The sequence below is a fragment of the Mauremys mutica genome, chromosome 1 (assembly GCF_020497125.1).
Source record: "Mauremys mutica isolate MM-2020 ecotype Southern chromosome 1, ASM2049712v1, whole genome shotgun sequence".
NCBI lineage: Eukaryota > Metazoa > Chordata > Testudines > Geoemydidae > Mauremys > Mauremys mutica.
Window position 1 is genome coordinate 145,728,277 of NC_059072.1, and position 72,089 is coordinate 145,800,365.

At 45.0% G+C, this 72,089-nt stretch overlaps 1 protein-coding gene and 1 pseudogene across 1 annotated transcript; both read right to left on the reverse strand.

The window, feature by feature from the left end:
* Positions 1-9,186, reverse strand: part of LOC123375560 — a 13,339-nt pseudogene extending 4,153 nt beyond the window's left edge.
* A 38,800-nt stretch (positions 9,187-47,986) lies between these two features.
* LOC123349027 (oxidized low-density lipoprotein receptor 1-like) lies at positions 47,987-57,448 on the reverse strand. Its single transcript, XM_044986780.1, has 5 exons — positions 57,355-57,448; positions 56,077-56,169; positions 54,729-54,908; positions 50,314-50,465; positions 47,987-48,097 (listed from the first exon to the last, which is right to left on the reverse strand). Exons 1-5 carry the CDS (start codon positions 57,446-57,448, stop codon positions 47,987-47,989), a joined length of 630 nt encoding a protein of 209 aa, XP_044842715.1.
* Between the last annotated feature and the right edge of the window lie 14,641 nt (positions 57,449-72,089).

Below are 72,089 nucleotides of genomic sequence, written 5' to 3' on the forward strand. Positions count from 1 at the left end.
CACATTTAGGCCTTTTCAGCACCCAGGAGTTCAGATATTTCTGAGGTCTCAGCATTCTAAAGTCTCTAAGAGGAAGTCTGTGTTTGTTCACAATGCATTCACCGGGTTTTATCTTACACTTGATTTTCTTTTTATCAAGAAGTGATAAATAATCAATTTAAGACTTGTGTCCTCCACTGGCATAAGTTATGAGGTGGCTTTCCCTCTTTTGAAAGTGTGTGTCTGCAATCACTACATCCCATCCCAGTACTTGTTTCCCCTTCAGAGTTTCTGATTCCAATGCCGTGCCCCCCATGGACTGCTTCATATACAGCCTTTTCAGTTCCAACATGTGCATTTAGACCTGCTCTGATAATTATCTCCTCATTAGGTGGTATGTTTCCAATAAGGCATCTTGAAAAACTCTTCTTTTACCTTTTGATCATCTCCCAACTGTGGTGCATACCCACTTACTATATAGATAGTTACCTCTTCCCAATAATTTAACACTCATCAGTTAGTCTGACCTTCCGGTAACCTTTATCACATGCCTCTGCATAGTTTAAACCAGAATTGTTTCAAATCATGCTGGGAGTTTTCCCCCATAAACATTTGTGTACTATACCCAAGTAAATTATAAATAGTATCCTGACAAAACTGCCATGTGTAATTTGGGATATATAAGAGGTTATATAAAAAGTAAAATAGACTCTACCAGCTCCTCCTTGCTGTCTATCTTCAGCAGTCTGGAGCCCAGGGAAGAGCAATACTCTTTACATTCAAACCAAGTTTTTATTTTAGTAGAGAAGTAGTAACAGTCCTCGCCATTTTGCATCCATTCATCCTTTGAACAGATTCTGCATTTGTTTCCTTCAAAAGAAAACAAAGAGATTGGTCAGATTTCTGTGTTCCTGTATGTAATGAAGTTGAAGATTGGCATCTTCTGACTAACAAATCATTCCAAAACCTACAGGGAACGTTACTGGCTTCTGACACTCCACTGTCTGATTGCACAGTGTGCAGAGTCATTTTGCTGCTGACAAGCTCATTCCCCTTTCAACAATAAAAACTTTTTTTTAACTTGTTTTGTGGTACTGTAAATGTGAAGGAGGAAAGAGGATGACAGTCCCTGATGCATGGCTCAGATCTTTGTCAATTCCTAGTTTAAGTCTAGACTAGAATCCATGCAAATCTGTCCGGCACAGAAAGTACAAGGTACCTGAATCAATAGAAAATATCTAGTGGCATAAAATGTCATGCAGGTAACAGAGAGCCCTGAGCGGTTGTGTGCTGCCCTCTAAGAAGATTCTGTTTACATCCAAGCACATGGTACAGGGCAGGGGAATTCTATTCAGTTTATTTTGCCAAATCTCATTGAAAACCCCATGTCATAGCACCTGAAAATGAAGCACTGTGGGAAGATGATATTGTAGGCTATTACCAATTATTGTGACTGACATTCATACAGCAATTTCCATACAAAGGTCCAAAAGTGCACCACAATATGCATATTAGGCAATTGCTTAAAGAAACACTGAAATGCACAAATTGGTAAACTGTGTAGTCCCACTGCCTTCAATGAGCACTGGATTGGGCACCAGTTCCCTAATAACACTCATCCTATCATGGCTATAACAGTGAACATAAAACTATTTGCACCAAACTCATTTTCCTTATGACTAAAAAACCAATATTTAAATTGTGGTCTCTGGACAGGAACAGCTGGGGTATTAATTCCAATTATGTCCCTCAGTTTCCTTGTTCATTTGGCAACAGATCACACAGAACTAGGGCCTGGTTTATGGAAGTGCTGAGCACACACACTCCCATTCATTTCAGTGTTCATTTGGGTGCTCAGCCCATCTGAATATAAGCCTCAATTACCATGCCGATTGCTTCTATATTGCATTGAATACTCCTATTCAGAGGTGGATTAATAGTCATCGCATAATGTATTTAACACATTTTGAAATATTTAAAAAAAAATCACCCCATCCCCTGTCTTCACTGGTAATGTATTTTAAGTGTATTGTGAGTTGTTAGGCTGTATCTTTACAGAACAGGGCAAAAGGAGCACTTGGATAGACAGTTGCCAATAAGGACAAGGATAAAGGGGTTCTACTGTAACTAAACTAATTAAATGAGGTGTAAAAAACATCAAGACTGCAGGATCAGCCACTCATCACTAACAAGGGTGGGTTTGGACCTGCTGCCTTGGCCTACCCCTGGGCTACAGGTACCCCCATTGCCTATTGGCTTTGTACTAGGCTGCAGTCTGGGGCTTTCCAGGCTGGAGCACCCCACCTCCTCTGCCTTTCTCCTAGCCCTGCTCCACTCAGGTACCCTCTGTCTAGCTCCCTGTAGTCAGGCCCATCTCCCTCTACAGCCAGAGAGAGACTGACTGGGCTCCTGGCTCACAGCCTCTTATAGGGGCCAGCTGGGCCTGATTGGGGCATGGCCACAGCTGAGCCTACTTTCCCCAATCAGCCCAGGCTTCTTGCCCCAGCCACAGCCCTCTCCTGGGCAGGAGCAGGGGACCACCCTCCTACACCAAAACAGACTGTGAGGAGTTACAAAGAGATCTCACAAAAATGTGTGACTGACCAACAAAATAACAGATGAAATTCAGCATTGATACATGCAAAGTAATGCATATTGGAAAACATAATCTCAATTATACATAGAAAATGATAGGCTCTAATTTAGCTGTAACCACTCAAAAAAGAGATCTTGGAGTCATTGTGGATAGTTCTCTGAAAACATCTGCTCTATGTACAGTTGCAGTCACAAAAGGTAACAGAATGTTAGGAACCATTAGGAAAGGGATATCTAATAAGATAGTAAATATCTAGGTAGGTCCATCAATTGCTATTAACCAAGATTGTCAGGGATGCAACTCCATGCTCTGGGTGTCCCTACCCTCTGATTGCCAGAAACTGGGAGTAGACAACAGGGGATGGATCACTCAGTAATTACCCTCTTGTGTTCATTCCCTCAGAAGCACCTAACATTGGCAACTGTCAGAAGACAGATTACTGGGCTAGATGGACCATTGATCTGATCCATTATGGCCATTTTTATGTTCTTACAACTCAGGGTCTGGCTCCAGGTGTATAATCAGTGTAGGGGATTCTGCTCACAGTTTATTTCAGTCTGAAGTCACATACAAGGAACACACAGTAGTTGCCATTAGAAGGCCATAGACTGGTACCTTTTGACTGTAAGAACTGCAAAGACTTTGAAATCTCTGCATTCTTGGCCTGGAGAACTTCCTTTTCCTGAGAGGTTTTCTCCTGAATTTCTTGTAGCTTCTGGGTGAGGTTTCCCAGAATTTCCTGATGGTGAGTGAGATTTTCCAGAATTTCCTGCTGCTGGGTGAACTTTGACTGCCATCTGTTTGCTTGATGGGAAATGAAAAAAGTTAAATTCACAATAGTACTACACCAAAAAGTGCCCTTCAAAACTAAATTATGGTTTACAATATAGAGACACAATTTAAAAAATGCCTTTAACTGTTACATAGAGCCATGGCTGGTACAAAGCAGCTGTAAAGCTATATGTGTGGCCCAGGGACCACTTGGTGCCAACCAGCAGAGGGCACAGGATTGAATACACTTTTACAGAGATTTCCTGGGTTAGACATCTGCATAACTATTAATCAAAAGGTGACATGTGAGGTCTTTACGAAGAGCCAGTAGCCCACTGGTCATCATGATCATTGCAAAATATATGTATAGATGATATTTAAGACATTATGTAGCTACACTGATAATTATGTTGTTAATGTCTTGGAGTCACGGCAGCTCACCAGGAGGCAACATACCTTAGAAATGTTCCTTTCAGGGAGGAAGTAATAGACACCTATCTCCCTGTCTGGTCATTTGTGTATTGCAAACCTCACAGTGGATGCCTATTTACATATTGAGAGACTGTGAAATCTACAAGAGAAAATCTATAGGAAGGCAAACAGCAGTGGGGTGTCTTGTTCATGAATAAAACCAAAAGATTGTTTTGATAAATCTTGGTGCGCAATGGGATGCACTGAATCCTTCACCTAGGAGGCAGTCTGGCAGTGTGCTTGTCTCATGAAAGGAGGGTCACTGCCAGCCTGGCTGAAAAGTGCTGCAAGGATTTTGGGTGAGCAATATTCTACAAGTCTTGAGACTAGCATGCTAATAAAGTCTAGGCATTTGAAAGTGTGTTATGATTGTTATTTTATATGTAACCATTTGTTTCCAGTATTTCTACTTGCTACAACTCGAATCATTGTGCTTTGTTAAATACACTTTTATTTGATTTCACTATATGTATATCTAAGTTCTGTGTGCTAAGCAGAGCAGTGATCTGAGGAGAAATTGGTGAGCTGGGGTGCACTGCTTCTTTGGAAACAACAAATCAGTGAACACTGTGAGTGTCCAGTGGAGCAGGGGCTGGACACTCCAGAGAGACACTTTGAGGCAGAGCCGTAACTAGGTATTTTTGCACCCGAGGCAAGAATATAAAATTGCGCCCTTCCCCAGGGCCAACTCTTCGGCGGCAATTCGGCGACGGGTCCCTCAGTCCCTCTCGGAGGGAAGGGCCTGCTGCCAAATTGCCACTGAAGAATGAATGAAGGGACGGTGGTAGAACCTGTGATTTTTGGGGGTCTAAATCATTATTTTTGAGTGCTTGGGCTGGTAATATTGCTTCCAAGATGGTCTTTGGTTCCAGTCCAGTTCCAATCCAGAGAGGGACTCACAGATTAAGAGAGGAGGGAGGTGCTGGATATCAGCAGTGGCCACTAGGGATCATCATGTGTCCTGAGAATGCTTGGAGTTCAGGTTTGCAGGGCAGGATAAGGGTGGCAGGTTTGTAGAAATTTTGGTGGTGCCCAGAACCCACCCCTGCCCAAACTCCACACACACCCCCACCCGCCCAAGGCTCTGGGATGGAGTTTGGGTGAGGGAGGAGGTCTGGGGTGCAGACCCTAGGCTGGGGCAGGGGGTTGGGGTGCAGCTTCTGGGAGGTGGTTTGGGGATGGGAAGGGTGCAGAGGGATGGGGTGCAGGGGTGAGGGCTGTGGGATGTGGCTGAAGATGAGGGGTTTGGAGTGTGGGAGGGGCTCAGGGCAAGAGTAGGGGTGAGGGCTCTGTCTGGGGCTGGGAATGAGAGGTTTGGGGTGTGGGACGGGCTCAGGGCTGGGGCAGAGGGGTGGGGGTGGGGGTGAGGGCTCTAGCTGGGACTGGGGATGAGATGTTTGGGGTGCTGGAGGGGCTCAGGGCTCGGGCAGAGGGTTGAGGATGGGGTGAGGGTGTGAAAGTCTGACTGGGGGTGTGGGCTCTGGGGTGGGACAGGGCTGGGGATAAATTGGGGGTGCAGGCAGGCTGCTCCGGGACAGGGGCCAGAGAGGAGGACTCCCCCCAGCCCTTTGCCTGCCAGTAGCAGCGAGCTCTGGGGGAGAAGCCAGGAAACCCCCAGGAAACATCAAAATGTGGTTGGACCCCAGTCTCCCCCTCCCAATCAGCAGGAAGGATGATTCAGTTGAGGGGTAGGGGAGTGTTTCCAGAACTACTGTGTGTTTTTGAAGAAGTAGTTAGGAGAATAGTGGATCGAGGTTTCCTGTCAAACAGAAGCAGAGGGAAAGCTGCAATATGGCCCTTGATAAAGACAGAGCCATCCTGATCCTCTGGGAGCCCAATTTATCTTCACAAGATTCTCACTCAGCTTCTTGCAAGTCACACAATGCAACAGTGAAGCATGAGCAATCAAACAGTATTTCCCTGTCGCTGGTGAGACAGGACTCTGTGTCCATAGTTTTGGCTGAACTCTCCCTGCATACATGTATTGTGGTGAAAACTGCCAAACTAACAAATCTGGAAACCAAAATTCATTTGATATCAATAGACCAGTGAGTTACTTGCAGTGACACCATCATAAATGAGCCTTGGCTTTGTCTTAGGGGGTTGGACTAGATGACCTCCTGAGGTCCTTTCCAACCCTGAGATTCTATGATTCTATGATTAGAAGGGCCACCTGTGGGGTGACTGTAGAACTCAGTTTCTGTGACTGATGGAAGAGATATGTTGAAGATTGGGGATGCGAATGGAGGAGGCAAGTTAAAGAGCAAGTTGAAGGGCTGTGGAGGAGCATGGGACAATATGCTGTGACATAGGAGTGGTGTCTGGGAGTGAGGATCTAGGGGAGCAAAGATTGGATGGTGGGCAGAGGAAAATATGTGAGGGAAATGGAATTGTAAGAACTATGGAAAGGAGTGTCAGAGGAGCATGGTGGAGACATTGGCCTGGAGCTGGGAGACGGTCTTGAGCAGGAAAGGAAAAGGGAGAAGCTCTCCACTCTGGGAAGTTTCTCATCTGTAGTTTGTCAGAGGATCTCTGTTCTGAGAAGAGTTCTTCAGAGTGTGACTTAATGGTCCAAAGACCATTTGCTGTTCATCACAGCAGAGATGCCCCTTTCACAAACCACAGGGGTTCACCAGAAAAGAGAACTGGTCCATCCCACTAGTGCCTTCCAGGCCCTACCCAGCTCAACTATCATTTGTGGCCAAGACTCCACACATGTGATTCTGACACCCCCTGCCTACTCATGTGTCCATTCACCCACATGCCCTCTCTCCTCAGCCTCTCACCCCACTTATTTCCCTGTGCAGCTGCTCTGCTGTTTACCAGAGGAACAATGGGTGACTGGGGATGCTGGAGAGGGCAGGGGTGTGAGTGGGAAGGTGGGGAGTTATGGGCTTCTGGGGACGTGTGCTGGGATCTGGGTGGGTGAGATCAGAGATGTGTGTTGGGGGATGGAAGCAATAAGAATGACCTCCATTTTATGTGAATCATACACAGACAGCCCCATTTAAACCATATTTCTGTTCTATGTCTAACCCCATCTGTGTGAAACACCATTTACACAAAACACATTTTATACTCAAGAAACAGATTATATTAATGTTGCTACAAACATTTTTACATTTTACAGTTTAACTATCTTGCCTATATCTGAGCTATAGTGAAGCTAAGTAAATGACAAAGTAGTGACAGGAAAACATGGGACAATTTAAAAGGAATTATCTTGATTTTTAAAGAATTTCATAGAAATTTAATTAAAACCACAAAGAACATTAAATAGACTCTTAAAGAGATATTGACCCATATTTGGAGACTTAAATTAATCATTTAACTGTGAAGCTAAGGGAATTTAATCCCACTTTAAGTGGAAATGCAATCAAAACCTTAACTGTGCTAAACTAGTGCTCAGGCTTCCACTTTGTATGATTCCCATATAGTGTTGCAATGGTTCAGATAACTTCTGAAGCCCTGATCCTGCACAGGGCTCTGTGTAGGGGGATCCTGGAGATTCTTTGAGCTCATTACAGCATTGTAGCCTTAGTGCCTTCATTGGATGGACTCACCCTCAGCACCCAGGATCCCCAGCATTACCAGCAACACCAGGCAGAAAATCCCAAGAGTCAGTGCAATGAGCTGCCACCAAGGAGATGGAGTGTCTGAAAGAAAGGAGACAGGGCCAAGCCAGGCAGTGAAAGCAGTATCTTGTCTCTGAGAGTGGACATTACTAGACTGATCCAGAAGAAAGTTTAATGTCCCTGTGAGAATCAGGATCCAGACACTGCAATGGGAGAGAGAACAGGGGGTCTCAACCACAAATAATAAGCAATCCAATCAACTGGTTGGATACAATGTTAATGTGTATAAAAATATGTCAAGTAACATCTTTTATTGAAAGCGTGTAATGTTCTGAACTTGATGGTCATTATGAGACGTGTATGCAGCCTGTGAATTTATGTATTTGTGTAGGATATAAAACTGTGCTCCTAATCTGTGCTGCAACATTCAGCTCTGCCTCACAACAGGGACGTGGTCACCGGGCAGGGAGGGGCTGCCTCCACAACCAGAAGAGACTAGCTCCATGCACCTGGTTTTGTACAACCTGGAAAAAGAAACATGATGGGCCATTAGAATAATGGAAAAACATTAAGGCAACCTGGCTAGAATTTCCCCACCCTAAATCCATATGCCAGGAGAAAATAAAAAGAAAAAAGTCTTTAAAAGGGGGCTTGAAACCGAAACTTTTATCTAGAAAATGAGGGCCAGCATTTAGGTGTGGTACTGTCCAGGAAAGACTCAATCCCCTCTCTGATAGGGGGCATGCTGGGAAACTGCACAAAGGCACTAGGGTGACTTGCATTACAAAGCTGTGTCTTTTTGTTTATTTTCTGTGTAACTTGTATGTTTTTGCCTCCCTCTCTATTTTTGTCTTTGAGTCTGATTTTTCTGTTAAATAAACCTTTTGTTCATTTTTCCCCAGGCAGATTTCTGTTGTGAAAACTGTGTAGAGTGTAGGTGCCAAAGTGAACTGACAACTGGAGGCAGGTTTCACTCCTTCAGGGGTGATGAACAAGGAAGAAAAAGTCCAAGTGCCAAGTTAAGAACCCAGAGTAGATGTATTTGGAGAGATTTGGTTCCAGAAGGGCTGGTGAGGTCACCCTACAAGGAGTAACTAGGCTGCTGGAAGCCAGGGGGAGACCTTCATGTTTGTAGGCTGGCTACTGGTGTCAGAACTCTGAGCAGTAGCAGCATACCATTAAGGCACCCAAATATATAAGGAAGGATGAGAGTAACCCCTTTCTGGTCTGGGTGATTCCCAAAATGTTATGGCCCACCTCCTATAACGGACAATTATAGAATAACGTGCCCATACGGGAAGCTTCATCCTAACCCCAGACAGTTGGCGGTTGACTTCTGCCTTGTTACACAAGGGGATTTATAGAGAAAAAAAGAAAAAAAGTTAATCCAGACCAGTAATAGCTGATTGGATGATTGCTCAGCCCAGCAGCCAATGAGAGTGACTGGAGAAGACAGACACTCCTTTTAGCTTCCAGGTCTGTGACCTTCCCCCACCATGCACGATTACTTCTTCCATTTGGCATTCAAGGCTGTGATCAGGTCTCAGTAACATGCGATTGGCAAAAACACAAGAGTAAAATAAATTAAAATTTCTGAATTCTAACATATAATATCAAGGAAAGTTACTGGAGGAAGAGGTATGACTCTGGGTTGTAAAATAGCAACATGTGCAGAGTTAGCAGCTTGTTATATATAATAACTTTGCTCTTGGTTTTCTCAGCTGTTTGTCCCCTTTGCTGTTAAGCAGAAGTGTGAAATTTAAATTCTGTGTAGGTCACTTCCTGCTCACTCATTTCTAGTGGAATATAGGATATAATGTTTAAACTAATTTAATGGATGGAGGTGACTGATGAGATTATTAGGGCTGTTGATTAATCCAGATAACTCACATGAATAACTCAAAAAAATTAATCGGGATTTTAAAAATTAATTGTGATTAATCACAGTTTAATTGCACTATTGAATAATAGAATACCAATTGAAGATTATTAAATATTTTTGCATGTTTTTCTACATTTTCAAATATATTGATTTCAATTACAACACAGAATACAAAGTGTACACTGCTCACTTTATATTATTATTTTGATTACAAATATTTGCACTGTAAAAATGGTAAACAAAAGAAATAGTATTTTTCAATTCACCTCATACAAGTACTATAGTGCAATCTCTTTATTGTGAAAGTGCAATTTACAAATGTAGATTTTTTTTTGTTACATAACTACACTAAAAAACAAAACAATGTAAAACTTTAGATCCTACAAGTCCACTCAGACATACTTCTTCAGCCAAAACAAACAAGCTTGTTTACATTTACAGGAGATAATCATAGAATCATAGAATTCAAGATCAGAAGGGACCATTATGATCATCTAGTCCAGGGGTCTCAAACATGCGGCCCGCGGGCCGCATGCGGCCCGCGGAGCTCTTCCCTGCGGCCCGCGGAGCTCCCCAGGGGAGCTCCGCAGGGCCCCCCAAGAGAAAAGCGGAGGCTCCCGCCTCCGCCCCTCTCCTGGAGCCTCGGCGCATAGAGCGCCGAGTCTCCGTCCGAGCGCCTGAGCCCCGCCCGCTCCGAGCCGCGTGGGGAGGGGGCGGGGCTGGGAGCTCTGGGCTGAGCGCTGCGCTCGGCGTGGAGCTCCCAGCCCCGCCCCCTCACCACGCGGCTCTGAGCGGGACCGCCGGAGACGCGCTCGGGTAAGGGGGGGGGGGGAAAGCGGGACCCGCCGGGGCCCGGGCCGGGGGAAGGGAAGCGGGACCCGCCGGGGCCGGGCTGGGGGGGGGAAGGGAAGCGCTCAGGGCTGGGGCAGAGGATTAGGGTGCGGGGGGATGAGGGCTCTGGCTGGGGCTGAGGATTAGGGTGCAGGGGGATGAGGGGTTCATGATGTGGGGGTGCTCAGGGCTGGGGCTGAGGATTAGGGTGCGGGGGGAATGAGGGCTCTGGCTGGGGCTGAGGATTAGGGTGCGGGGGATGAGGGGTTCATGATGTGGGGGCGCTCAGGGCTGGGGCAGAGGATTAGGGTGCGGGGGGATGAGGGGTTCATGATGTGGGGGCGCTCAGGGCTGGGGCAGAGGATTAGGGTGTGGGGGGATGAGGGCTCTGGCTGGGGCTGAGGATTCGGGGGGGGGGGGATGAGGGCTCTGGCTGGGTCTGAGGATTAGGGTGCAGGGTCCTAGTGCCTGCCCTCCACCAGTACTGGCAAGGCAGGCTTCCCTTACCCTGAGCCTCTCCAACCCCAAACCCTCAGCCCCAGCCAGAGCCCTCATTCCCCCCGCACCCTAATCCTCAGCCCCAGCCCTGAGCACCCCCACATCATGAACCCCTCATCCCCCTGCACCCTAATCCTCAGCCCCAGCCAGAGCCCTCATCCCCCCACACCCTAATCCTCTGCCCCAGCCCTGAGCGCCCCCACATCATGAACCCCTCATCCCCCCGCACCCTAATCCTCTGCCCCAGCCCTGAGCGCCCCCAAATCATGAACCCCTCATCCACAGCCCTCACCCCACACTCCAAACCTCTTCCCTAGCCCTGAGCCCCCTCGCATCATGAACCCCTCATCCACAGCCCTCACCCCACAGCCCAACCCTCTTCCCTAGCCCTGAGCCCCCTCCTGCATCATGTACCCCTCGCCCTCAGCCCCACAGCCCTCACCCCTGCACTCCCTCCTATCCCCAAACTCCGTCCCAAAGCCTGCACCCCCACCCCCTGCCGCAGCCTGGAGCCTGCATCGAGCACAGAGCCTGCATCCAGACCCCCTCCCCCACCCAAACTCCCTCCCAGAGCCTTAGGCAGTAAATCTAAGTGCATGTTTTGTCCTTTGAGTGAGGTGCATTACTGAGTGTATATATTTATTAAAACTGCGCGCGCTTAGGGGAGGAGGTGGAGAAGAGACAGGGCAGGGGCGGGGCCTCATGGAAGGGGTGGATTGGGGGTGGGGCCAGGGGCAGCAAGGGGGCGTGTCAGTGATGCGGCCCTCGGGCCAATGCACTAGTCCTCATGCGGCCCTCGGGGTCATTTGAGTTTGAGACCCCTGATCTAGTCTGACCTCCTGCAAGATGCAGGCCACATAAGCCGATCCACCCACTCCTGAACTAATTCACTCCCTTGACTCTGCTGTTGAATGCTCCAAATCATGATTTAAAGACCTCAAGTAGCAGATAATCCACCAGCAAGCGACCCCTGCCCCATGCTTCGGAGGAAGGCGAAAAACCTCCAGGGCCACTGCCAATCTACCCTGGAGGAAAATTCCTTCCCGACCCCAAATATGGCGATCAGCTGAACCCCGATCATGTGGGCAAGACTCTCCAGCCAGACCCTCTGGAAAAGGCTAACAATATCCCAACATTGACCCTTTGTACTAATTACCAGTGTGGCACGTTATTGACCTATTGACTAAACCCGTTATCCTATCATACCATCCCCTCCATAAACTTATCCAGCTTAATCTTAAAGTCATGGAGGTCCTTCGCCCCCACTGTTTCCCTCGGTAGGCTGTTCCAGATTTGCACTCCTCTGATGGTTAGAAACCTTCGTCTAATTTCAAGCCTAAATTTCCTGACTGACAATTTATATCCGTTTGTCCTCGTGTCCATATTAGCACTGAGCTGAAATAATTCCTCTCCTTCCCTGGTATTTATCCCTCTGATATATTTAAAGAGTGCAATCATATCTCCTCTTATCCTTCTTTTGGTTAAGGAAAACAAACCGAGCTCCTCAAGTCTCCTTTCATACGACAGGCTTTCCATTCCTCAGATCATTCTAGTGGCCCTTCTTTGTACCCGTTCCAGTTTGAATTCATCCTTCTTAAACATGGGAGACCAAAACTGCACACAATACTCCAAATGAGGTCTCACCAACGCCTTATATAACGGGACTAGCACCTCCTTATCTCTACTAGAAATACCTCGCCTAATGCATCCCAAGACCGCATTAGCTTTTTTAACGGCCACATCACATTGCCTACTCATAGTCATCCTACGATCAACCAGGACTCCTAGGTCCTTCTCCTCCTCCATTACTTCCAACTGGTGCGTCCCCAGCTTATAACTAAAATTCTTGTTAGTCATCCCTAAATGCATAACCTTACACTTCTCATTATTGAATTTCATCCTGTTACTAATACTCCAGTTTACAAGGTCATCCAAATCTCCCTGGAGGATATCCCGATCCTTTTCCGAATTGGCAATACCTCCCAACTTGGTGTCGTCCGCAAACTTTATCAGCCCACTCCTACTTTTGGTTCCGAGGTCAGCGATAAATAGATTAAATAAAATTGGACCCAAAACCGAACCTTGAGGAACTCCACTGGTAACCCCCCTCCAACCCAACAGATCACCCTTCAATACGACCCTCTGCAGTCTCCCCTTTAACCAGCTCCTTATCCACCTCTGGATTTTCATTTCGATCCCCATCTTTTCCAATTTAACCAGTAATTCCTCATGCGGTACCGTATCAAATGCCTTACTGAAATCAAGATATATTAGATCCACCGCATTTCCCTTGTCTAAAAAATCTGTTACTTTCTCAAAGAAGGAGATCAGGTTGGTTTGGCACGATCTACCTTTCGTAAAACCATGCTGTAATTTGTCCCAGTTGCCATCGGCCTCAAGGTCCGTAACCACTCTCTCCTTTAAAATTTTTTCCATGACTTTGCATACTACAGATGTTAAACTAACAGGCCTGTAGTTACCTGGGTCACTTTTTTTCCCCTTCTTGAATATAGGAACTATATTAGCTAATCTCCAGTCAAACGGTACAACCCCCGAGTTTAGAGATTTATTAAAAATCATCGCTAACGGGCTTGCAATTTCACTCGCCAATTCCCTTAATATTCTAGAATGAAGATTATCCGGGCCCCCTGATTTACTTCCGTTAAGCTGTTCAAGTTTGGCTTCTACCTCAGATACCGTAATGTCTACCCCCATATCTTCATTCCCGTCAGTCCCTCTACCACTATTCCTTAGCCCTTCATTAGCCTCATTAAAGACAGAGGGAAAATATTCGTTTAGATATTGTGCCATGCCAAGATTATCCCTAATCTCCACTCCGTTTAAAATTTTAAGCGGTCCCACTTCTTCCTTCTTGGTTTTCTTCCTATTTATATGGCTAAAAAACCTTTTGCTATTGGTTTTAATCCCCTTCGCTAGGTCCATCTCCACCCGGCTCTTTGCCTTTCTCACTGCTTCCCTACACCCTCTGAACTCAATAAGGTAGGTTTCTTTGCTGATCCCTCCCATTTTCCAGTCCTTGTACACTTTCTGTTTTTTCTTAATCACCCCTCTGAGATGCTTGCTCATCCAGCTCGGTCTAAAACTGCTACCTACGAACCGTTTTCCCTTTCTCGGGATACAGGCCTCTGACAGCTCCTGCAACTTCAACCTGAAGTAACCCCAGGCGTCTTCCGCCTTTAGATCCCTAAATATGTTAGTCCAATCCACTTCCCTAACTAGTCGCCTTAATTTAGTAAAGTTAGCCCTTTTGAAATCGTAAACCTTAGTCTCAGATGCAATTTTGTTTATCCTTCCATTTATTTTGAAACGAATTAGCTCATGATCACTCAAGCCAAGGTTGTCCCCTACAACTATTTCCTCAACAAGGTCCTCGTTACTCACCAAAATCAGATCTAAAATGGCATCCCCCCTCGTCGGTTCAGCAGCTACTTGATGAAGGAATTCATCAGCTATCATGTCTAGGAAAAGCTGAGCCCTATTATTATTACTAGCATTTGTTTCCCAATCTATATCTGGGAAGTTAAAGTCTCCCATGATCATACAGTTCCTATTAGTATTTACCTCCTTAAAAACATTAAAGAGCTCTCTATCCATATCCAGGCTAGATCCCGGCGGTCTATAGCACACCCCAATCACTATCCCAGGGGACGCTCTAGTAGTTTTCTTCCCCAATGTCACCATTGCCCAAACAGACTCCGTATTATCCATTGCATTGCTAGTTATTTCGTTACATTTCACCTCATTATTGACATACAATGCTACTCCCCCACCTTTACCTTTGTTTCGGTCTTTCCTAAACAGCACATACCCTTCCATACCTGTACTCCAGTCATGGCTACCGTTCCACCATGTTTCGGTTATTCCTACGATATCCGGTTTCAGTTCTCGGACCAGGAGCTCCAGTTCCTCCATTTTGTTACCTAAGCTTCTCGCATTGGTGAACAAACATCCTAATTTTTGCTGTTTGGCTCCTCTCACCCTTTTCACCCAACTTGGTAGGGACACAGTACTACCAGTATGACCTGTCGGTCTAGTATCCGTCCCCCCCCCCCTCTTCCTTATACCTAACCCTCCCCCTCTGGCTATATCTGTTGTTATCCTGTTGTTCTCACTCTCAATGTATAAATTTGGTGTGGAGAGTACCTGGACCTCTCCCAACCGTCTCCCCGCAATGTCTAGTTTAAAGCTCTTTTAATCAGATGAGTCACCCTCCCTCCTAGAATTCTACTTCCTTCCCTACTTAGGTGGAGCCCATCCCGTGAGAACAGTTCTCTGTCCCCGAAAGCCTCCCAGTGCCCATACATCCCAAAGCCCTCCTTGTAACACCACTCCCTCAGCCAACTATTAATCGTCACGATTCTCTCACCCCTTTGGCGCCCTTCCCTAGGGACAGGTAGAATCCCACTGAAGATCACCTGAGCCTCAAGTTCCTTGAGCGTCTTACCCAACCTGGCATAGTCTCCCTTGATCCTCTCTAGCGAGAATCTAGCCATGTCATTCGTTCCTACATGAAGGATGATCAACGGGTTCTTACCTGCTCCTCTTAGGATCCTTTTCAACCTCAGGTCCACATCCCGTATTTTAGCACCCGGTAGACAGCACACCCTTCTGTTCTCTGGATCGGCCCTGGTCACAGGCCTGTCCAACCTTCTCAGTATGGAATCCCCAATCAGATAGACCTGCCTTTGCCTGGGGACAGTGCGGTCCTCTAACCTATCCTCCGTCCCCCCTGGTTGCAAGCTCCTTCCATTCGTATCATCCCTTGTGGTTCCCCTTAAGCCATCCTGTATCCTCCCTGGGCCCAAACTTGGTGCTGCCTCCATCGACTCCTCCCCTCTTTCTATCGGACTAGCCGCTCTTCTCTTTTTCCTTGCCCTCTCACCGTCAGCTACCACCTGCTGTACCCCTTCCTCATTCTCCAAACCTTCAAACCTGTTCCTTAGCTCTATTTCTCCCTCACTGGCTCTCCTTTTCCCCTTCCTGCTTCTCACGGTCCCATGCTTCCACTGCCCATATTCCTCATCTGGCAGTCCCCCCTCACTGGCCTTAGCCCCTGCTTCCCCCTGTAGTCCTGGGCATTCCCCTTCAGTCACTGCTTGCCATTGCTCCATCAGCTGCTCAAACCCCCTTCTATGCTCTACCAGGGTTTCTACCTGCAGCTCTAGACCCTGGATCTTTTCCTCCAGCAGCTCTATTAGGCGGCACTTCATGCATACATAGTACTGTTCTGGGTCCCCCGCTAGGACCATGTACATACCGCAGCTGCTGCATGCTATCATCCTCAGTGTATCCTCTGCTGCTTGGCTCATGGCTGCTGCTGTCTCGGCCTCGCTCGGCGTTCCTACCTGGGGAACACAGGAAACACGGTGCCGCCCCCTTCCGCCTCCCCCTGTAAACTCCCACTCAAACTCCCCTGTTAGCAGCCCTGTTCGCTGGCTCCCGTGCCGCTGCTTGCAGCTGTGCCGCTGCCTGGCTCGGCGGCCGCTTTTATAGGCCCCTCCTCAGCCTAGCTCCGCCCCCTACTCAGGGCTCGGCTGCCCGCTCAGCAGTCTGCCCCGACGGGCCTCTACAGATAGATACAAGCACTACAAAGACAGATGCAAATACACAAAGACAGATGCCCGCTTTTTATTTACATTGTCACCTGAAAGTGAGAACAGGCGTTTGTATGGCACTTTTGTAGCCAGCACTGCAAGGTATTTATGTGCCAGATATGTTAAACATTCATATGCCTTCTTCATGCTTCGGCCACCATTCCAGAGGACACGATTCTATGCTGATGACACTCGTTGCAAAATAATGCATTAATTAAATTTGTGACTGAACTCCTTGGAGGAGAAGTGTATATCTCCTGCTCTGTTTTACCTGCATTCTGCCATATATTTCATGTTATAGCAGTCTCGGATGGTGACCCAGCACATGTTCTTTGTTTTAAGAACACTTTCACTGCAGATTTCACAAAAGGCAAAGAATGTACCAATGTGAAATTTCTAAAGATAGCTACAGCACTCAACTCAAGGTTTAAGAATCTGAAGTGCCTTCCAAAATCTGAGAGGTACAAGATGTGGAGCATGCTTCCAGAAGTCTTCAAAGAGCAACACTCTGATGAGGAAACTACAGGACACGAACCACCAAAAAAGAAAATCAACCTTCCGCTGGTGGCATCTGACTATGATGATGAAAATGAAGATGCATCAGTCTGCCCTGCTTTGGATCATTATTGAGCAGAACCCATCATCAACATGGAAGCCTATCCTCTGGAATGATGGTTGAACCATGAAGGGGCATGTTTACTTGCCAGATGTGCTAAAGATTCATATCTTGTGACACCAACTATAACAGTGCCATGTGAACACTTGTTCTCACTTTCAGGTGACATTGTAAACAAGAAGGGGGCAGCATTATTTCCTGAAAATAATTTGTTTGTCTGAGTTACTGGTTGAAAAATAAGTAAGACTAATTAGACTTGCAGGGTTTTTTTCTACATAATTCTACATTTGTAAGTTCAACTTCCATGATAAGCAGATTGCACTACAGTACTTTTATTAGGTGAATTGAAAAATATTATTTCTTGTACTTTTTACAAAGCAAATATTTGTAATAGAAAATAAATATAAAGTGAGCACCGTACACTTTGTATTATGTGTTGTAATTTAAATCAATATATTTGAAAATATGGAAAACATCCAAAAATATTTAAATAAATTGTATTCTACTTTGTTTAACAGTGTGATTAATGGCACAATTAATTTTTGTATCATTTGATAGCCCTAGAGATTACAGATCAATGGGCCTGAGTTATACCAGGTTCATTCTAGTGTAACTCCAGTGACATTTATGGAATTGCACCAGCATCAAACTGGTGCAGTGAAATGAGGAAGTGGACTCTATATATTCACTGGCAGAACAAACAAATATCGAGACCTATTTAATGTTACAATAGACTGGATGATTTAAACCAAGAAAAATGAAGAAATGAAATGAAGAAAAAATCACATACATCTTTTTAAATATCTGACCTCTATTTATAAGTTTTGGGACAAAAAACAAGCTGATTGTCAATGTATATCAGTAACTGAAGCAAAATAACTAAACAAAGATGGCAAACTATAAATTAGAAGTTGGAAGTTTTACAAAAAGAAACATTAGAACATTAAGAGATTGTAAATTAAGGCTACACTTAGTTTTTAAAATTCTGTAGAGTATGTAATACAAAATTGAGGTACCATACTCTGAACAACCTTAAGTGTAGTTTTGTTCTGAAAGATTATTGTGGAAAAAGGACATTGTCTCCCTCAAGAAAGTTTCCTGTGCACAGTCTGAGTCATATCTACCGACATTAGTAACTAAAACAATTATTTCTGTATTTTACACCTGAAACTCAAGTGGGTTTTAGTCCTGCAGTTCACAGGCTTAAGTGCTGTTCTGAATAGGAGGTACCATTTTTGAAGTACTTTCATGACATAGGAACCTATGGTCTATTGGAGAAAAGAAAATTAATGGGACCAAGTCACATAGGCACTTTCGAATTTTTTTGCCTAAGGGCCCTAATTAATTCAAACTATCATAATGCTGTGATACGGAGGAAAGCTGAAAACATATCATCTCAACACCATTCCTGGATAACAATCCCATTAAAAAAACACAAGAATGAAAATAAATAAATAAATAAATAAGCAAGCCTTGCATCATGCCTCAAAGGCCAGAAAATCTGAAGGAATAGCAGAAAAACTAGGAGAAAAAATTAGAATTCAAGACATTCCACTGAAAGTACGGCCAACTGAGTGTCAATGCACCCATATCTAGGCTTATTAACATAAGCATCTCAGGTGATCTCAGTTGTGAGTGTGTTGCATAGAGACCAGTTTATTTGACTCAATTTCACTTTTTTGGGTCCTGCCCATATTTCTCATCCCCCTAAATCCTTAGGTATCATTTCTCAGACTTCTCTATGGTTCCAAATGCCTTCCAATACAATTCATCTAGAAATTTTATTAACATTTTTCTTATGCTCTCTTCCAAAACATTTCATCAGATGTTATATAAATGAGGGCCTGTTATTCATTGCCAGTTAGCACCTGACTGGACACTTAGCTCTGGATTCACTATACAGTTGTTTACGGTTAGCCTTATTTTTATGGTTTATATTAATTTCTAAGTTGCTACCTTGTTTCTTCAGACAGGACCAGATGCTTTGTTAATACTGAGATCTCTGCCATAAACTTGGTACCCTCCTTTTTGGCGATCTTGTAGATTTGGTGAATATGGTAAAAAGAGCATTCAGTTACAAATGCAGAACCACAAGATATAGGGATTGACCAACATCATACATCCCAAACACACGTTTTGCTGCTTAGACTAAACTTTACAAGATAGGGAAAGAACAATACACAAGTTATAGACGTCTAAAATCCTTTTAAATAAAGATAAGGGATAGGATTTTTAAAAGTGCCCAGCTGACTCAGGAGTGTAAGTGCCTGCAATGGGGCACCACCCTCGAGCAAGTCCTCTTGTGGCTCTGCTTGGATCTCCAGGAATGCTGCTGTCTGATCTCTCTTAGTGCCTGCAATCATTTTCTGAGACTTAAATACTTCAAACAGGTACCCCTTTGTGGGGTCTCTTTATTAACCTTTCCCACACTGTACAAAACCTCTTTTTTAGCCCCTTGAACTCAGCCCTTCATCTAGAACTGGGTACTCATTCAGACAAGTTCTGATATGGGCTAGCGGCAGTCTTCAGTCAGCTTCTCACCAGCTGGCCCCTTTTTACTTCGTCCTTTCCCCTTTTGGCTTGGAGAGGTCAACAAGCAGCAGTCCTCCTCCTGCTAGAGTCTCCCTTTTTATGAGGAATGAAGAGGAGGCATATATGTGGCCCTCCTTCCCAGGACTCATCCTGGTTGGCTGGGAGAGAGGGGAGCTTTGCCTCACCCTACACTACAACGCTCCTGCTCCTGGGCCCTTAAAGGACCAGTAGCATGGATTCCTCCAAACACTAACTATTCTCCCGAGACTGCTTCCCCTCTCCCAGTATCTGCCTCTGTCTCTTCCTATGCCCAGTCCCATTGATTTTCAATCTGAATTATGCTCCTAAATCCTTAAGGCCAGATTTTTAGGCACATTTAGTCTTCAAAATCCCATTGATTTCAATCTGGTTCTTAGTTACTTTTGAAAATGTCACCCATTAACACTCACTTTCTAATTTAGACAGAAGAGGAAAATCTTACAGCAGTTACAATCCCTAACAATGAAAGATCCCACAAATACTTAGAGATGATACCTGTGGAGGTGTCCTCTGGTCAGTGAGCAGGAGTCTGGGAATAGAACTTGAGGAGGTGTATCTGTCTAGTCCTGTCTCAAAATCCTCCAAGGAGTCAGAGAGAGGCAGAAACTGTCTGTCCTGCTATAAGAGGGTCCGCATGAATGAGAGACGAAAATTATTTGCTCTGTGATGTTCCGACTGAAACCGCACAGGAAGTTCTCGCTCTGCTACTCCGACGGATGTTGCACCTACACAATGCGCTCAGAGAAAAGAGTCTTTCATCTTTATGGATGACTCGGACTCAGGCATTAACTATAGAGCTTGGTTTGGACATTTACATACATGAATTACTGCACGAAGCAACTGTGACTAAGAAACAAATGCTCAGCCTGTGTCCAAGCACTTTTAAAAGCCTGTTCTTACCTTTCCTGTATTACCTCCAGGGTGAACTCTTTGCCAACCAATTTTCCAAGGGGGAGCCTCCTGTCCTATGGCCTAGACCAGAGAGATACTGGGGGATCTCTCTACTTCTTTGCACTTGGAAATTTCCTTTATTTTACTCATTTTACATCACAATCAGTGCAACCAGTTGTGATGGGATCCCTGGGGTGCAGCCTGGGACTGTGGGAGAGCTGTGCCCCCTTAAATCTCTCCAACCTGGGCTGTCTCTCACAATGCCTTGCTAGTGACCAGCAGCAAACCCCTCCAGATGCTGTTATCACTCAGCACAACCACATGTGGAGCCCCACACCCAGCTAGGTTGCATGAATGCTCCCAGAGCAACTCATGAATCACACAGAGAAAGGCACCAGAGCCAAATCCCCCCCAGTTCCCAGTACTATACCTCAAGAATAGACTGTCTTGCACTGCTCAAGATGAGAAATGCAGATTTATTAATTGGTTTACCACTTCATCAATGGAAAGTGGAGATACACCAGCCTTTGGAAAACCTGAGCAGATTTGTCACACACTTCATACAAACTCACTGGTAAAGATAAACAATTAAACAAATGTATTGACCATATAAGGTAGATTTTAAGTGATATTAAGTGATGGGCAAAAAGTCAGAGTTAGTTACCAAAAGAAAAGAAAAGATAAGCATGCAGTCTAAACTCTCAATCCTATTAGACTGGGCAGCAACTAGGCTAAACAGTTTTTTCTCACCCCACTGGATATTGCAGTTCTTAATATACAGATTTGTCCCTTAAATCTGTGCCAGTCTCCTCTGTTGGAGTCTTCAGTCTTCTTCTCAGTGTCTTTGTTGCTTGCAGCATAGGTGGGGGCAGGAGAAAGGCCAAGCATATGGCCACTGTGTCTGTTTTATACTCTCCGTCCATGTGCTTGGAAAACACAAGTCCAGGCATGTCTGGGTACATTGCTGAGTCTCCAGGCAAGGTTGAGAAATTCCTCTGGTGGGGCCTCATGCAGGTGAGTCATTGCATCGTAGCTCCCTTGCTGGACAACGTTTGGTGATGGGTTGATTGACACTCCATCTGGATGCTGGCTACTTTCCTTACTGTTGTGTCTGGGAAGCTAATGTCTGGCTGATTCCCCAACGTACAGCATGTTTGAGTGACAATCATACAACACAATTCTCATAACGTCATATGCATTCATGACATACACATATAGTTAGAGAAATGATTTTCAGCAGATCATAACCTTTCCCCTGATACCTTACAAGGCATGCTTTATATATAAGATCACTATTATATAAAATGAGGAATTTGGAGGTTACAAGACACTCCCTCAAGGTATAGTATGTCACACCAGTATCATCACTAGAAAGAGGAGAGGATACAAAACAATTGGAGACAAATAGTGTTAGAAAAATAAGCAAATATAGACAAGCCTGTGAGCAAGACTAGGCCTCTGTGCATAAGTATAGTCAAGGCCTCAAAGCAAGCAGAGAGAAAAGCCTGTGTCAGCTATTATCAGTTCACGCTTGGCCTGTGCTAGTTTATGCTTATCGGTCGGCCTACGCTTGGCTTAACATACATGCAGCTGCCTTCCCATGCTTGAGGCCAAAAGTAGTTAGTATAATAGGTTAGAGGGGATATCTTATGTCTTCCTTACAATGATAAATGTATCCGCAACAGCTGTACCCTTCATGACAAATGTATCCATGACAGCTATGCATATCTTGTTCTTTTCTTGATTGATATATGTAGTCTATGTACCCCAATATTCCCTATAGGTACATTTACAGGGTCCATAAGGTCAGCCAAATAACGTAAATAAGACGTCAACAAAGTTGTTTGTTTCTGGGTATAAAGGTGGGCCCGTTTGGCCATGGGGGTGTGTCTCTCTCTGGCACTAGCCGAGACGAGAACACCCACTCAGCTGATCGATCAATAAAGACAATGGTACTCGTCTTCCTGGTCCTCCGTGCCTCCTTGGTGTAATTAGGTAAGCTCCGGGGGGAAACGAGCCCTTTTGGCTATCAATGGCGACTCCGCCGGGACTTCTCTCCCTGTAGGGGGCGCAACAGGCGGCCGAGGACGGCTCAGGAGAGTGGCCACCTTGAGCTATTGGTTTGCTCAAGCTCCGGGTCGCCGCAATCGGCCGGGACGGCTACGCCCCCTCCATAGAGAACTCCAGCCGACACGGAGGCAAGACAGTACCAGAAGAGGGGAGTCCACCTGCCGGACGCGGCCACTCCGGGTGCGGTAAGTGCGTTTACCTCCTGGGGTTGAGGATTAACGCCCCCGAAGTGAGGTTTGGGACCTTGGGCCCCTAACAGTAAAAGTTTTCTGGTTAATGTACCTAAGTTCAGGCACGGCAAATGAATAACTCCACCAACTCCACTGGCTTGTGGACCGTGCTGAATGAATATTGGAATGTAAATACTACCCTCTTGTGTTTATTCTTGATAGCAATACTAGTGTTTTACATTGTACTGACAACTTGGAAGCCGCGGTTGCGATAGCCTGGTCTAGGACTTAAGCCAACTCTAGCCGCCCCAAGACTTTCGCGAGGGGAATTTCCCCCGGGACCGGAATATCTTGAAAGCAAGGGGAGTTGGCCGAACCCGTGACCAGGCTACTTAGACACCTAGGTGTAATGGGGTCCGGGCAAAGCATGTCTACCCGGACACCCTTAGGATGTATGTTAGAAAACTGGCCGGCGTTTAGACGCCAGGCCGATTATGGAATTGTACTGTGTAAAGATAACCTGGAAAAATTCTGTACTTTAGAATGGCCAACATTTGGGGTGGAGTGGCCCGCAGGGGGAACACTCAAATTGGAAACCGTGCAGGCTGTACATAACGTTGTTACTCGGGATGGGCATTGGGATCAATACCCCTATATAGATATCTGGCAGGATCTCATGGCCAACCCCCCCCCCATGGCTGCGGGAATGCAGGGCACAAGCTATCAGAGCCTTATTGGCCCGCGCTCCTGTTAAAAAGCCCTGTCCCCCTTATGATACCCCCCGTCCGCCCGCTGTGATTCCTTCCGCCCCTGACCCGATGCCCCCTCCTCCCCTATACCCTGGTCTCCCGGTTTTGGCAGCCCCAGCTCCTGCTCCCCCTCCCCCGAAGGAGGAAGCCCCGGCCGCAGTGGTAGAACCCTCGCCTGCCACGCGGGAGGCCGCAGAGATAGACCCAGCCGCAGAGATAGGGGGTGAGCCGTCTGTCCCGGGGTCCTCTGATGACAATGGCTCAGTGGCAGACTGAGTTAAACGAAAGGCTAAGGCAAGCCTCAAGGCACAGGGGACAGGGAGCTCCACGTTTGTTGCCCCTTTCGGAAACACCCCAGGCAAGGCTACCCCAGTATTTGAGTGCCCCTTACGGGAGACTGTGATTCCTGGTGGTAATGAGGGTGCTGGTGTCCTGACTATGGTATATGTCCCCTTTACCACCAGTGATCTGTATAACTGGAAACACCAGAACCCCTCGTTTTCGGAGAACCCTGCCCCACTGACAGCCGTATTTGAGACCCTGGTCACAGCCCATAAGCCCACCTGGGGTGATATGAGGGTCGCCCTAAATACCCTCCTTACGGCGGAGGAGAGACGCTTAGTTCTCTCCCAAGCCCGTAAGCACCTATCAGAGGCGGGGGTGGAAGAAGGTGCCCCTATGGCTGAACGGCTCCCTGATAAGCCACCCAATTGGGGACATACAAAGACTGAGGATCAGAAACTGCATCATGACTATGCCATGGCAGTGGTGCAGGGAATGAAACGCTGTATTCGGAAAACCCCAAATTGGGCCAAATTGTATAATGTTAGACAAGAAAAGAACGAAAATCCAGCCGCTTTTTATGAGCGCTTGTGCGACATCTGTAGGAGGTATACCGACCTCAGTCCAGAGGATGACAATGGAAAGCTGGTGTTAACCCCCCTTTTCATTGGACAGTCCTATGAGGATATCAGGAGGAAGTTGCAGAAGCTAGATGGGGCATCAGGCAAAAACATAGAGGAACTTCTGGGGATTGTGATGAAAGTTTACGATCGCAGGGACGACAAGGAGCAAAAGAAAGGGGCTCGCATGCTGGCGATGGCCCTGAGGGAAGGGAGAGAGGAAAAGGGGGGCAAGGTAAAAGGACGGCCAGGATCAATGGGTAGGGGAAAGGGCTCCCGGTTGGGTCGGAATCAGTGTGCCTACTGTAAAGAAGAGGGACACTGGAGAAATGAATGTCCCCACCGACAGGTTAGGGGAGAGGGACACAAGGATAGAACTTCACCCGTGCCCATTTTCTATGGTAACACGGGGGAAGGGACCACCCTATAGGGAGGCCGGGGGACCCAACGGCCCCTCCTGGCAGCACAACCCGCCAGTCTGGATCCCACGGTAAAAATTAAGGTAGAGGGCCGTCCAATTAAAGCCCTTATTGACACAGGGGCTACTCTTAGTTTACTACCCCTCGATATGGCACCACAAGCCAGAGCCCAAGGGTGTGTCACGGTCCAAGGGATAGAGGGGCAGCACATAATACTAAAGAAAACCCTCCCCCTCTTAGTGAAAGTAGGGGACCGCCAAATATCCCATCAATTTGTTTGTAGCCCTTCCTGTCCCATTGCGCTGCTAGGGCGGGATCTGCTCACCAAATTACAAGCGGAGATCTCGTTTAATAATGGGACTATGGAAGTTAGGCTCCCAAAACAACAAGTTTCCAACTATCAGATGGCCCTACTTAACGCTGCTGTAAAACCTACCCTAGCACACCAAGGGGTTAACGAGGCTCACCTGCCGGGAATCAATGCCAGAGTTTGGGCTGAAGAGGGAGGCCATGCCCGAGCCAGAAACGCCTCACCGGTACACATCACCCTTAAGGCAGGGAGCTGCCCAGTCCGAATTCGACAGTATCCCCTTAAGTTGGCCACTCGAATCGGGTTAAAACCTCTGATTCAAAAGTTCGTACAATGTGGGTGGCTAAGGGAGGGCACTTCCCCGTATAACACCCCGATAATGGGAGTGCCTAAACCCAATGGACAATACCGGCTAGTGCAGGATTTAAGGCAGGTTAATAAGGTGATAGAGGCGCCTTATCCTGTTGTCCCAAACCCCCATACGATTCTAGGACAGATACCAAAAAGCCATGGATGGTTCTCAGTAATAGATTTAAAAGACGCTTTCTTTTCTATCCCCCTTGATCAGGAATCTCAAAGGCTGTTCGCCTTTGAGTGGGAGGATCCCGACACCCATTACAAAGCCCAATACCTCTGGACTGTTGTTCCGCAGGGTCTTACCTGTGCACCTGAAATTTTTGGTAGCCAGCTACGGAGGGACCTTGCTCCCTTCCTAGCTCGACACCCTGCGTGCAACATAGTCCAGTACTGCGATGATTTACTTTTGAGTACTGAAACAGAGCAGACTTGTAAGGAACAGACTGTGGAACTTCTTAACTTCCTAGGGGCACAGGGATACAAAGCCTCTAAAGAGAAAGCACAATTAGTTAAACAGCAGGTCACTTTCCTAGGGTACCACCTTAGTCAGGGAAGTCGTAGTTTGAGTAACGATAGAATCCAAGCTATACTCGACAGCCCTCAGCCCCAGAATCCCAGAGAATTGAGAGCTTTCCTGGGACTGACCGGCTTTTGCCGACTCTGGATCCCTGACTATGGGGGAAAAGCCAGACCCCTATACGAGGCCCTTACTAAAGAAGGTCTGTTGCATTGGAAGTGGACTAAGGAGAAAGAAAAAGCATTTCAAGAGCTTAAAAGAGCTTTAATTCAGCCTCCTGCTCTGGTTCTCCCAGATCCACGGAAACCATTTACCCTGTATGTCCACGAAAGAGCCGGGGTAGCGTCTGGGGTCCTCTGTCAAAAGTCAGGACCGACCTGGAGACCCATCGGCTATTATTCCAGAGTCTTAGATCCAGTTGCCAGGGGATGGCCAGCCTGCTTGTGAGCTGTTGCAGCAACTGCTCTCCTCGTACAGGAAGCCGAAAAATTAACCCTGGGTGGAGACACTGAGGTGGTGGTACTTCACGGAGCACCCCAGATACTAGGGACAGGGGCGGGGGACAGACACCTGAACCCCAGTCGGCACACTAAATATGAGGTAGGACTCTTACTAGCCCCCAACCTAACCTTTAAAACAGTTAGTTCTCTCAACCCAGCTACTTTACTGCCTGATCCTCAGGCTCCCAGTGTTGCTGGTCCGACCCATGACTGTGTCGAAGTCCTGCAGCAAGAGACTAAACCCCGTCCCGATCTTTCGGATTTGCCCTGGCCCAATCCTGATCTCGAGGCATATGTCGATGGTTCTAGTTATGTACTAGACGGGAAGCGATATACGGGGGCTGCTGTGATAATTAAAAGCACAGAGATGGTGTATCCCTTTAAACTCAGCCCCTCTCTATCCGCTCAAGCTGCAGAACTAGTAGCTCTCATCGAGGCTCTCCGATTGGGAGCTGGGAGGACCATCAATTTATATACTGACAGTTGTTATGCGTACATGGTAGTACATGCTCATGGGACCTTATGGAAGGAAAGGGGTTTCATTACAGCGTCGGGCCAAAGAATTGCTCATGGGACCCTTATCAAATTGTTACTCGAAGCCCTGATGCTTCCCCTGCGGGTCGCCGTAATTCATGTCCGTGCACATGGAAAGGCCCCTGAAGTGGAGCAGCGCAAGTATAATCGATTGGCTGATTTGGCTGCGAAAGAGGCAGCACGCAGGGGAACTGCATGGCTTCTTTTAGTTCAGGATACTGAGGCTAAAACCCCTATCCCCCACTACACGACAGAGGAGGTATCCCACGCCCAAGCTGCAGGGGCCCAGCAGACCTCCTCTGGGTGGTGGAAGTTACCCGGGGGAGAAATATTCATACCTCGTCCTGTGCTCCAGGAGATTCTTCAATCCCTACATAAAGAAGGACATTTAGGATCAGGAGCAATGGTTGACTTGGCTGCCCGATCCCTTAGAGCAGTGGGTATGCATACGGAAGCCCAGAGAATTGTCAATAGCTGCTCTGTTTGTCAGCGCACAAACCAAAAAGGGTCTGGGCCCCCGGTTCCCATGGGAGGCCGACCCTGGGCTGCCTACCCCTTCCAAAGGTGGCAAGTGGATTTCGCTGAAGTACCTCCTTGCCGAGGCTACAAATACTTGCTTGTTTTCGTAGACCAACTCACTGGGTGGGTAGAGTGTTTCCCCACCCGGCACTGTCAGGCTCGGGCGGTCACTAAGGCCCTGCTACATGAAATACTTCCCAGGTTCCACCTCCCCGAGGTAATTGAGTCAGACCGGGGAAGTCATTTCATCTCCCAAGTGGTTCAACAGGTAGCGCAGGCCCTCGGTATCCAGTGGAAATTGCATACGCCCTGGAGGCCGCAAAGCTCGGGCCAGGTAGAACAGATGAATAGGACTCTCAAAGATACTCTTACAAAGCTGTGCATGGAGTCTGGTTTAAAGTGGCCTGATGCCTTGCCGCTTGCTCTTACCCGCATTCGAAGGGCCCCCCGTAAGGGTCTGAGGCTTTCGCCCTTTGAATTGGTTTTTGGGTTCCCTCCCCGAGTACTTATCCCCGGATTTCGGGAGAATGTAAACTGGGAGGTGGGGAATGACTCCTTGTGGAAGCAGGTCTCTGCGCTGCAATCTGTCTTGTTTCAGCTACACCGATACGCAGCACCCTTCCAGGCTCTTCCCTTGGATCGACCTGTGCATTCGTTCCAGATCGGTGACCAGGTCCTTATTAAGAAGTGGAAGCGTGATCCTCTCACATCACGGTGGGAAGGCCCATATACTGTTTCGCTCATCAGCCAAGCTGCCGTTAAGGTTCTTGGAAGCGACAAGTGGACTCACTACACGCGAGTTAAACGATTCGTAAGTTCGGATCCAGAGGACAAATCAACCGAGGAGGACAACAGCCCTCTGCTCGCCCCGGCTCCGGACGCCCGGGGTGACACAGGTGAAGACTCCAACTGGGAGTATCAAGGACTGGAGGGCTTAAAGGGACTTTTCAAAAGGAGGAAACAATGAAGTTGTTCCTTCTGTCTCTGTTTTGTCTATTCGCTTGCTCTTATGGTTGGGAAAACAGGTTTTTACAGTTAGGGGAGATAATTGCACGTTCCTTTAACCTCACTAACTGCTGGGTATGTGGTGGTCCAGGGGAACTAAATGAATGGCCCTGGGTAGCCCAACCGGTACAGCCTAAATATTTGCTGAGTAACCTCAGCGTCGTACATAACGGTACGGAACAATGGTCCGAAGATAGTGGCCCCTGGCGGCTCTATTCAACTGGCATGGGTATCTTTTGCCTTAATCGGACACGACGCGAAGGCCGGTACCTGGGGGAAAGTAAATGTAGTTGGACCCTGTCCCGGGGATATGATTGCTATCACCATCCTGGCTGCCATACATATGACTGTTCCAAGTATCGAGGACGATGGAACCATACCCATGTAAAATTAACTAATAACAGCTGGGTACGATGCTCCTACCAACATCATACCGGTGATGGCTGTAGGGCAGTGGGACTGGATGGGTTCTTTGATTCCCTCTTCTTGGCCTGTCAACGGGACAATACCACTAGTAAAAAGCATATAATACGGTGGTATCAATGGGCATGGCAGCACCATAATGGGACCCGAGTAACCCATTTTAGACATTTTTGGTCTAATACTGACAAACCCAGGTCTGGTTGTAAGTGTGTTTGGAAAGCAGGGGCGGGTGCATGGAAATGTGAATACTGTGCTCCTGATGGGATACCGTCCTCTGTGATGGGTGGGCCCTTCGGAGGACCCTTAGGAACAGGTAACCACATATACTATGAACGGCCCTTAGACCCTGATACCTGGGATGGCCCCTTTGCTAATGGGACCTGGGCCTTAAAAGGCCATTATTGGATCTGTGGATCCTATGCCTACCGTAGATTGCCACCCAATTGGTCAAGGATATGTTATGTGGGATACATCAGACCCTTGTTCTTTCTCCTGCCCCAGAACCAGGGAAACACGCTAGGAATTAGAGTGTATGATGATCTCATTAGGGAAAAGCGGTTTGTGGACTCCACTCTAACTGCCGGGAGTTCCCAGGCCTGGGGAGCTCAGGAGTGGCCCCCAGAGCGGATCATCAAACACTACGGGCCTGCTACCTGGAATCCTACTGAACTCGTAACAGGAGCGAGAGAGCCAATTTATAATCTGAACCGCATTATCAGGCTGCAAGCTATCTTGGAAATATTAACCAACCAAACAGCTGCAGCACTAGACCTGCTGGCAGATCAGTCAACCCAGATGCGAAATGCTATCCTCCAACACCATATAGCCCTTGATTATTTACTGGCAGAGGAAGGAGGCCTCTGTGCAAAGCTTAATGAATCTAACTGCTGCCTGCAAATAGATGATAATGGGCAAACAGTGAAACAATTAACAAAAGAAATGAGAAAACTCGCCCACGTTCCAGTCCAAACCTGGGGTGGGTGGGATACAGACTGGTTTACATCCTGGTTGCCGCAAATGGGATGGCTCCGTAAGGGCTTTTTGCTTTTTATGTTTTTTATGCTTACCCTTATAACCTTTGCTTGCTTTACCCCCTGTCTGGTCGCAGTAGTCAGACGACTGGCTACTCATGTTACATATCAGTAGATCATGACCTTATACCAGCCCGAAGATCGGCCAAAGGAGGCTGAGGAGCGGGGGAGTTTAAGCTCTTAAAATGCTTTAAGGGGGGAAAGCTGTTAGAAAAATAAGCAAATATAGACAAGCCTGTGAGCAAGACTAGGCCTCTGTGCATAAGTATAGTCAAGGCCTCAAAGCAAGCAGAGAGAAAAGCCTGTGTCAGCTATTATCAGTTCACGCTTGGCCTGTGCTAGTTTATGCTTATCGGTCGGCCTACGCTTGGCGTAACATACATGCAGCTGCCTTCCCATGCTTGAGGCCAAAAGTAGTTAGTATAATAGGTTAGAGGGGATATCTTATGTCTTCCTTACAATGATAAATGTATCCGCAACAGCTGTACCCTTATCATGACAAATGTATCCATGACAGCTATGCATATCTTGTTCTTTTCTTGATTGATATATGTAGTCTATGTACCCCAATATTCCCTATAGGTACATTTACAGGGTCCATAAGGTCAGCCAAATAACGTAAATAAGACGTCAACAAAGTTGTTTGTTTCTGGGTATAAAGGTGGGCCCGTTTGGCCATGGGGGTGTGTCTCTCTCTGGCACTAGCCGAGACGAGAACACCCACTCAGCTGATCGATCAATAAAGACAATGGTACTCGTCTTCCTGGTCCTCCGTGCCTCCTTGGTGTAATTAGGTAAGCTCCGGGGGGAAACGAGCCCTTTTGGCTATCAATAGTATTGGCATGAGCAGCATGTGCATGCATGAAACTGGAACTGCATCATCACCAACATCATGAGAGACATTGACTTTATCAGTTTCCACTTCTACAGCCCTAGAAATGTGTTTATTTATTTTTGACTAGACACTGCAACACTAGAGACAAAAGTGGAAACAGTCCCAAGAAAAAGACTAAATTTGGGTTAATAGGAAGATTCTGGGAAATGTTGACTGTGTGTAACATTGAAATCAAATCAGGAACCCAGATATAACCCCAAACAACTCTAAAAATGGGGAGAGGGTTAGAATGAGAGATTATTTAGTGGACTCTGAAGAGACGTGGATGTCATTTTGGGAAAGGATGGTTCTTTGAGGGGAAAAATTATAATCTCATTTATATCTATCAATCTGGTAACTAAATCTGGTCATCTATGGTCAGTCAAAAATGTAGCTTTACCAAAAGTGAGGTGATCCATGGGAAAATGTTTATTTCAATATTTTTTTCAGTTTTCTGAAACAACATTTTGCATTTGTCATTTTGAATTACATATCATTTTAAGATCAAATGTTAGCTCTAAACATAACATTTTATATCTAATTGACATTCTATTTCCAAAATTCATTTTGAGATGATAAAATATATCATTTTGATTGAAAATCTCAACATTTTTCATTTTAGCATTTCGAAAACAAAGTATCTCGGAATTTTTCATTTTGTAAAAACTTGGCATTTTGAAATTTTGTTCCAATTCAGGAAAAAGCAAACATAAACACAACAGAATGGAAGGAAGGAAGGAAATTCCATTTTCCAGTCAGCTCTCTTGGTAACACAAGTTGAGGAGGGAGCAAGATGCACAGATCTCATGGAAAGATCAGGGTCTTTGCATTTATCTACTGAAAAGCTTTCTTGGTTTCTTACCCTGCAATATTGTATTGGCTTTAAAGATAAATCCCTATTTTCCTCTCAAAATGTCCTTGCTAATACTTTCAGAATGTTGGCAGTGACTGAACTGGAATATGAGGGGACCTTTCAAACAAGAGTCAATACAGATAGTTATGTGCACTACTTTCTTCCCTATACAGTTATAACAACCCCACTTAATGTTCTGGGTTTCTATATAGCTAATCTAATCTGATTAATCTAGTAGCCTCAGTCTTATTGAGTAGGAATGCTAAAAAATGTGTACAATTCCATGAAAAATATATACAAAAAGTAATAGCATCTCAGTTACAACAAACTCACACTATCTCACTGTGCTTGGTTGTACCTGGCCCCCTTTAGAGGTCCTGATGTCCTACTGAACCCTGCCTCAGGAAAGGAGCTGTGGAGGTGAGTCTTCCAGGCCCATCTAGAGATGTAGCATAGAAGTAGCCAATCAGAGGAAAGAAACTGCAGGAGCTGAGAAGGTCAGTTCCTGGCTGGGATCAGAGGAGCAAGGGTGGGTATATTTTGCTGGTACTTGCATGCAGTGAGGAGGATCTGAGGATTTCAGCCCTGAGGTCAGGCTCCCCCCACCACTGCTGGAATGGCCTAAGCCCCAGAAAGGGGACACCGCTAGTTTCAAAGCCCAAGAAAGGGGCTAGATCAAAGGTCCCAGAGTGGGGCTGAAGACCCTAGTGAGGACAGACCAATAGGTCTAGCTGGACTCTTTACTAAAAGCCTGAGAAGGGGGCTAGACTTAAAGGGCCCAGAGACAGGGCTGAGGACACTAATAAGGGCACACCTATAGTCCTTGTTGGATCTTTTTTACCCTGGAAGGGGTTCGTTCATTCATTCATACTGACTGTGTGACTTGGCCAGAGGGATGAGCCACTGGAGACCTGTCTAATGAGGTCAACAACCTACAGGGGGCAGCAGGAGAAAAAGGATTTCAGCACCACACCCAGCTGACAGGAGGCACTCCCAAGAGGTGAGTGTCCCTTGTCACAAATATGTATGTACAAGACTGTGTAGTCCATTGTCCTGTGGCTTAAATATGCTCTGGAATACACACCTTGCCTACCCCTTACTGATGAATTGTGCTCCAGAATGAAAGCTTTCATGTAAAAGAAAGATTCTAGTCCTGTGGGTTGTTCAGATTACCTTGAAACTGTGAACTGAATTCATCCAGTTCAATGTTATATTTGTGAGTTAGCAGACCACCTTCAATAGCTCTGAGAGGTGTTAAATTAAGTGATACATTCATCTCAATGGGCTGTTGACTCTAAATCTTGACAATTAAGGGTGGTTGAAATTTTTCCAAAGAAATTTTTTTCTGACAGAAAATTCAGTAGTCGATGAAATAAATAATGTTGTAGAATATTTTTTATTTTTTTATCAGAAAATCTAACACCCAAACCCCAAATATTTTCAGCTGAAAACCAAGAATATTTGCATTTTTGTATGTTTTGCTTCTGAGACACAGATGCTTAAAATAGTGATTCATGTATTTGACTGTCCTAAACATCAGACTTTGAAAATAATACTTTAGGCCTCATTATCATCTCCTTAACCCATGAAAATGTAAGATCATTTGCTCAGAGTGCTTTGTGCAGGGGCAGTACATTTTTAACATGAGAACTTCCTGTGTGATTTCAGCCAGAATATTGCAGAATCATTGTTTCTCAAGTCGCACTGATTCTCTAACAGGTGAGTCAGACTATTTATTTCTCTCTCTATCCCCCTCCCACTAAGTATCAGAGGGGTAGCCGTGTTAGTCTGGATCTGTAAAAGCAACAAAGAATCCTGTGGCACCTTATAGACTAACAGACGTTTTGCAGCATGAGCTTTCGTGGGTGAATACCCACTTCTTCAGATGCACTTGCATCTGAAGAAGTGGGTATTCACCCACGAAAGCTCATGCTGCAAAACGTCTGTTAGTCTATAAGGTGCCACAGGATTCTTTGTTGCTCCCACTAAGGATTTTTGTGCAGAAGAAAGTTCATAAGAATGGCCACACTGGATCAGAACAATGGTCCAAGTAGGCCAGCATCCTGTTTTCTGACAGTGGCTAGTGCCAGATGCTTTAGAGGGAATAAACAGCCCAGGGCAATTATCGAGTAATCACTACACCTCGTATTCTATTCCACACTCCAACTCATGGACCTCAAGACACTTGGACAAATAACATCACTTGTTGGGACTTTGATAATTACTATACATTGTTTACCTGCTTTGTCTAAATCAGGAAAGGAGTCACTAACTTATCAGTTTATATACAACTGTAGCTCTTGTGTTTTTTGTTTATATTGTATAATGTATATATTTGCAATCCATTATTTAGTGTTGATACTGTAGCATATGATCCTGCCTTATAAATTGTGTGTGCTTTTAATCATTATATACTAAGTATAACAAGATCATCACTAACCAGGGAAGGCAGAAGATGGGATACATCTTGATATTAGTAAAGTACAAAGTGTTGCGTGTCTGAGCTAATGAAGAATCAAAATTGTCAAATAATAAGCTCAATTATAAGATTAATAGAAAGCTGGCTAGATTGTCACACTCAACAGGTAGTGATCAATCTCTTAATATCTGGTTGGCAGCCGGTATCAAGCAGAGTGCCTCAAGAGTCGGTCCTGGGGCCAGTTTTGTTCAATATCTTTATTAATTATCTGGATGATGGGATAGATTGCACCCTCAGCAAGTTTGTGGATGACACTAAGCTGGGGAGAGAGGTAGATACACTAGAGGATAGGGATAGGGTCCAGAGTGACCTAGACAAATTGGAAAATTGGGCCAAAAGAAATCTGATGTCATTCAACAAGGACAAATGCAGAGTCCTGCACTTAGGACAGAAGAATCCCATTCACTGTTACAGACTAGGAACCGAATGGCTAGGAAGCAGTTCTGCAGAAAAGGACCTAGAGGTTACAGTGGATGAGAAGCTGGATATGAGTCAACAGTGTGCCCTTGTTGCCAAGAAGGCTAACGGCATTTTGGGCTGTATAAGTAGGAGCATTGCCAGCAGATCAAGGGACATGATCATTCCCCTCTATTCGACATTGGTGAGGCCTCATCTGGAGTACTGTGGCCAGTTTTGGGCCCCACACTACAAGAAGGATTTGGAAAAATTGGAAAGAGTCCAGCGGAGGGCAACAAAAATGATTAGGGGACTGGGACACATGACTTATGAGGAGAGGCTGAGGGAAATGGGCTTATTTAATCTGCAGAAAAGAAGAGTGAGAGGGTGAATTTGATATCAGCCTTCAACTACCAGAAGGGGAGTTCCAAAGAGGATGGAGTTATACTGTTCTCACTGATAGCAGATGACAGAACAAGGAGCAATGGTCTCAAGTTACAGTGTGGGAAGTCTAGGTTGGATATTAGGAAAAATTATTTCACTGGGAGGGTGGTGAAGCACTGGAATGAGCTACCTAGGGAAGTGGTGGAATCTCCATCCTTAAATCATCCCTGGCTGGGATGATTTACTTAGTGTTGGTCCTGTTTCGAGCAGAGGGTTGGACTAGATGACCTCCTGAGTTCTCTTCCAACCATAATCTTAGAGTCCATGATTCTATGAAGTGGTCAGAAAGATGGATGTGCCTTGGCAGCCTTTCCATAGCCTTTTCATAGCATCTTGGATGCGAGCTCCAGGAAGGCAGAACATCTCCCAAGACATCATGTCACATTGGCATGTGGATGCCTCTGTTCCAAGCAGAAGAGAGTCCCAGTCATCACCACAAAATGCCTCCTTCTTTTGTGTGTAGTGGCCATGAGTTTCTCAGCCTTGGGGAAAGGTGGATCCCCTGCCTTAGCCATTGGAGTCTGCTCCTTACCCCCTGTTGCCAGTACCGCATACTGGTTCTTGGCCATGATGGATGGGGGACCTGAGGTGGTGAGCCAGTTTCATTCCTGCAGACCAACTGGTTTTTCTTCCTCCTCTGGTGCCACTGTAGCAATTTGTTAAGAAGCTAAACTAGTCAACCTCCCACTTTAACATTTTCCATCTCATCTCTGGTGCTTCTCAGCCTGTAGGTTTAACAATATTAGATTCCATGACATAAATGGAGACTAACTCTGTGTGAAGGAGCCTCACCTGCACATCATCACTGAATTGTATCCATTGTGCAAGAATCTTGCTCAATAATTGCTAACAAAGAAACAGCCAATTAATTACAATAGCATCTGCACTTAATGTATAGAATCCATAAAATACACAAAATTCCCCTAGGCAAAAAACAAACGAACATGATTTGAATATAAAGGGAAAGTGATGTGGGCATAATAATAATTACTCTATTTGCTATAGAACAAGTGTCCTCATGCCAACATCAAAATACCAGCAACCACGTCTTTGCTTGTGAATCTCAAAGTTGGGCACCTAACTCCTGGGGCTCTTCTGAAAATCCTAACACATCTCTCTGGTAAACATGCTAGTCTTTTCTGTATCTTAACATATGAGAGCTTATTCATGACTCGGATCAATCTCAGCAACTCCCTCTATTTCTGCTTTATCCTTATCTGATCCAATCTGTGCATAGTATTCCAGATGAGGGCATACTGGTGATTTATACATTGGCATTATTTTACTCTGCATTTAGTCTCCATTCCATGTGTATCCTAACATTTTGTTTGCTTTTTAACCCTTGTGGCTCAGGGCCACCCAGAGGATTCAGGGGGGCTGGGGTATTCAGCGGTGGGGGGCCCCCACTTTGGCGGTAATTCGGCGGTGGGGGGTCCTTCTGCTCTGGGACCCACCGTCGAAGTGCCCTGAAGACCCACAGCGGGGGGCTCCCACTGCCGAATTGCCGCCGAAGACCCAGCACTTCGGCTGCGGGTCCCGGGGTGGAAGGACCCCCCACCGCAGGTCTTTGGGGCACTTTGGCGGTGGGTCCCAGAGCGGAAGGACCCCCCACCGCCGAATTGCCACTGAAGACCCGGAGCGGAAGAAGCTCGGGGGCCCGGGCCCCACGAGAGTTTTCCAGGGTCCCCAGAGCGAGTGAAGGACCCCGCTCCAGGGCCCCCGAAAAACTCTTGTTTGCCCCCACTTGCCCCCCCTCTCTGGGTGGCCCTGCTATGGCTGCACAGTGAGTGGAGGTCTTCCCTGAGCTGGCTGCAGTAATGTTCTGCTCCTTTTCCTGTTAATATACAAAGCACTTAGGTATATGACTAGATGAAATTACTTCATGAATTATGAAGAAAAATCTTTGGTATAAAGCTTGGCTAAAATATAGGTGTTTAAATACATATTAGATCAAAATGTGATAGTGTACCTAGTTTATACAATTTAATTGAGTTGTGGTAAGGGCACTTAAGTGTAGTTATGACCTAGCAGGCAAAGCAGTTACGTCTCTCAGGAGAAACCTTGCTATATTGCAGTTAAAGAGGAAGACAGCAGAATTTTCTTCATGGCTTCTGATAAAGATTTTACTTCTCCATTAATTGCAGAACTGGGTCCTTGGATTGAAACTATATTGTACAAACACTGCAAATAGTACTCACACAAGTAATCAATGTACCAACATTAACTGCATTCCACATCAGTACTCTACTTGATTTCAATAAAACTACTTGCGTAAATAATGTTGCACATGTGTGGAAATGTTTAAAGGATTGGGCCCTAATCTACTAATTTTGGGGAGTACCACATTATCAGTCAAAAAATTCTGGAACTGCTAACTTAATCAGCACTCATTCCTGAAGCATTTCCCATAGTCTGACTTGATTCTTCCTTGCAAAACTCCACATATTCGTGGTAAATAATTGTTTGTGGGGAGAACCAAGCAAGTAAAATATTGCTTTCATTAAAATATTGTAAATTCAGGTTAGTAGAATTTGTGCCTCTCCTAGTAAATTTTCATAACAATTTTGCAAGCATGACTCAAATGCAAAATGTATTCACTGGAAGAATGAACAACTTGCACCAAGTTACCTTGATATCACTCACATGTCAGTTATCAGTTCCATACCCTTGCATCACAATTGCTTTTAAATGTTAGAATCATAGAATCTCAGGGTTGGAAGGGACCTCAGGAGGTCATCTAGTCCAACCCCCTGCTCAAAGCAGGACCAAACCCAACTAAATCATCCCAGCCAGGGCTTTGTCAAGCCTGACCTTAAAAACCTCTAAGGAAGGAGATTCCACCACCTCCCTAGGTAACCCATTCCAGTCCTTCACCACCCTACTAGTGAAAAAGTTTTTCCTAATGTCCAACCTAAACCTCCCCCTCTGCAACTTGAGACCATTACTCCTTGTTCTGTCATCTTCTACCACTGAGAACAGTCTAGATCCATCCTCTTTGGAACCCCCTTTCAGGTAGTTGAAAGCAGCTATCAAATCCCCCCTCATTCTTCTCTTTTGCAGACTAAACAATCCCAGTTCCCTCAGCCTCAACTCATAAGTCATGTGCTCCAGCCCCCTAATCATTTTTGTTGCCCTCCGCTGGACTCTCTCCAATTTGTCCACATCCTTCTTGTAGTGTGGGGCCCAAAACTGGACACAGTACTCCAAATGAGGCCTCACCAGTGCTGAGTAGAGCGGAATGATCACATCCCTCGATCTGCTGGAAATGCCCCTACTTATACAACCCAAAATGCCATTAGCCTTCTTGGCAACAAGGGCACACTGTTAACTCATATTCAGCTTTTCATCCACCGTAACCCCTAGGTCCTTTTCTGCAGAACTGCTGCCCAGCCATTCAGTCTGTAGCAGTGCATGGGATTCTTCCGTCCTAAGTGCAGGACTCTGCACTTGTCCTTGTTGAACCTCATCATATTTCTTTTGGCCCAATCCTCTAATTTGTCTAGGTCCCTCTGTATCCTAGCCCTACCCTACAGCGTATCAACCACTCCTCCCAGTTTAGTGTCATCTGCAAACTTGCTAAGGGTGCAGTCCACACCATCCTCCAGATCGTTAATGAAGATATTGAATAAAACTGGCCCCAGCACCGACCCTTGGGGCACTCCACTTGATACCGGCTGCCAACTAGACATGGAACCATTGATCACTACCCATTGAGCCCGACCATCTAGCGAGTTTTCTATCCACCTTACCGTCCATTCATCCAGCCCATACTTCTTTAACTTGCTGGCAAGAATACTGTGGGAGACTGTATCAAAAGCTTTGCTAAAGTCCAGAAATAGCACATCCACTGCTTTCCCCCCATCCACAGACCCGGTTATCTCATCATAGAAGGCAATTAGGTTAGTCAGGCATGACTTGCCCTTGGTGAATCCATGCTGACTGTTCCTGATCACTTTCCCCTCCTTTAAGTGGTTCAGGATTGATTCCTTGAGGACCTGTTCCATGATTTTTCCAGGGAATGAGGTGAGACTGACTGGCCTGTAGTTCCCTGGATCTTCCTTCTTCCCTTTTTAAAATATGGGCACTACATTAGCCTTTTTCCAGTCATCCGGGACCTCCCCCGATCGCCATGATTTTTCAAAGATAATGGCCAATGGCTCTGCAATCTCATCGGCCAACTCCTTTAGCACCCTCGGATGCAGCGCATCCGGCCCCATGGACTTGTGCTCGTCCAGCTTTCCTAAATAGCCCCTAACTACTTCTTTCTCCACAGAGAGCTGGTCACCTCCTCCCCATACCGTGCTGCAGAGTGCAGCTGTCTGGGAGCTGACCTTGTCTGTGAAGACAGAGGCAAAAAAGTGTTCTATAAGTGTTGGCTGCAGATTTTTTTTAAATGCCTGATGAGCAATAATTGTTGCCTCAAAGAAGGCAATAACCTCCAGACACGCAGACCAAGAGTTCTTTCACCTTTAACTATGTGCCCCAGTTAGGCTCTGAAATACGTGACCCATTTTTTCAAGTATGAAACTGATTGGTGTTTTGAAAAACTGAGCCACTTACTTAAGAACCTCAGTAAGGATTTAGGGCTCTGATCCTCTTCCCATGGAGATCAACGGCAATGGTATCCTAGAATTCAGAGATACAAGATAATGCCCTATGTGCCTAACTTAAGCACCCATTCTTTAAAGTCTCATTCCTAATATTTTAATAAATACTCCGTCCTTCTATAGCACATTCTTCCAAAGTTTCACAGACAAGTTCATCATCACATGCCCTCCTGAGCTAAGCATTATCCCCATTTTACAGATAGGGAAATTAAGGCAGAGAGAAACTAAACGACTTGCCTAAAGGACGTCTGTGGCAAAATAATAATAGTAATATTTAGGTCTTATCAAGAGAAGCCAGTGTTTTAACCACAGGACTATCCTCTCAGGCCTTTGAATTTCATATCAACATGCAACAAACATTTGGAGGATGAATGGACTTTTAAGAGCTCACCAGATACTAGTAGGCTGGCCCAGATCACTTGAGAAGTTTGGTTTCCTTCATGAAGTATTAGTCTGATTCTGCAGTCATACAATAGCTGGAACTCAGGCAGGGCCTTATTTAAAGTAAAATACCTATTTCCTACCCTTATGGCTTTAAAGGAATCCTGTTCATTGCCAAAAGCACATCAGGGATTTCTGTCTATCTTATTGGGTGGCTGGAGGAACCCTGGCCAAGAAACCTCGCTTTCCCACAGAAATCCCCCATCCCCCATGGGTTTTGCCTCCCCCAAACACTCACCCCTCTCACTAGCCCCTGGCCTTGCCGCTCCCCACCCTCCACCCATCTAGGCTGACCACAAGGCTCCTTCTTTGCCCCTCCCCACCACCAGACTCCCAGCCCTGGCCTATGCTGCCTCCTTGTCCCCCCATGTTCCCCGTGATCATCCCCAGTGTCCCCGGTGCCCCCCCTTCCTTCCTGCTCCCCTTCCTCCCTCCTCTGAGCCCTCCCATTTTGCACTGTCACTGCAAACAAGAAGCTCCCCTTCTTACTCACCGGCAGTGGCAGGCACAGTGACTCCAGCGAGCTCAAGCAGGCAGGCACATACCTGAGCACAGATGGTGGGTGGGACAGGACAGGGACAGCTTCATCCCTGGCCCCTCTGGAATGTACACCCCCCAGGCATCTGGTGAGGGGGATGTGACCATTCCTGCCCCTCCCTAACATCAACCCTGGTGAATATCATCTGGTCCTGGTGACTTATTACTGTTTAGTTTATCAATTTGTTCCAAAACCTCCTCTAATGACACCTCAATCTGGGACCATTCCTCACATATGTCATCTAAAAAGAATGGCTCAGGTTTGGGAATCTCCCTCATATCCTCAACCATGAAGACCGACATAAAGAATTCAAGAGGTTGCATTACAGTTACAGCCCTTCTACCTGTGGATACCTGAAGACTGGATGTGTTTTCCCTGGTTAATGATTCCAAGCAGCCACAGCGCTTGAGCACTCTTGGCCTTTGCTGGTCATATACCCACATCTGTTATGTGGCAGTGGAAAGCACTGGTCTGCAGGACCTTTCACATAGCATTGCCACTGATTCCTTCAGTCAGTTTTTAAATGTCTTTTATTACCTTCTCTAATGTAATGCATTGTCTGCCAAGTTTTCCTTGATACTGACCAAGAATACAATGCATTTTATCAGCGTCATTTTATCAGTGGCAATATGAACATGCAATATATAACCTACACCCATTGCTGCATTCATTCCTGGTTTGGTATCTACAGTAAGTAAAGAAAGAAAAGACATTACCAGTTCTTCCTTGCTTTCTATCTTAAGAAGTCTGGAATCATGAGAAGAACAATAATCTTTATTTCCTTGCCATGTTTTCCATTCACTAGGGAGGTGGTAACAGACTTTGCCATACCAGAACCAATTCTCTGGGCAAAGGCTGCATTTGTGGCCTTGAAAAGAGACAGGACTGGCCCACAACATTTTGGCATCTGAGGCAGGGAGTTCAAATGATGCCCCCATGCCCCCTCGCTTGGGACAAAACTTTGAAAGGTCTCAATTCTGCCTTCTTCCTGTTCTACTCCTCTCATGGTACTGCTCTGCTACCTACCCCAGTAAAGGAAAACTAACAACTTAAAATTCCTTGTTCAAAAATGTTAAGTCACACTTTACTTTCAAATGCCTGAACTGTAATTTTTTCTTCTCTGCATAGTAAACACTGGTATTTTTATCTGTTGGAATAATCAAAGTGGTGCTTTTCGTGCCTTCTTGGTTGCAAAGATGTGAACTGCTTCCTGAAGATCCACATTCTGGGCCAGCTCATGCTCGATTGAGATGATTGCAAGGCTGACCAGCCTCTCCTGTGTCATTATGGAGTGTAGATGTGTTATTAATTTCAGCTTGGAGAAGCTGCGTTCTCCATTGTCAACTGTTACAGGATGTGTTAGAAGTATATACAGAGCAACAAAAGTATTTGGAAAGAGGGTGGTCATCTTATTTGTGCACATATATTCCAGAACAGCTTTTGGAGTTGATCCTGCTGAAATGTATCTTGAAAGGGCTTTCAGGTCATCATTTAAATCACTCGCATCAGTATCGTGCGTGTCATCATGTGTCAACACTGTCTCTAGTGCCCTGCATTGCTGGTGTAGGTCTTCAGGAATAGTGAGGAGTTTTGGAATATCATATAGCATCCCAAATATACTGTTGTGTTCCTTAGGCTGCATGAAATGTTCTTCAACTGACTGTATTGCACAATCTAGCACCTGGTTAAAGAATTCAACTTTGAATTCTTGTTTGAGGTCTTTTATGGGATTATCCCATGCCTTGTAATCAAAACGTCTTCTTCTTCAGTGACTTTTGTATTCTTGAATGGGTAGGAAAATAGCTTCAGTGTGAAGTTTCTCTGCCAACTTCTGTGCCCTCTTCAGAATGTTTTGAAATCCCTCATCTGACTGGTAAAACTGTAGGTATGACTTTGCTTTGTCCAGTTGTTCCATTGCTCCAGATATATAATGTCAACACCATGGAGTCTCTTGCTTACAACATTTATTTCAAAAAGTATGTGCTGCCACAACACTAAGCCACACAGAAATTTGAATTTATGTATGTTTCTAGTGATTCCATTTCCCTCTGCCACTGTTCTCCCATGAACAGTTCCTGTCATAGCATTATCCTCCATAATGACAACTATGGCATCATCTATCTTCCCAATTTGGTGTTAGGCTTTATCGCCTCCACTCGATTTTCCCATCGTGTGGCACTCAGTGGTTTCAGTGTCAGAAAGGATGTCCCCAGATGTTGCTTCAAAATTTGCCGTCGATGTGTTCATGCAGAAAAAAATACATAGATTCTTTGAACTACATTAAAAAATTCAGCAGCCTCACTGGAAGCTGATGCTGCATCATTGACCACCAAGTTCAGTGAATGAGAACTGCATGGGACAAAAAAAGCTCAATAGTTTAACTGTCAGATCTGTGTCTGCACTACTCTTTTCTTTCCTCTCATGTTGGCACCATTATCGTAGCCCTGACCTCTCATGTCAGCTATCACAATTCCCGTATCTTCCAGCTTTTTAAGAAGCACATTTGTCATACCGGCTCCTCTAGTATCATCAATGTCAATACATTCTAGAAAATGCTGACAGTCACCATTGCAGGGACATTTTCACTACATTCTGTTGTTACAAAAAACACCATTAAAGTCATTTCTTCTGTATGGCTGATGTCAGGTGTGCAGTCCAGAATAACAGAGTAACATCTTTCTGACTTCAGATCTGCTACAATCTTCTCTTTGACTTTTGTTGCCAGTAACTGTATGATCTCATTTTGAATTGTTTTTCCAAGGTAGTGGTGTGTGTCCATTTCTTGGGTGGTGACTCTTCTTAGATGCTCCTGGAGTACAGCATCAAACTCAGCCACCAGTGCCACAATTTTAAGGACGTTTCCATTGTTTGGCACATGCAACTGATCTGAAGTGCAACACCATCCTAGGTTTTGGGTAGCAAGCATTCTCACAATGGCAATGAGCCTATTCAGAACATTTTGCCAGTAAAAAGACTCTGATGCTGTCTTTTCTTGATGCTGATCATCTATGCTGAGCATCTATGGGGGCTTTTACGTCTCATCTCAAGCTCTTTCCACCTATGGAATGCTCTCTGGTGATTTACTGCCCTATCATGGCATGCCAGATTACTAGCCAGATTTTTCCAGTCCTTTGTTCTTGTAGAAACCAATGTGGCTGGAATATTAGACTGGAAGAGTTTGCAACAAAAACAGTATACAGCATTCTGAGTTTTTGAGTACATAAGCCATGGCCTCTCCACTTTGTCACCATTGGGGATTTCACGCCAGTAATGTGTTGGATGGAAACTTCTATTTTCATTGTCTTTGGGGAACATGAAGTTTTTCACTTGCTGTGGCCCATGCAGTACAAGGAAGTCCCTCAGGCTACTGTTCAAGTGAGATTTAAGGAACTAAACTCAACAGTAGCTGTTTCTTGCACCTCTACCACACTCTTCTCTGATCTACACTTTTCTTCAGGAATGTGCATGGTTACATCCATTTAAGATGGAGATATGGGTGCTGCAGTAGCTGCCCGGTCACCTGCACTTTGACTAACTGGAAGATCAGGCAGCTCCTCACCACTCACTTCCTCACTAGGGTCAGAAGGTTCACTGTGAACATTTGTGTCTATGTATCTCATTTGTGTCTGTGTATCTCCTTCCTCCTTAGATAGAAAAGCTTCCTTTGCTTTCTTTCTTTTTTTCTGAATGCTGCCCCAGAGGGGCATTTTCTTCTTTCACTTATGACTGCTGTTCTGTGCCAGCTATAGTGGCTCTCAACACTCAATTGAAGAGGACGAATAAGCAGTCTGGTAGCAGGCTGGCCTGAGTGAGGAAAGATATCAGTTTCTTAAAGGCCTAAGAGGCTCCTACCACTTCAGTTGACTGCCTGTCCTGTTCAAGTGGGTTCAGGGAAGCAGCAGGAAATAGGAAGCTCCCTGACAAGCTGGTTTTAATCAGTCCAGGCTCCTTGGGGGTGCTAGAGAGGTACATAAAAGGCTTCTCCTCCTCTCTCTCCCTGCAGCTCCTGCTGCTTTCCGTTATTCCCTCTTACCTTTTCTCCTGCCTGCCTGTAATGTCTCTTGTGCCCTCCTTCCTCCAGCACAGCACTCCACCACCTCTGTGCATCTAGAGCATAGAGAATACATATGCACCAGCACCAGACACAATTTTCTACACTCTGGGTCCTAGTGGTGCCCCCCAACAGTCTGGCACCTGAGGCAGCTGCCTCAGTTCACCTCATCTAATCTCAGTTGTTAGTGTATTATTTAACAGAGTAATTAAAACTGTGATTAATTGCAGCTAATTTTTAATGGTGATTTTTTTTTAGTTAATTGCATGAGTTATCTGTGATTAATTGACAGTCCTAATCAACAGATGTATTTTAACAGACAGGCACAGGACACACATTTGCCTCTCCATCCCCCAGCTCAAAGGAAATATTCATTCTTTGTTTGTATGGGTGGCTGTCAGAGGTGAGATTTTCAATTTCATTTTGAAGGTGAAACATTTGTGACCTTGATGACTTAGTTCTAGGAGGAAGCTTCATGTTTCTGAACAGCTACTGAGATATCTGTCTCCAGTGCTCTCTGGTGTTACTCAAGTGATTGACAACTCCATTGTTCCTTAGAATTTAGCTGTCAAAAGTAGTCATGGTCACAGAGGAAGAGATATTTAAGGTTGTCACAGTTCAGCATAACTATGTCTATTCCCCCTCCATGGTAGACCAAAAGGTTAAAGGTTTCCAGCTCCTGATTTACACCCACTACTAATCCAGTCTCATTCTCCCCATATAGCTCTGCCAATGCCCCTCAACCCTGCCCTGCAACCCTTCTACTATTCTAGTCCTGGGTCACCACTGAGCTTTTGCCAATACTCCATAGACTTTACATTTACATCTTCCTGTTCCACTCTGACTTGCAGTGCCTGTTTCTTTCCTGAGCTAAGGTTTCTTTTACCTTATGCAATAATAAAGAATGTTTTCAAAGCCAAAAAAAACCATTTATTGAAAAGCAAATTCATTTATTGAAAAGAAACACAACTGCTTGGGAAACAGAAAGAGCAAGGGGGTGGGGTGGGGAATGGTACAATCACAGATTTGCATATGTCCTGTCTGGAATGCTGTGCAATGAATGCTGCACTTCAGGATGGCTATACTGCATGGTGCTGGGGGTTGAGTGCAGCGGATAAGGGTCATAGTTTTCAGGGCTGGGTGGTGAAGATATAGGTGTCGGAGGCAGCTGGTGGCGGTAAAACCCGGATGTTTTTGTATAAAAAATATCTTTTGCAACAGGAGATGGGTGAATCCTGAGGGCAGTAGCCTCAAGCTGGCTCCACAGCAGTGTCACACTCTTGAGGCTGGTCTGGATTTTGGAACAGATGAACAATAGCAGCAGCAAGGGCCAAGAACAGAAGACTGGTTGGTGAAGTGGAGTGTGGTTGTTGCTCCTCTTACTGAAAGAGGAGCCATCTTCTTCTATAATAGCTTACAAGCACTTTCTGTGAGCACAGCACAGAATTTTAACAGCATAATAAGGACCCTGTCCTGTTTTGTGCTCTGCTGAAACAGGACCTTAGTGCTCAGAATTTAAATAACTTATGTCGGAGTTGGATGACTTAAGTTGGACTCCATACTCAGCACCATACAAGATGGAGCCTTATAAATATAGGCAACAGTAGAAACTGGATGCTACAAAATAGGACCTCATACTTTTTAATGTTAGTTTTTGTGCCATTACAGAAGACTTCAGCTAAACAGACCCTTTTCACACATACAGGAGTTTAGGCCTTCACAAGAATAGCCCAAGGCTTTTCCATTTTCCAGTGTTGCACAATATGGACCACGGTAACTTCTCACACTTGAAAACCTGGGATGAAGAGACATATTGTTTTCAGCCAGACAAGTCACATATCAATAATCATAAATAGTTACCATATGAGTTACTACAGAAAATTCTTTCCTGGGTGTCTGGTTGGTGAGTCTTGCCACATGCTCAGGGTTTAGCTGATCATCATATTTGGTGTCAGGAAGGAATTTTCCTCCAGGGCACAATGGCAGAGGCCTTGGGCGTTTTTCGCCTTCCTCTGCAGCGTGGGGCACAGGTCACTTGCTGGAAGATTCTCTGCACCTTAACGTCTTTAAACGATGATTTGAGGACTTCAATGGCTCAGACACAGGTGTGATACAGGAGTGGATGGATGAGATTCTATGGCCTATATTGTACAGTAGGTCAGGGTAGATGATCTTAATGGTCCCTTCTGACCTTAAAGTCTATGATTCTATGATAATTGTGATGAACAGAGTAGCTTTTAAAAAACATGGAACTGAGGTTATGAGAACCGTACGCGAGTAATGTTGACTAGAGTGAAGTACAGTGCAGAAGGTTACTAATACCCCTTATTCCTGACCTCCAGCACCACCAGTTATTTGGGGCCTGGTATTCAACAGTGCTTTTTTCAACACTTCACAGACTTGACCTGCACAACCTTTCAGTGTTCCGCTCAGAAATAATGTAGAAAATTATTAAGAGGAAATGTGCCTACAGTCATTTTTTTTCCCTTAGAAATTATTGGCAGATGAAAAAAAACAAAAACTGATGTTTCCTGAACCTCAGGACTACAGCTGTGGAAGGGAGGAAGAAATCAGGAAAAAAGTCAAAGTTTCTATTTCACGGGGCTCAAAGCCAATCCTTTTTGGGGGGTTTCAAAAATTTTGGTGAAGTTATCAGAATGATTCTTCAAAATCGGATGGCTTGCATCCGAAGAAGTGGGTATTCACCCATGAAAGCTCATGCTGCAAAACGTCTGTTAGTCTATAAGGTGCCACAGGATTCTTTGCTGCTTCTACAAAAAATTTTGTTTACCAAAACCCCATTTTTCAGTGACCAAGACATTAAAAAAGTGTAAGCAAAAGAAACCAAAACACCTCTATTGCCATAGAAAGTTTAGATTAAAAGTATCAGAAACAGCAAACATTTTCAAACATGTTTTTCAAAAAAAAAATTGTTCTAAAAGGCCATTTTAGAAGTTTTTCATTCAGCCAGTTCTGTCCAGGCTGAATTCTACCCTTCTCTGCTACTAGGTACAAACTGGGAGGCAGGATGATTTATGCTACACTCAGGGGCGGCTCTAGAAATCAGGCTGCCCCAAGCAGTGCGGTGCGCCGCGCCGCCCTTCCCCGGTCCCGCGGGTCCGGTTGAGCTCCCGCAGGCATGACTGCGGCGGGTCCCCTCTTCCCGCAGCTCCGGTTGAGCTCCCGCAGGCATGCCTGCGGCAGGTCCACCGGAGCCCGGGACGAGCGGACTGCGGCGGGTGCCGTGGTCCCGCGGCAGGTCCACCGGAGCCAAATGACGCCCCCCCGGGAAAGGGCCGCCCCACGCGCCTGCTTGGCGCGCTGGGGTCTAGAGCCGCCCCTGGCTACACTGCAGGCCTGAGCCAGTGAATCACACACACATGCGCGCGCGCGCACACTTCTGAGGTCAGACTTCAGAAATGGCTCTCCCCTTGGTATTTGCATCCTGTGTGCTTTGTAGCAAAGATTCTGCAATAAATACACGGAAATAATAGTAAAGTCTTACAAATCAGTGGTGAGAGCTGTACCATCTTCCCACTGCCAGTAGCCTTTGGTTTCGTTATATAACAATCCCATCCAGTAAGGAAAATATGTCAGTGGTTTTATGAAGTCCTATGGAGGAGAAAAAAAGAGAGAGACACAAAAATATTGTAGAACTGGAAGAAATTTGACGGATTTTTTTTTCCATAAAATATGCAGTTTCACTAAAATCAAAATGTTTCCCACGGATTCTTCAATACTAGCTACATTTTTTTCCATTTTCCATTTTAGTTTTTGGCAACTGAAAAGTTTGTTTTTTGATTATTGATTTCTAGATTTTTATCTCCTCACCCCTTCCATCTCTACTCTTTTCCCCTCATCACTTTCTTATTTTTCCTTCTTTTCCCCCATGTAAAAAGTAGGGAAGAAGAGAGAAAGCAAGGGGGAGAAGCCTCCACCCTACAGTACCACCTTTTTTTTTTTGCTTTACTCCCCACTTTTCAAGTTGGAAAACAGATTGAGGTAAGGGGAGGGGGGCAGAAAACAGATAAAACCAGAACACTGAAAAAATGAGTTTTGTTGTGTTTAAAAAAATGAAATGAACATTTCAATTTAAAACTAAATCATTTTCTTTCACATTTTTTCACTGAAAAATGTCAATGAAAGTTTTCAAACAAAATAGTTTTATTCAAAAATTTGGAAATAAATTTTCCAAAAATTAAAAAAACAACACAACACAACTCAATCCCCTGCTTCTGGCCTTCCTATAGTTATATGGATTTGAAGGAAAGGAATATGGCTAATGTTCTCTGTAGGTCTGACTGCCAGATGGCCAATCACAGAATTCCTTACACCCAGAAAAGGGGCCATAATGTGAGGGAGTTGTTTTAGAAAGACACTTTCCCCCAGTGTCCTTCCCCTCCTCTCCATAAAGGAATACATTAAAGGTACAGTGATTCCACCTGAGGGGGCTGCATGGGAGCCCTTTCTGGTAACAAAATCTATGCTCCAGAGAGTTGAGGGATGTGAGACATTCCCTCCCTTAGGAGCAGTGTGCACTGTGGGTGTACCATTAATAGCCAACTAGCTCTGAGGGGTCAGATCATAATTGAAAGGGATACTTAGATTGCCAACACATTACGAGAGATAATATGGGGTTGTCTATATAAACACTTAGTTCACTGCAAGCTGGGATGTAAAACCTATCCTGTACTAGCCTGCTGAGCAGCAAGTGTCCATGTGGAACCTGCTGCCATGCATTCAGAGTTGGCTAGTGAACTTCAATCTATTCCTCTTTCAAAGTAGGCTTAATCAAAGCACACTTTGGAATGAATGAGCCACTTTGGAATATGAGTGTTCTCCCTGCAAATATTCCCCTATCATCTGGCTCTCTAGAAAAGCAAAACATATTAACCCAAAAATTACAAAGCTCTGCCCAGGCTCAGGACTTGTGATTGCAAAGTTAACTTGAGTTATAATTCAGGTGTTGCCCCTAACTAAAGTCTCATCCACAAACAAAAATCCTTAATTGCACTGCTTTTAACTTGAGTTGTCTGGTCTGACAGGGTGCATAGGCTAAAGCTTGAGTTAACACAACTCATCTGCTGCTAACATGATGATTCTATAGTTTGGATGCAGGCTAGCTCCACTTGTGTGCTGCTAGTGGGAAGGTATTGGAGAACAATTATCTCCATGTGCCTAGAAAGAACAGACAAGTTCTCCCACAATTCACTGGGAAAGAACTCAGAGCAACTCAGCTTACTGCAGTGCTAAGAATCATGGGATACACCCCCAGAAGTCATGGTGGTACATATAGGGGAGTTCAGTGCTAGTGCAGACACAGCAGCTCCAGTGTTATTTCACACTGTGTCTGCTCTCACTCCAGCTAGGCTAACTCAAGAGAAATAACACAAGTGTAGATAACTTGTGTTAAAACCACAGCAAAGCCATACTCTGAATTCCTTTAACTGTTTAAATCAGTGATAATTCTAAATTCTTTCCATTTCTCCAATACACGAGATTAACTAAGGGTCCCTTTGGAACTGAGGATACAGCTGGTATGGATGAGGGACTCATATCATGTCAATGTCCATATAGTGAGTAGAAAAGGTACTGTTATCAAGACAAATCTTATTTTCCAAGGCTATCATGGAGGGATGAATGGAGAGTGATAAGTTAATAGCTCTGAGAGGTTAGGACAATTTTGTTGTTTGTATCAGTCAAATTTGTAGATTTAGTACATATTTTCCCGATAAAATCATACGGCAATCAGACACATCATCTTTGACAAATCAGTTATTTGTAGTTTGGGATATATAGGAATTCTAAAAAAATGAAATAGACTTTACCAGCTCTTCCTTGCTGTCTATCTTCAGCAGCCTGGAGCCCAGGGAAGAGCAATATTCTTTACACACAGACCAAGATTTTATACCAGATGAAAGTTCATAACAGTCCTTTCCATGCTGTATCCAGTTCTTTGGACAAATAATGCATTTGTCTCCTTCAGGAGAAAATATATGTACAGAGGGTCAGATCTGAGTGAGAGTCAGTTAGAAATTGGGTTCTCTTTCCAACAAATCCACCTGAGAGCTGATACTGATACTCCACGCTCTGACTCTACAATGTCTAGTATCAATATCAAAAATACCAATTTATTTTCCTTAGAAATTGTAAAAATCATTTTCAAAATTTCCTGAGATTTTTTTTATTTCCCCCTCCCCCATTTCCCTTCTCTCCCACATTTTTAGTGGCAAAAATATTAAAAGGGAAAATGAGTGGGTAAACAAAGAGATAGCAAGATAAGGGAAATGATTGCACATTAAAAAAATAATATTTATAATTTTTCATCAAAAATTAAACATTTCAAATAAATCTAATTCTGAGAAAAACTGTTAACAAGAGAGAGAGAAGGTAGATGAGGTATCATCTTTTACTGGACCAACTTCTGTTGGTGAAACAAGCTTTTGAGCTACACAGCTTCTTCTTCTTAAATAGCAGCTCTTTGTAACTCAAAACCTTGTATCTTTCATCAGAAGGAGTTGGTCCAATAAAAGATTATGGGCAGCACATATAAGAAGTTAAACCTCTTCAAAATAAAAAAGGCTGGCCATGTAGGGGGCAAATTCTAGATGTGGATTACCTCTGTTTGGAGGTGCCTTGGCCCGCCACCTTTGCACCCTGAAAGCAGGAGCGCCAGAAGCTACCTAGAAGTGAGGGGGGACACTGGTGCCCAGACCATGGCCCTGCCCCCTCCAATCTGTCCCTCCCCCACAGGGGGAAGGGTTGAGTGGCATGAAGCCCTCCTGGCACCCCTGGTGCTGCACTGCCCACCTGCCTTTCCCCGCCCTTCAGCTGCAGTGTTTCCCCTCCTGCCCATGTGCATGTGGACCTGGGCACACATGCTCTCCCTCAGAGGTCGTTCCCCTTCCTACGTCAGCCTGCACTGGGCTGTTGGGCCTTCTCATCCCTCTACCTGACTATTCTCCCTCCGCCCCTGTGTGCAGTTCTCTGTCTTCACCCCATTGTTTGGTCATGGCTGTTCTCTGCTCCTCCCCATATTCCCCCTATGGGATTTCCTCCCTCCTGCAGTTATTGCTGCTTCCCCTGCCAAACCCACCTGTCCCCAGCTCTTCGTTGCTCCCTGAGTGAGTGGCAGGTGGGTCTTTGGGGGAGGAGGAAGCCTGGGTGTGGCTTGGAGGAGGGACAGAGGGAGACAGGGCAATGGTCTGGGCGCCAGTGGGCCCCCTACGTCTACGGAGCTTCTGGCACTCCTGGATGTAGCATCCCCAAATGAAAGACTCATGTGCCACCTATGTAAAAGATGTTACCTCACCCACCTTGTCATTGTAATATCTTGGGACCAACACAGCTACAATACTGCGAACAGTTAAGAAGAGAGGCAATTATCCATCACAAAATGGTGGAGGGAAATTTGTTGATCAGCTTTAGTTATTAGTACTTAGCTAAGATTGTCTCATTTTCCTTGGAAAATTGCTTAGCACACTATACACCGGGAACAGGTACAGTCTAGACATTATATGTCTTCATGTACTTTATGTAACACGCAGACAGCGCTCTCAAGATGTCTGCTACTCTCTTACAAGAGTGGCTCATGCTTACAGTATGGGCAGTGTCCTCCCAACCTGTCAGTCTTGTTATGTTACAGACAGACCATCTCACCCCAGATGACCTGAAAATAAAGCTCTGTACCTGGCATATTGGCTTAGTAATAATGACAGCTGTCATTTACATAGAAATTTCCAAACAAAAATCCTAAACTGCTTGTTTTATAAAGGGACAATGAGTTGAAATAACTTTTAAAGAGCACAGCCATGCTATATTTGAGAATGAGAATTTGCTTATGTGAGACTGTAAAGAATAAATTGTATCTAATTAGGCACAATGTAGTTAGTCAATATTTTTTAGCCAAATGTTAACCTGGCAGGATACTAGAACAATATTCCTGTTTATTGAGTTTGGGGGAAATGGGTCTGGTTTTGCTGCAGGAGACCTCAGGAGTTCTTGTTTTCCTAGCCCATGTGAAAGACGCTCCCTCCAGTATCACAGTGCTCCCTACAACACTGCTTAAAAACAAAAACAGTCCCTGCCCCATAACGCACAAGTAAAGGGATGGAAAGTTAATGGGAGGATGTTAGCAGCACCTCGCACCAGGCAGCTTCCCAGCTCTAGTCAGCTCAGTTCCCTTCTTGGAGCAGTAGACTCAGGGCTGCCTCCCTGAGCACTTAGTGCTTTCCTTTGGGACTCACCGCAGGAGCTAGCACCACTCTACCCTGGCTTTCCATCCATAGGCACTGCCTCACCCAATCACTCTCTCCTTTGCTTGGCCTCTAGCAGTCCTTTATAGTCCCAGATGTACCCCAATCCCTTCTACTTGGCTGGATTAGGCTCACCTACTGTGCCACAGAGGCACTAGGCCTGGTCTATTGACCAGGACCAGCTACCCTGTGACAGGAGGCATCCTGTGGCTATGGGAAGTGAAGAGAAGCAGTTGGGTGTGCTGGAAGGGGAGGAGTGAGGGGCTGAAGCAGAAAGAGTGGAAGTTTAAATTGCCCACTCCTCCAGCATGCCAGGCTGCCCTTACAAGTTTTCACTCCCTTTCTAGTGAGAGAGACAAACTGTGAGCTGGTCAATATGCCAAGGTTATATAAGGCAAGTTGTAGAGCTGGTTTGGAATTATCCATTGAAATGGGTGATGGAAAATTCTCCAAAAATCAGTTTACTCTGGGAAATGTTGAACTGGCTGAAATAGCATGTACAGATAGCTGACTGAAGCACACAGAGGCTTACTGCATGAAGAGTCCCCAATTCAGCAAAGCTGAACATGTTACAGCATTCTTAGGCCTGGTCTACAATTAGAAAATTAAGTCAGTTTAACTATGTCACTCAGGGTATGAAAAATCCACAGCCCTGAGCAGCATAGTTAAGCTGACCTAACCCCCACTGTAGACAGCACTAGGTCAATGGAAGAACCTAGCTACCATCTCTCGGGGAGGTGGATTACCTCCATTGATAGGAGAACCCATCTCATTGGCGGAGGCAGTGTCCTCACTGAAGAACTACAGTGGCACAGCTGTGCTGCTGTAGCATTTTAAGTGTGGACATACCCTTAGTTATTTTGGCCCCAATACAGCAAAGCTCCTAAGCACATGCTTACATTGCACTGAAATTAATGGGACTGACCCACATCTTCAAGTGCTTTGTTTAATAAGGGCCATAATGACTGAGAAACTATTTGCAACAAACTCGTATTACTTGTGACTAGAAATCCAGCATTTGAATGCTGCTCTCCAGAGGTGAACAGCTGGTGAGTTAATTCGCATAATGCCCCTCAATGCCTCTGTTCATTAGCAGCTGATGTTGATTCAGAACCATATTCTGTGTTGAGATAGGATTTAATGTTCCTGTATGGAGTAGGTAGAATAATATTAATTGACAATTTAATTCAAGAGTTTTTATAATATAAAAAATATATATATTTTTCTTCATTTTCATCTAATTCTCTTCCTGCAACACATAATGGGATAATTCTCTGCTGGCAAAATACCATTGACTTCAATAGAGATGCCAATGGAAAATGTAGGCCCTTATGTATGTTATCAGTTGTTTAGCCCTTTCCTTGAAGAAAATGTACACAAGGAGCACACTGACAGATTCTCCCTGTTCCTGTATAAAAGTAAAGCATTCTAATTAAGCTAAAATGTTGCCGCCTGGACTGCAGAAGTGCTGGAAGCTATTAGAATCAGATCATGGTGTAGATGCTGCCCTCCTTTGCCACTCTGGTCATGCAAGAGGGTGGAAACTGGCTTCTAGGGATATCCTTGGAGTGAGGGAGTCCCCTGCTGGCAAACACCATGTTCAAGCCCTGGCACAGGGTACGTATTTGGAGAGAGAATGGGAGGGGCCACAGAACCCCAGATGCCCTTAACTCCCCCAGGGCTGGGGTCTGTGTCAAAACCAACACCAGGATTAGGGAGCTGTAACTGGCTCCTGATCACCACCACCAAGTCCAGCAGAGACTTGGGGGTTGGGTGATCTGAGTTATATTTCTCTGGTTAGAAAACATACTCATTAGAGCTAGTTGATTTTTTTAAAAAATTGAATTTCAAAAAATGAGGGAAATTTAGAAACAAAATTACTAATTTTTCCATTTTTTCCATGCAGTTTCAGAAGTTCTGTTGAAAATTACCAAGACTAAAGTTAAATACAAGAAACACAGTTGTCTGCCAAAGGCAAGGTCCTATACCTTTTGACTGCAAAGTTTTCAAGAAATTAGTATTCTGGATTTGAAGATGATCTCTTTCCCATGTGAGGTTTTCTAGGATTTCTTGTAGCTCACGAGTTTGGTTTTCCAAATTAATTTGCTGGCAGGTAAGATTTTCCAGAATTCCCTGCTGCTGGCTGAAGTTTTGCTGCCATCTGCATACTAGATGTAAAATCAGAAAATAATATCCCAATGGCTTGCAAGATAGAAGGACAAAGAGATGTAAGTTTATTATTTCCTGTTCCAATTATTTTTGATGTTAAAGAAATAATTTTAAAAATTACACTGCTAAGATTGACAAAAAGTCCTGAGGCACCTTATAAACTAACAGACGTATTGGAGCACAAGCTTTCGTGGGTGAATACCCACTTCATCAGACGCAGCCTGACAAAGATTCTTCTTTCATTTAAAAAATATTTTTAATGTTCAAGGCCTGTTCTGGGAAATCTGGGGTCTCCTGTGAAGCCATATGCTTGGGTGCCTTGAATGCAAATGCCAATGTTCAGTGTGTGATCTCCCCTGACACACCTACCCCAAACTTCCGTACCTTGCCATTTGTGGGAAGAATAGGAAATGATTTCAGACATGCTGTGTCTATTTGTGGAGAGAGTTAAGGGAATACTGGATAAAGGTTTCCTTTTAAGTAGGAGAGGCTGGCAAGCAAAAATGTGCCCCAGTAAGGGCCATCCCAGTTCCCTGGGGGCTCAAATTGTTACTACAGAGTTCTCAGTCACCACAAAGATTTTCATACTACACAGTATGGAGTAGCATAGCATGAGCAGTGATCAGCACACTAGTATTTTCCATCTCTTAGATGGGATCTCCAGGGACCCCTGTGCCACTGTAGGTTTAGTAGCTTTGTCTGAATTGGCTTTCTGTAAATGTAGTGTAACTGAAATACGACAAACTGCCAACCTGAACAGTATGGGTCATCATTGTTTATCTGCGGCACAGGTAAAGCACTGGTACTGACGCTGCTGGCTTCACTACATTGCCCCATGGATGTGCCTCCTCTTGTTTTGGAAAGAACACCATTTGGTATGAGAGATGAGTTGTTTCCTGACCTATTCACATTTTCACATCCAGGTGCCAGCAGATGGCAAAAAATTGTGCTTTTAATCTCTCGGAGTGACCTGGATTTGAATTTCTGACCCAGAGATTAAAATCTATTTCATTACCAGTGTCATAAGCCAATGGGAGAGATGAGTTTCAGCACAACTGAAATATCAGGCCCAAGGTGTATCAAATTGGTCACTCAAAAACTGAGGCCCCCAAAATCAGTGGCCACTTTTGAAAACTTGGGTTTTAGTGTCTTCTCTATAGTACTTACCCAGAGCACCCAAGAACCCTGATGTTACCAGCAAAGCCAAGCAGAGGATTCCAAAGATTATGGCAAAGAGCCTCCACAGAGGAGAAGGAGAATCTAATAAAGAGAGCAAGAACAGAGACAGACAAACTGAGTCCCTCTCCTGAGACCCTGGGGTCAGACTGGGGCTTGTCCAGATTGCAGCAGATTCTCAAAGCCAGAACCCACCCAGCAATTCCCTTAGAATATCAGACCAATAGTCCATCTAGTCCACTGTCTTGTCTTCAAGAGTGGCCCATATCAGTTCTTCAGAGAACAGTGTAAGTTCCCAATAATGGACAACTATGGAACAGCCTGCCTTTATAGGAAGTTTCTTCCTAACCCCCAGCAGCTGGCTTATGCTGTGAGGCATTGAGGTGGATGTGAAATACAGCAACTTGCAAATTAAGAGCTTCTTTTGATTAGATGCTCAATAATTCTGATAACCAGTGAGTGGTTGGGAAAACAGACTTCTTTTTTGGCTGGTAAGTCTGTGAACTCTCCACATCTGCATGATTATTTCCTGCATTTGGATCCCACGTCTCATAGTAACATGAGATTAGCAAGCACAATAGAAAGCAAACATAAAACTTTCCAACTCCTGAAATACCCCATTAGAAACAATTGACAGATAGTCGATGAAGAACTTTGACTATGGTCAGTACGGCCAGACCACAACATAGGGCCCCTATGTAGCTCCAACTTCCCACCCCCATGTTTCACTGTCCATCTGGAGTAGCAGTGGCAGGACAATCCACTCCCTTCTCAGACAGACAGGTCACCAGCACAAGCCCCCTTCTCTTTAGAATAGTAAAACGTGGCTGGAAAGGCAGTTTCCAATGTTCACCCCAGCAGCTAGGGTGCATCTGCTTAAATGGGCTGTCGAGCCCTGCTTCACTCATTCTTTTCTGGCACATGTAGACTCTATGGCTGGGGTAGGGTTGGAATGCAGTGGGCCTTGAAGTTTACACCCGATTATGATGAATAGGGCAGCTCACACTTCTCAGACCAATTGTTTCGAGGTCTTTGCAGATTCAGGCAGGTGTAAGTGCATTGGTTATGGCCAATTCAAATTTTTAACGCTTTTTCTTTTTTCACAAACATAAGGGCTAGAATTTTTTTTAATTAAAGCTGGGATTCTAATGTAATCACATGACTCCAGGAGGTGGGGTCCTAAGCATGGGCCTATAGAGCCTATGTCTTAATGTGGTCCTAAGTAAAACGCCAGCACGTATAGAGTCAATAGCTTGTAATGCAAGGTACCTTTGTTTTTGGTGATCTCAGCTCTTTGTCTGCTTTGCTGTTGAGTAGGAGTGTGAAATTTCAGTTCTGAATAGGTCACCTCCTGCTCGCTCATTCTGGGGGGATATAGGATAGAAAATTTAGACTCTTCTTTAGTGGACTGAGGTGGGTGATGGGGTTGAATGAGGAATTGACATGACAGAGCTGTGTATTTCTGTCACAGAAAGCAAACAAATAAATAAATCACAACTTTTTTTATGCCCTAATAGATTGGTCTATGGGAGCCAGAATCTTGGGATGAATTAAAATTTCATATTGAGCAGGAAGTTCAGTAGTTCTTATAATTTTTATCTGCTTTCAGAAAACTTAGTTAAGCTGAAAAGAAAAGTTGTTAGAACATATCAATAGCTAAAGCCAAACAAACCTTAAGAAAACTGAAATAAAGCAACCTTATTCCCTGCAACACCCTATCATAAAAACACAACTGTAAAGGATGATCGCACTCTCAAAAAATGTGTAAAAATGACACTTACTCAACCAATTCATTCTGTTGTGTGTATTTATCTGCTGTCTTTATTAGCAAAAAAAAAAAAGGTTTCATACTTTTTACTCCTGCTCACCCTGCAGACCCTAAACAACTCAGATGGGTTTTTCCTCTTGCAACAATGGTCAACAAGCTCAGGCTTTGAGTGAGAGGGCGAGAACCCTGCACCAAAAATACCTAGCCCGTGTTCTCCACAATTCATATGTAAAGACTGTCAGCAAGATTTCAGGTGCACATATTTTGTATAGGAATAAAATGTTTGTCTTGATTTCATTTTGTTGGGCCCAATCTATATTTCTAACCCTTTTACATGACTTCTCTAGAGCTCAGAACACCTTTTCTTTTAAGATCATTTGAAAATCTTATTAACGTGCTAGTTACACCCTGTTCCACATAAATACTGAGAGAACTATCACCGATTACTTGTAACCACCCCCCGCCCCACCATTTAGCTGCATACTCTGCATTCAATATACTATATTTGTTAGCTTTTGTTCCTGGTCCCTCGGCAAGCTTTCAGTCCAAGAGACAATGCTGATTTCTAAGACAACTTGAATTAACTTTACAATAAGATTTCTTGAGATTTTTTACCAAAGAGTTTTCTGAAATTAATATATGTATCCCATTCCTTTCCTTCCCTGGTTGATAGTGATCTTGTATATTTGTAATAGAATGACATAGAACACATAGCAATAAATGCAGAAGCAAAATCCTACAGGGACTGCTCAAAATATTACATCCCAAATATGTTTGTCATTTGTACTAAGTTTTACCAGAATTAAAAACTTTTAGAAGTTATAAATGCATTGAATCCAATTACCACTCATCATGAACAGGACAGGAGAGGTAAATCACAGCTACACCAATTATCTACTTTAACAAGGAAGACCCAAAGACCACTTGTTGGCAATACCTGTGTGTATGTCCAGAGGTCTGTCAAGTGGATTTCTGGAATAGAACTTTATGAGGTGCACTTGTGTAGTCAGTCCTATATAGATGTCCTCAGGGAAAGAAGAGAGTTGAGAGTCTATCCTCTGAGAAGATGGTCAATGTGAGCTGAGACAGAGGGAGAATTCTTTACTCTGCGATGTTCCAGCTGCATCTGCACAGGAAGCTCTCACTGTGCTAACGTGAAGTGCGCTGCCCCTGCACAAGGCGCTTAGAACAAAGGGACTTTCAGTTGTTTGAATAACTAATGAGGCCGATGGTGTTAATTTCAACGCCTGGTTGGAGCCACTGAGATGCTTGAACTTCTGCAGTAAACAATTGTGTCTACCAAAGACTTAGCTGGTGTCCAAACATTTTTTAGAATACAGTTTTACTCCCCCTCAGGATGGGCTCTTTGCCAATCTGTTCTCTAAAACAGGACTTCTGTAACATATTGACTGCACAGAAGGAGATAGGGAAACCTCTCTGCTGCTTCATCTTTTGAATTTTCCCTAGTCTCTGTCAGAACTCTCCAAAACAGAACCCTACAATAAAACTATAATTGCCATGGGCACACCAGCATTGTCACTAGAAGAACCAGTGGGAGTAGCAAAATCAGAATCAACATCAGAAGAGCCTTTGAAACTAATGGTTTCAGTATCAGCAGCCTCATAGTCTCTTTTATTCCTTTTACTAGTCACTTTAGTGACTATATAAGTGGGGGAATGGTCCCGCTATTGTGGGGAACTTTCCTGGCTTCTGCGCTACCCCGGTGAAGTGGGCTAGCGAAAGGATCTGAGTCCTCGCTACCATTTCCTTTACCCAGAGGCCTCCCTGCCCTTAAGAACTCCCCTTCCACTTTCCTGTCCGGCAGAGTTCTCATAACCCCAGCAAGGCTGGGCCCAGGATTCCTGGGAGGCTCGACCCCCAACCCTGCTGTGGTCACCTAGGACAGGGGCTAGGGTATCCCCACTCCCGGGTACTCTCTCTGCACTGGGCACCTCCCTGACCCACTGATTATTCCATACAGTTTAAAGCAAATACAAGTTGTTTAATTAACAATTAATTTTTAAAAATAAGGAAAAATGGGAAAGGTTACAGGAAAACATATCACCCCGCTCCGTGGCAGGGAACATTACAAAGAGTGTCTCTGGACATCAAGGCAGTTCACAGTCTGTTCCTTGTAGGTCCCAGGCCTCTGTCTCAGGCCCTGTCTGTGCTGCAGGGATGCTGCGGGTTGGACACTTACAATGGTGGTGGCCACACACCTCCGGGCTTTGGGTGGTGGGACCTTTCTTCCCAGCATCAGCCCCTCATCGGGTTAAGAACCCCCTTCCAGCCTGGCCTGCAAGGACCCTTGGCTGGGGGTGTCTTTCTGCACCGGGCCCTTTGCCCAAGGTCCCCCCCTTGGCTGGCCCCAGTTGCTCACCACACCTGGCTCTATGGCTGCAGCTCTGCTCCCAACACAGGATCTGCTCTCCCTGGGCTGTGTCTCTGGCTCTGTGGCTGCAGCTCTGTTCCCAGCACAGGATCTGCGCTCCCTGGGCTGTGTCTCTGGCTCTGTGGCTGCAGCTCTGGCCCCTCTGGATCTGGCCCGGCTCTGCTCTCCAGCTCAGCTTTGAGCCCCTGCTTTCTCCTTAGCTCGGCCCCACTCTGTCTGACCGAGGCAATTCCAGCTCACACAGAGGATGCGACCCACCCTGGCCTTCTGTCTTCTTGATTAGCCTGTCCACCCTGTCAATCAGGCTGACCTGGAGCATTGGCCTCTCGCCATTGTTCCTGGGGAGTGTCTCAGGGTCCTGATTTCCCATCAACTCATCCCCTTTTAGTACTGGGAACTAGCAACCAAAACACCCCCACTGAATGTTAGCAAGGGGGCAACAGTCCCCTAACACCTAGGTCAAGAGCAGAAACAGGTGCTGGACAAAGACCGTTTCTGACTTGGGTCAGTGGGCAGATGGTGGGAAATGCTGCTAGAATGTGACATGATGATAAAAGGAAGAACCAGGGGTGAAAGTAACATAGAAGACTTACTGGCACAGGGCCTGGCTCCAGGCTCCTGGAAGGGGCGGGGCCTCTGGCAGAAGGGGTGGGGCTGGGAGTTAGCCTCCCACTCCAGCCTTTTTGCACTGCCTGGCCCATGCTGCCTGGGGCTCCAGTGGCTGACAGGGTGGGGCAAAAGGAGCAGCGATGTTAAAGTGCTGCTGTGGCAGCACTTTAAGGAGGGTCCTTAAAGTGCTGCCACAGAAGCACTTTTACATTGACTGCATACAGGCCTGTACCGGCGGCCACTTCTTACCAGGTATGCTATACCAGCATCCAGCAGGAACCCAACCCAGCCACCACACTGCTCTTAAAATGGAGGAATCTTAGAGTTTGGCCTTGTCTACTTTACACAGTTTTGTCAGAAAAAGGCAACTTTTGTTGACAAAACAGCTGAGGTGTACACACTACAACGCTCCTCCAGCCAACTAAACTCTCCTGCTTTGCCAACAAAATAAAACCACCTAGACAAGAGGCATGGTCCTTTTTGCAGCAAAGTTACATCGACAAAGCGTCAGTGTAGACACTGCGTTTTTTACATCACCATAACTGGCCTCCAGGAGGTATCTCACAATGCCCACCATGACCGCTCTGCTCACTGGTTTGAACTCCACAGCCCGGCATCCAGCTACACAGATATGTGTCCCTCCTCTTTCAAAGCCCCAGGAAGCTTTGAAATTTCTCAGCATGGATTGATCACATAGGTATTGGCCAGCTACGCATGTCGGCTCCCTGCCTGGACTACAGGGGAGGGCGTGGATCTCCTTGGTCTGTGGGGAGAGGCAGCTGTGGGAGAATTCAGAGGGAATCACAGAATCAAAACATCAATGCAGAATCCTGGGTGCGGGGAAGAGACTCCTGCTGTGCTCTGCTGTGTAGAGCCAGGGAGGGAGGCGGGGGGCTGATGTTGGGGTGTCCCCCTCCCCCCACTGGGGGTGAGCTGGGGTGATGGGACAGGGGGACACCAGCTGTCTGTGTACCAGCTTCTGCCTCAGGATTGGCTGCTTTCTGCTGCTGTCTGAACTTAATGAGACAGTGTGTTTACATACGCACTCCCCTCCACACCCACTCCATCTCTGTCTCTCTCACACACACACACTCCCCTTCCACACACACACACTTCTGTGGGCTTCTGTTCGGAGATGTCAGTTTGGTCATATTACTGAGTGCTACTTTAAAAAATTATTTAAAATATGTTACTTTTCGGGCACACATAGCAATCATTCCAAGGTTCAACTCATGGTGCAAACAAACAATGCCACGCTCAGCACACAACAGAAACACACATTACTGTGCCTCAGAGTTAATATGCTCCTTCAAGGCAAGCCCCAGCCAAGTAGCCCCCACATTGAGATTCTCTTACAGCCTTGTGTTCATAATGCACAGCACAATACTGAACAGCAGTGCAGGAGCCATACTTTCAGACAGACATGGCTGGGTTGCAGGTTACCAGGACAGTTTAAAAGTGGCTGGTAATCTAGTAGGCTGCCCATGGAATGATGGGATTGAGAAGCCTTCATCTTGTGATGCTGTACCTGCCCGATAAGGCATTGCAAACGGTCGCTGTGCCTCAGTGGTTCCCAGATGAGAATTCCAGATTCAGGACAAACTGCTGAAAAATAGGTCACACCCACCCCCAATCTGGTGGTTATTCTTCCATAAAATATACCAGGCCAGTAACAAAAGTAAACTTCTATGTCATCACACTGGGTAACAAGAATTCAGAAATGCAGCCTCCAAATCCCAGCCCTTGTTTCACCACCCGAACAATGATGAGTGGCTATTTAAAACCAATTGAACCAAGCAAAGGTTTCTTCTAATCCCAGTAGATCACCCACACAAGCCAGGCCAATATATAACTCAGATCTTACTCAATAATCATGTTGTTGCCAATCCTTTAGTATCTAATATATAAAGGTTTATTTACAAGAGAAAAGAAACACGATAAAGTTATAATGGTCCAGGAAAACAAATGCATACAATCATTGCAAAGTTCTTGTATCAGGTTTGTAGCAATGATGGAATAAACTGCTGGCTCGTAATGTCTCCAGTAATTTAACTTCCAAAAGATTGGAAGTCCTCAGTTGGATTGCTCCTTTTAGTGTAAGTCCGTAGTCCAGAGTTCACAGCAGGAAAGAGGCAAAATGGAGATGCTTCCAGGGCCTTTTATAATTTCTCTCATGTGGAGGGAATGCTGTTAGTCTTAGTTTGTGGAAAAGTACTGGTACGAGATGGAGTCTAGGGTCACATGAGCAAGTCACATGCCCTTGCATGCTTTGATGAGTTATAGGAGCAGCCATGACCCCTATTCTGGCTAAGGTGTCCACAGGAAGGCTCACTGAGTGGAGATAAACTGTTATGGCTCACTGTGTTTGCTAATAGGCTGTCAGCTTGAGTGGTCCAGTCACAATGTGCTGGCTAGATTGGATGTAAACTACCTGGTATGTGTTACCCTAAGAGAAAACACATCTGAAATACTGATACCTAGTCAATATTCATAACTTCCAATACAAAAATGATACATGCATAGAAATAGGGTAATCATATTCAGCAAATCATAAGTAACTCACTAAAGGATTGTGGTGCCTTCTGGTGCAAGAGTCCTCCCCAAGAAATAGATTAAATCTCAGGGTTTAAACAAACTGGGCCTCTCTAGAACATTTATCATGAAGTATTACTATAAATAATGGTAACTAGTTGAGTAAAGAGTGTATGTTGTTCATTTAATGCATCATCACTGCTTTTCTAGTTTGTTCACTTCAGGCTTTACCCAAAATCCACTGAAGTCAATAGAAAGAAGCCCACTGACTTTAGCTGGCTTGAATCAGAGCCATGCTTACTAATGCACCTGTCAGAAATTGATAAGAGGGCATTAATGCAAAGCAGTGAGATTAAACAGTATTGGAGGGCTAGGTCCACAAAAAGATATAGGCCAAGATTTTTAACACCTAACTCATTTATTAGTCTAAATCTCATTTTAAAAGTGATTTAGGGATTTAGGAGCCTAAATACCATGAACTCTCAATGGAATGTAGACTCCTAGGTGCTAAGAGCAGCTATTACTAAATAACTTTATAAATCTAGGCCCTAGACACATAGCTACTATTTTAGGCACCTAAGTCCAACATTTAGATCACACTGAGATCCTGAAAATCCCTGCTCAGCTGCCTCCTAATTCTGTAGGTCCCTAAAGTCCTTTCACAGATGTGATTTAGGCCACACCCCTCTCCTCAACATTTCCTACTGGTTAGCTCCCCAATCAGTGTGTTGGCTTTTGTGGATCCCATTCTTAGGTGCCTAACTCTCTACACACATTGCATAAAGAGCCTGGACATCTAACTTGACGATGTGGATTCCACTAGTTGGCAAGGAACCTTAAAGGTTTAGTGCTGCAACACTGAGAATTGTGGTGTTGTTAGACTGTGTCTACACTATTAAGACAGCCTACACTGACATAAAGGGTTTTTCTGTCAGTATGGGAACACCACCTCCCTGAACAAAGTTGGCTATGTTGACAGAATCATTCTTTCATTGATATAGCTACATCTACACTGGTAATTATGTCAACATAGCTATGTCGGTCATGGGTGTGGTTTTTCACACTCCTGACCAAAGTAGTGATGTTTGCCTAAATTTTAAGTGTAGACAAAGCTTAGGGTCTTTAATAGATCTACTCCAGAGTCTTTTCCCAATTATTTCTGTTCTATGAAGATTTTAAGGCCAATATTTTCAAATTTGGTTTCCTATATTTGGGCACTGAACCAAGTGTTCTGACTTTCAGTACTGGACACATAGCTCTTCTTGTCTTTAAGATTTGTATCCAATTTTTGCAGAGCATTTTAAAGACTAAAAGTAGAAGTGATCAAAGTTTGTTCTTTGAAAATTACAAAACCCACTTCAAACAATACATTTTTGTGAAAATTTAATATCATTCAAAATTTCTCATTTCAAAATGAAATTTGTCATTTAAAATTGAACTGAAAACTTTTGGTTTTCATTAGTAATATCCTTACTTCTTCCCTGTCCTTCTTTTCTCCTCTAGAAATGCTGGAGAAGGGGACAATGGAAATACTGGGGATTGGGGGGCAATCATGTTTTCATTTCAAAAGGAAATTGAATTTTGTTTAAATAAACAAAAACAAAAAATACACACTACCAAAAAAAATGGGAACATATAATTTCCTTCAAATTGTTTTACAGAAGATAATTGTTATTTTGACCAGATCTAATTAACAGATGAGAGAGAGAGAGAGAGAGAGAGAGAGAGAGAGAGAGACTTCTATTTTATGTTGTTTGACTTAGAATTAACATTACCCATTGTTTTCTAAAGTGATTTGACTTTCCTCTAGGTGAAAACATAATAAGCAAAGTGGATGTAGTTTTCATTCAATTCTACAAAAGAAGATCAAGTTTTTGTTCCCATCTCCCCATGGCATAGTATATACAGTAACTCTATAAAACTGAAATAAGCAATGAAACTAGTCTGAGAACATAGAATCACATAGTGTACCCATCTGAAAGAAAAGAAACAGATTTTTTTTTCAGTTTCCACTCTACTGAGTAATCAATTAATATCACTATTTACAGCAGGCAATAAAGGCAGTTCAATTGACAGTAAACAGGAAAATGTTTAGTGGTAATCTAAAATTGGCGTAACTGTACACAGTTTGTGCAAAATGGATGCAGAGGTTTCCCAGCCCCCCATTGAAGTGAGATTTTCCATTAAGATAGTGGCTACCAAGTGGGTTTGACTATAGAGACTTCCGTTGTAAAGAGCTGTCGCAACTTAATAAATGTGTTATCTTGCTTGACCCGCCCTGCAAAAAAATAGCTGCAGTGGAACAGCAGCAGCTCAGTTTCTCACAGACACTAATACACAGCCTCAACGTGTTAATTGAAAAGCTTAACTAGATCAGCTTAAATGTTACAGTTATCAAGCAACAGCATCTGCAAACCAAACTAGTTAGACACTTTTACTAAATAATGTGCAATTGTTCAAGTTCAGAAGTGAATCTAAGACCTTCTCTGCACACAGACTTGTGCCAGTGTATTTAAAGGGGATGGACTAGATGACAGTGCACATCAGGGACCCTGCCTGCAGCCCCAGGCTCAGCACTAACACAAGTCTGCTGAAGAGCTCTGCATGGGGACACACTCTGCAGCTGAGGATACCTGAGGCCTGGCTCCAGCCCCCAATTTAACATCATTGCCAGGCTGTTCTGCAGCCTTGCAAGAAGGACACTCTGCTGCTGCTCCTGCTTCGTGTGTTCCTCGGGACCTGCTCCATCCCAGAATTAGTAACTGGCCAGGCTGTTCTATCGCCTGCAGGAAGAGACAATTTGCTGCTGCTGGGGGCACATGAGTCCTGCCTGCATCCCCCAACTGATGCTCTTTCTGGGTTGCTCTATAGCCCTGCAGGGAGAGGAGTCCTGCTAGCTCTGCCAGGGGAACACCAAGCCCTGGTTCCACCCACTACTGACATCACTGCTGTCCCAAAACACAGCTCTAGATGGTCTCCTGTTACTGCAGAGTGACCATGAGGCCTAGCTCCAAACGTAGCATTAATCTCACTGTTAGGCTGGTAAATAGAGCGGCAGGAAGGGAGACATCCATGGCTGCTGCTGCTCTGCTAGTGCTGCTCCCGAGGAACCGTGAGGCCTACCCAGGGCCGGCTCCAGGCACCAACTTATCAAGCAGGTGCTTGGGGCAGCAACTCTGGAGCGGGGCAGCACTTTCAGGTATTCGGTGGCAATTCGGTGGAGGGTCCCTCTCTCCTGGTCAGAGTGAAGAACCTCCCGCTGAATTGCCGCAGATCACAATTGCGATCGCGGCTTTTTTTTTTTCTTTTTTTTTTGACTGCTTGAGGCGGTAAAACCCCTGGAGCTGGCCCTGGGCCTACCTTAATACCCTAGAGTGGGCATCCTGGTCACACTGCTCTACAGCCCTGAAAGGAGCCACACTCTGCTACTTCCCTCATGGCTGGTTTCATCCCTGGAATTGACATAAGTGCTGGTTGCTCAAGTGTCCTGCGAGGAAGAAGGATCAGCTGCTGCCCCACCTTTGGAAGTGATGCACTGTAGCTACTGATTTGTTCTCATGGCTGCCCTCTCATTGCAGATACTAATTCTCTCATGCCCTTATTGTGGATACTGAGATGCTGCTACTAGAACTGCCTATATCTCCCTCCCACATGCCCAGGGCTAGGCGAGAGAAAGGGATAGAGACAATCCACTCTGGGAGAAATGCTGTTTGGGTTGCTTGTCACCCACTCTGTGTCCTCTTGAAACACAGACAAGAAGTCCCTGCTCCACACAAGGACTGTCCACAGGAGTGATCTATATCTGTACATATGTAAATAGTTAAGAGCTAATATGCCAATATATGGCACTCAAGCATATGTTTCAGAGTTCCTAGACTCTATGTAGTACCAATAAACATTTGTTTTTGTACACTGAAGGTGGCTTCCTTTGTGCAGCACTTAACACCTAGGTTTAGACTGGCCTAAGCAGTCATGGAATGGAACTGCTTGCTGGCTACACTACATACGCCCTCTTGCCAACCCTACTCATCTATATAAGGTACCTATATGATCCCCATTACTATAGTATCTGAGATCCTCATAACCTTAAATGTATTTAGACTTACAGCACCCCAGTGAGGTAAGGAAGAAATTTTACACAGAGCTAGTCAAAAATTTTCCAGCAGAACACATTTCTGTCAGAAAATGAGGATTCAATAGAGTCAAAACATTCAGTGAGAACATGTTGATTCCATCAAAACTTTTGACAGAAACCCAGCAGGTGAGCAGGTAGCAAGCTGGCCAGCCTGCCTGACTCATTTTCTCCAGCTTCCCCACCCATCTCCCTCCCCATTCTCTACAGCTCCTTGGCAGCCTGCTTGGTAGGAAGCTTGGGAGGGCTACAGGGCTCCTTGGGCTTTCTGAGCTACCTGGCAGGGAGAGTGGGAGCTGGGGCTCCCTTGGCTTTCAGGCTCCCGGGCAACCCACCTCACCCCCACCTGGGGAGTTGGGTGGTCAGCTCCCTGGACTGGCTGAATTCCCAGGGTGTTGAATTGCCCAGGAAGTTAGCTCTCAAATCCCTTGGGCTGCTGGCTCCCTTCCCACACCGCCTGTCTGCTCAGGCAGCTGTCTCCTGATTCAGGATGATTTTTTTTAAATGACATTTTTCATAGAGGAAAACTCTGTTTCTCAACCAGCCCTACTTTTATGCCATTTTACACATCCTGCAGATTTACATTTTAAAGCCTATGGGGGAGCTAAGTTTTAACTCAACCTGCTAACCCATGTGTAACCACAACGTGCCTTGCCTTCATTAAGATTTTACCTCATGTTAGCTAACTCAAGTTAAGGACACACCTTTTTATTTCCCCAGTAAAGACAAGGCCTTGCTCATTTTGCTTTTTTGCTAAAACAGTGCAGGAGCTTCCACCTCCCTCTATGCAGGGGCGGCTCTAGACCCCAGCGCGCCAAGCAGGCGCATGGGGCGGCCCTTTTCCGGGGGGGCGGCATTTGGCTCCGGTGGACCTGCCGCAGGCATGCCTGCGGGAGGTCCACCGGAGCCGCGGGACCACAGCACCCGCCGCAATCATGCCTGCGGCAGGTCCGCTCCTCCCGGGCTCCGGTAGACCTGCCGCAGGCATGCCTGCGGGAGCTCAACCGGAGCCGCGGGTTGGGCGGCGCAGCGCACCGCGCTGCTTGGGGCAGCCTAATTTCTAGAGCCGCCCCTGCCTCTATGTCATGTCATACAGAAACAATGAGATGCAGATACCACAATATTGTGAAATACAGAGCCTGCAATTTTATATACAAGTACTATGTAGCTGGGATAACTACCTCACACTACCCAGCGGGGTTGTTCCAGCGTAGCTCTCAACTGATACCAGTGGACCCAGTGTACTCTACCGCTGCACCCTCACACTTGCCAATGGACCCTGACTAGAAGCCACCATCCCAGTCTACTTCCCTATTACACACAGAGGTAGGAGAGAGCAGACAAGGGGAGCCACAAGCTGCATGATACAGAGAGACACACCCCTCACCATGCAGTGCAGTGGTCAGGGCCATTGCTCATAGAGCCCATTAGGTTACAGGACCCTTTGCTGGACCCTTTCTAACCCACCAACTGCACTGGAACCTGCCACAGGGGACAACAGCAATCAGCTTGACATCCACCCTCAGCCTGCTGGATAACCAGAAAGGAACTCCACCCACCACTTGAGGTCCTCCAAGAAAATATCTGCCCCCACATCAGAGAAGTGCACTCCATCCTTTGAAACATTTCTGGAACAGCATACTTAGTTCCCACATGGGAAATGAAGGTACCCTGCTCCCTATCATTTTAATATAAGTACCAGCTTCCCCCTTTCATGTCTTTTCCAGCTTGGACAATCTTGCCTAGTCTGGTGGCCCTTAGAAGCATCTCTGACAGTGTGACAGCATGGCTAAGTGAATGGGAGCAGACCAACTGCTGGTGCATCTGACCATTGGGATCTTAGCTGTTGCCCTATGCCCTACTTGAACATGATCATTAAACATCTAAATGTGAATTGAGAAAATTAATTAAAATGAATTTATACCCTGGAAACTACAGAAAAGTAGTAAAAGTGGAAACATGGAAAAATTGCTAAGGAGGAGTACAAAAGAATAGTGCAAGCATGTAGGGACAAAACCAGAAATACTAGGGCACAAAATGAGTTACACGCCAAGGGATATAAAAAGTAATAAGAAGAGGTTCTTTAAATACAATGGGGCAAGAGAAAGTTGAAGGATAATGTTGATCCTCTACTTAGCACGGAAGGAGATCTAATAACTAAGGACCTCAAGAAGGGATGGATGAGTTCCCAGAAGAAATGAGAAGGGCAAACCTATCTTTAAAAGGGGAACAAAGAGAACCCATGGAAATATAGACCAGTAACCCTAACTGATATCTGCAAAGACACTGGAACAAATTATTAAACAATTAATTTGTAAACACCTGAAGGCTTTTAGGTTTATAAGGAATAGTCAGCATGGATTGGTAAAGAACAAATTCTGCCAAACTAACCTAATGTCCTTATCTGACAGAGTTACTGGTCCAGAGGGGAAGCAGTAGGTATGATATATCTTGATATTAATAAGCCTTTTGATATAGTCCCACATAATATTCTCAGAAGCAAACTAGGAAAATGTGATCTAGATAATATTACTATAAAATGCATGTGACATACCAGGGTACAATTCAGACCGGGTGGTGGGGTTGTGTCACCCTTCTCCTGCAATCTTGGATGCCTTGCTTTGCTGCAGTAGCTCACCCCGAGCCAGTCACAAACAGCCATCTAGCATACAAGTCATATCCTGAATGTCTGTGTGTAGCTGCAGCCTGCCAGATATGTTTGAGTTACATTCTGGCTCTCACCAGCCTTGGTTATACTGCAGAATAACCCCAACATGCTCCCAGTCCTGGATTTCCCCCCAGAATTGTATGTCTTGTACTGCCCAGACCTCTCCTGGACAGTCCAAATATATTAAACCCATTACTCCTTTCAGGGAATAATACACCAGTTTATTACCTCAAATAGAGTTTGGACACTGTACTCCAGCTGAGGCTTCAACACTGCTAAGTGGAGTAGAACAATTACCTCTTGTATCTTACAAATGATTCTCCTGTTAATACACCCCACAATGATATTAACCTTTTTTTGCAACCGCATCACATTCTTGACTTATATTCAATTTGTGATCCAGTATAACCCACAGGTCCTTTTCAGCAGTATTATCACCTAGCCAGTAGTTGTACATTGGATTTTTCCTTCCAAAGTCTATTACTTTGCACTTGTCTTAATTGAACTTCATCTTGTTGATTTCAGATCAATTCTTCAATTTGTCAAGGTCATTTTGAATTCTAATCCTGTCCTTCAAAGTGCTTGCAGCCCCTCCCGGTGTGATGTCATCCACAAATTTTATAAGCATACTTTCCACTCCATGATCCAAGTAATTAATGAAAATATTGAACAGTAACAGATCCAGGACTGACCGTTGTGAGACCTCCACTAGATAGGTCTTCCCAATTTAACAGCAAACCATTAATAACTACTTTTAGAGTATAGTCTCAATCAGTTGTGGACCCATTATCACAGGCTATGTCCCTGTATTCACATCCTGCACACAATTGTGCAGGGAGGGATAGCTCAGTGGTTTGAGCGTTAGCCTGCTAAACCCAGGGTTGTGAATTCAATCCTTGAGGTGGCCACTTAGGGGTCTCGGGCAAAAAATTGGTCCTGCTAGTGAAGGCAGGGGGCTGGACTCAATGACCTTTCAAGGTCCCTTCCAGTTCTAGGAGATTGGTATATCTCCAATTATTGTAATAATCTTTGTACAAGGCATGCCTTGTGAGGTATCATTTGAAAACTCATAACTTGGTCAGTGTTGTCATGGTGAAATATATGTAGCAACCCTGTATGTGAAGTTATAAGATTTCCCTGTATGTTGTCATCAGCACATATTCCACAGCCCTGCCAGGCAGAAGTTGGGAAACAGGCTATATTGCTACATTTATGAAACTATAGAAATGTAGCTTTGGAAGAGACCTCTAGAGGTCATCAAGTCCAGGCCCCTGCGCTGAGGCAGGACTAAGTGATAGCAATTTGTACTGCAGTGCTGAAAGTTGAGGATTCAGGTGTTGCTCATGATGTGGTAATTATATGTAATAGAACTTATTTTTTCCATTCTAAAAAAATAAATTACATTTTTTAAAATTGCTAAAAGAATATTTCCATTACAAACTGAAGCACTCAAAATTAGAAAATGCAAAATTATGATTGCCTGTGCAAACTTAATTCAGCCCCCCTTGTGTTTCATTACAATGCAGTCTTTAATGACATAATCAAAGACACCTATAAATAGGGTACTTCCTAACCTCTGGGTACTTGACTTTGCAACCACAGTGACATTCTTTTAACATAGTTTTCATAAGTAATTATGTTAACATTGACTAATCTTATTCATAAATATTTCAGACCGTGGGGTTTTCATCACTTTTCTCAAAAGAGACTATTCCACAGTATAAGAAGTTGTTTTTATATGTAGTTTAACATTTATATTGAAGCAGGTCAATGAAGTTGGACCCATGGTACTAGTCACTGTACAGACATACAGAAAATTCAGTTGTTCACTGCTAGAATATGAAATCATTGTTGCAACTTCCTGCTGTCAGTGCTTCAGTTTCACATAATTGTTGCATACACA

Excerpts from the sequence above, each read along its gene's own strand:
- LOC123349027 (XM_044986780.1), bottom strand. The coding sequence starts at position 57,448 with ATGAGCGAGCAGGAGGTGACCTATTCAGAACTGAAATTTCACACTCCT. Across the intron at positions 50,466-54,728 it reads GAAAACTTTGCAGTCAAAAG|GAGACAAATGCATTATTTGT; the intron begins GTATAGGACCTT and ends TTTCTCCTGAAG. Across the intron at positions 48,098-50,313 it reads TAGACAGCAAGGAAGAGCTG|GACTTCATAAAACCACTGAC; the intron begins GTAAAGTCTATT and ends TCTCCTCCATAG.